Source organism: Electrona antarctica, assembly GCF_951216825.1.
Source record: "Electrona antarctica genome assembly, chromosome: 11".
Classification (NCBI taxonomy): Eukaryota; Metazoa; Chordata; class Actinopteri; order Myctophiformes; family Myctophidae; genus Electrona; species Electrona antarctica.
In genome coordinates this window covers 26,380,953-26,453,041 of record NC_136792.1, presented here as the reverse complement: position 1 = coordinate 26,453,041, position 72,089 = coordinate 26,380,953, and positions in this window count along the sequence as shown.

Here is a 72,089-nt window from a genome sequence, read left to right as displayed (position 1 = left end):
CGGTATATATATAATTTCCCCAGTGAAAGGAAGGGACCACACACTCCAGAGCTCAGGACAAGATTATTTATGCTTCATTTTTTTATTGCACGACGCGTTTCGCCGTTTGGCTTTGTCAGTGCAATAAAAACAATGAAGCATAAATAATGGGGGGAAGTTCTCTTTGGCCTGCATTTTACACCTTGCCTACCAGCACCTCCCCCACCTGGGTGTGCATGAGAAGCACTGTTATATGTATCTTTCAAAAATAGCAGATAGACCTGCTATTATTGAAAAATTGAGAAAATGTCTGCAAATGTATTTTTTTTAAACATTATTTTTTCTTTTTTACTCTGGAACAAAATATTTTGAGATGGGGGGGTACGCAGCCAAATACATAATGTTTGGCGTTCTAGACATGAAAAAGTTTCCTAACCACTGATATAGCAAGACAAAGTTTTTCAGAAAACAGAAAACGATCATCCAATCAAACCGATCTAACCGACCCTCACCTGCTGTGTACCGGTCCAATCAATGCGGCCCTACTGAGCAGCTGTGTGTGCAGGGGAGTTATGGCAGATGGCTGCTGGGTAATTTGCCACACTGGAACGCCACAGCGACCGCGATCATCGTGACGTGACGTGTGCACACTTTAGACTTACTGGCAAGGAGCGATCACCACGTACAGACCTGAGCGGCATTTAACACACATACAGTTCTGTACATGAACACCAACAGAGCGACCGAGCGGAGAAATTCAATTCCACACAGCAGCAACCTCCCTCCATCCCTCCATCCCTCCCTCTCTTCCAGTGGTGGTAACAGAATACGTTTACTTAAGTAGGCCTATATTCCTCTTACGTGTACTTAATTGTCTCCACCAGGCCGAAGGCATGGGGAGAGAGTATGTTTTGTTGTCTCCACCAGGCCGAAGGCATGGGGAGAGAGTATGTTTTGCACTCCGTCCGTGTGTGTGTCCGTCCGTGTGTCCGTGTGTGTGTGTGTCCTTCCGTCCGTCCGTTACCAGCTAATCTCCGGCACCGTTAACCCGGTCGATGCCAAACTTTGCACACACACTCCCTGGATACCAACGATGAACCTCTGCCCCGCATTTTCCAGAACGGCCTGTTATAGCGCCACCATGAGGCAGCTTTTCACATTGTTTACCTAAAACTGCACCGATCTGCGTGAAATGTTGCATGCACACTCCCTAGAGGCCAAGGACAAACCTTTGACCTGCATTTTCCGCATCTGCCTTTTATAGCGCCACCAGGAGGCCGACTTTTGTAAAACACATTTTTTGATATTACTCCTCCAGATTCTGTCCAAAAATCTCACAAATCGTTACACAGTATCTCTATGGTCATGTGCTCAAGTCGGATCTGTCCGATATTTCATATTCCATCCTAATTGGCTATAATTGGCTTTCACAGTTTGCAAGATTGCCCCATTTTGAACAAAAGCCTCAAATCATGAACGCAGCATAACATTTACGTGAAATCTTTCACACATTTTCTTACTAGGCTGAGGAATATATCCCACCCTTTTCACATTGGCCTGTTATAGCGCCACCAACAGGTTGATTTTTGCAAAACACATTTTTGGAACAAAATGCCTCAAATAATCCAATTGCCATCAAAGGAAAACATGTTTATATTACCCCTAAACATTTTGCCAAACATCTCACACAGTCCTATCCTCCTGGTGGAGACCTGTGCCCAGAAGGGCACTTTTTCTAGTTTAATTTATTTTCTTTTTTTCCACTTTCACTCCACTAAGACAAATATTACAATACTTTTCACTCCACTACATTTCAAAGACAACTATTACAATACTTTTCACTTCACTACATTTCAAAACTACTTACAGTATGCCCTATTTCAAAAATAGTGAAAATTCTCCAGAGCATATCTACAAGCTCATATCTACAGCTGAGCTTGTAGATATTTTATTTTCTAAAATAGCAGAAACCTTTAGGAAAATATCTTATAATATCTTATAATTTATATGTTGTACTTTTTTGGATACTAGTATTTTTAAAAGCACATACTTTCAAATACGTACGTATTTTCTTTTAAACAAGTAGGCCTACTCCAACTTCTCCAAGTACAAATTTGACTGAGCACGATTCACTTGTAGTCAGGGACAGGGTTCCCAAAATGCTTTACCAATGAATTTCCAAAAAAGTTCCATGGAAAAAAGATCCAGGCCTATGTAACAATCATTTAGTGCAATAATGAGTCTCTTACTCCATGTGCAATGGCCAAAGAGGCAAAGACTGGCAGTGTAGCAAAAATAAAGCATAGCAAAATTTTGGGAAAAATTGTTTGCTACACCACCTATGCCTTCTAGGGCATAGGTCGAATCACGCTGCCGCACGTTGTGAGTTTGTATTGTTCTTTGTCATGTCCGTTACACATTAGGCTGCAATCACCCAGCCTGTTCAGCAATAAATTACAATTTAGGCATTTAGCAGACGCTCTTGATCCAGAGCGACTTACATTAAGCAAGAACAAAAAAGCATGGGAATACATCACATAAAAAGCATTTATCATGAAACATGTGTACCGTAAGCTAAGAATGTAACAGTGGAATATCTATATAATGAAGCTATACATATAAAACTATACATATATACTATACTATGCTATACATATGTACTTTGATGTGCTATGACTACATACAATGCAATTATAGTGCTGTCTACACAACATGCTATAAGTCTGTATCAAATGATATCTAAGTCTACAGAAATGCTATCTAAGGGGGTAGGGTAAGTGCTATGGGCCATGATGGAGTCTGAAAAGGTGGGTTTTCAGACTACGGCGGAAGATTGGGAGTGATGCTGCAGTTCTGACTGCAACGGGAAGTGCATTCCACAGTTATGGAGCCAGAAGGGAGAAGAGTTTGGCACGTGTGGAGCGTTGTCCCGGCGTTTTTAGTGAGGGTACTTCCAACTTCCCTGCGTTGGCTGATCTGAGTGCGCGGGAGGGTTTGTAGGGTTCAATCATACTTGCAAGATATGGGGGAGCCATACCTTTGGTTGCTTTGAATGCCAGCATCAGAGTTTTGTATTCTGTGCGGGCAGCGACCGGGAGCCAGTGGGGGAGACATGTGAGAATTTTGGCTGGTTGAAGACTTATTACATATTTTGTGTAATGTTATAGATGTTTTGGAATTATTATTATTATTATTAATAGCCAAAAACAATGCATGTCCAAATGTTTTTTGCAGGACCCTTGATAAAGTACAAACCTTTTCCAGGACTGGAAAATGATTTTTTCTTTTCTTCTAATTTCAAAATAACATAGACTATTGGTCAGCAGGTGCTGCATATTCCACATTCCATCTGTTAATCGAAAATACCTTGCTGTACCACCGGCGGTGAATAACGTTAATTGTAACCGGCCGCGCATGTTGGGAGTGACGGTGTTGTCGGACTAATGTCTGTCGGACTGTGTCTAACAAACGTATGCACCCCAATATATACTGCATATATACCGGTGTTGCACACTGAAAAAAGCAGATCTCACAACACGGAGCTCTGCACTGCGTTGTGAGCTTGTAGATCTTCTGTTTTTGATGTGCCACGAGATGCACAATCACGTATTTAATCAGGCATAAGTGACTTTTGAGCACATGCAGGGTATAATGTGGGCGTTACCCTGCCAGTGTTGCTGCCATGCCCATCGAGCTATACTGGGGCCAATTAAAGCACTTAGCAACACGCCCCCAACAAGACAAAAAACATAAGTGAGGGGCACTCTTATCATCATACATCACATTCCGTGCTCAGCCAATCAAATCATCACTATATGGTACACACAAACACACAAACAAAGCTAGTGCCCCTCAAAAAAGGAGTGATGGAACAACACAATTGCAAGTGCACTGCAACTGCATATACTAATGGAGCTGATGATGGCGGGGATAATGATGAATACAATACACATCCAGAAGAGCAACTATCGATTAAGAACATGGGAAATGGTGTTCACAATGGTTCTGATGGAAATGATAATGGTGCTTGAAGTGGTATTAGTAATGATGATAAAGACATGATAGATGTCTCATAGTTTCTACTGTCTGTCTCTCCTACACCATCTCCCTCTCAGAATTTCTGCTGTTGGTCTCTCTTATGTGAAACAATAAAATATGTGGAAACCCCTAACTTCTAAAGTTTCTTTCTTGCCTTGATCTCATATCCCCTCCTTCTTCCCCTTCTTTGTTTTCTTGGAAAAATGGGAAACACCATGGGAACTATCCACAATAACGAATTGCACCTACTGTTTTGTAAAAGTGTGATTTGACAATAAAGATGATTCTGATTTTGTTCTGCACACTGTCTAGTCTGTTAGCTGCTGCAATGTCTGTGTCAATGAATATTTAAGGCTCGTTCACACTAAAATGTCTCACCCCAGGATGAATCACCCCTTAGCTGAACCCTATACTTCATTTCACATTCATTTTAATAACTCGCCTGGGGTTTATTATTTCAATCATTCAAGTTGAACAGATATGGAGTTCTTTTAGAATTGAGAATCACCAACCTAATGTACTGACACAAACGGATACTGGAGGGTGATTTATGCCAATGTTACTCAACATCTGGTACGGGGACCATGCATATCAAACCAGGGTTTCCTTGAAATTAAATAAGTTGAGAATCACTGCTTTATGCCTCCAGTGAGACAGGCAGACATTGCAAGAGCCAAAATAACTACAGTACTTAAAGATGGAGTGCCACGATTTTTTTCCACCCTAAAACATGATCATCAGGTATTATTATAATATAAGGAGGAAGAACTTTTTCCAAAAAGTGTACAGTATTTGTTAAAATCATGCTTTTATGTGGACACGCCCACCAGTTCATTAAGTATACCTGGTTTGCCTGGTGGGTGGTGATGGGTGGTGATCCACCTGAACTGAAGCCGCACCCACAGCTGTAGTTGTATGATAAAGGGGGAGGGGTTAGGGGAGGGGCTGATAGTGTGATGTCACTATATTACTGTTTATTTCATTGGCCCGTTTGACTGTCAAGGGTTCAACCTCCAGGAATTTAGGAATTAAATACAAAGTTAATACACCATTGCACATAAAAACAACTCCAAAGCAAAGCAACGCAAAGTTACTATATTTACCCAGGGTAACTGGACTAAGCATCAGATACTTGTTTACAGCCAGGCCCTGCTCATAGAACATTTCATGGTAGTGGTTCAATGCCTTGCTCAAGGGCACTTCAGCGGTGGTAATTTTAACGTGCCGGTCCGGGGATACGAACTGGCGACCTTCCGGTATCAAGACCGCTCCGCAAACCGTTCGGCCACGCTGCCACTAACACTCCAGGGTGTCTAATGAAGTACTGTCACCTCATAGACACATGGAAAACTGGAAAAATACCAAAATTGTGGCACTCCATCTTTAAGGTAAGTGTACAATAAAATGTCTGTCACAATATATTTTTTTCTCTGTTCATAATGACTACTACTATACTACAGACACCTTGTTCATCATTACTCTGTTGTAACTGTTGCATTTTTGGACAAAAACAATGAGAGATGCAGATACAGATTGATTGTGAACAAAGTCAGAGAGAGACAGGCAGCAAAGATCATGGCTTAATTCTAACCTATAATGTTTTCAGATACATATTTTAGCGTGAATCCGTGATGACTATGTTTAAAACGAGTAATACACTGTCTGGATGTCATCTTGAATGAGATTAAGTATTTCTGTAATCAAAACCACCTGTGTTTGGAGGACAACACAGCAATGGGAATAAAACAGGTGAATTTAATCAAGATTCATTAATATGCATGTGAGCCTCGACACTATAGTACTTATCTGCCATGGGGGGGGGGGGGGGGGGGGTCGTCTGTCCGTCCATGGATAACTTTAGAGATCTAGCTTGTTATCCACTTATCCATCAACATATCCATATATTCTCTCGTGATGTATACATAATACATATCTTTGCATTAGTCCTTTGATGCACTAGGTTCATCTATCTGACTGACAGGCGCAGGCAAAACCCAAACCCCAAACCATTAGCAAACCAATTCTGACATTCAAATATCACCCTCAGGGAAGAGGAGGGGTTTGAGAGAGAGAGAGAGAGAGAGAGAGACAGAGACAGAGGGGTGAAGGGGAAATGGACTAAATGACCATTAGGCTCACCCTGTTTCAAGACCTGAGGGAGGCAGCGTTTTCCTGCCTCTTTAAAAGTCAACACCAATCTGCTACCGTCAGCACAAACTAATGGGCATCTAAAAGCAATTAAAATACCACCAATGTAAAGCAAAAAACTGCAGAGATGCTGCTTTTTTCCACAGTGGCCTGGCTGCAGGTGGTCAAGTGAAACATTTATGAAGGCCATCTGAAGCTTTAACATTTACAGAAGTGGCAAAAAGATTACACCTAGATTAAAAGATCACGGTAGGTAGAAGGTAGAAGGTAGAAGTGACTGAAGCTAAGGGAATCATTAAATGAGGTTTGTCAAGACATGCAGGAGGAAGCATGTTGCCACCTCTCACAGTCTCACATCAAGCACAAATGTATGTGGAATCCATTATTTAACCAATTCACCACTTTAGCCATTCTGTATTTTGAGGACCGGAGTTCCCTGGTGGTCTATACTTGGTTCAGTATTTTTCTCCCTCAAATTATGACTATTACATAATACATTATGACATGCCCAGAATAGGGAAGCCAAATTTCATGTGGTTGTGCCCTATATTAATATGTCATACGATAAATAGTGCGCTCACAACATGTTTTGAGTTTGTATAGATCAACTATGTGTTGCTATTTCTTAACATTTGTGAAAATTTGTGAATTTTCTTCACTAATTTTGAAAAAAATAGGTCAGGTTGATAGTGCCAGCTTTCAATGAGAAACTCATTCACATAATGTAATGGAAGGGAAACCTTTAGCATGTTTAAAGACTTTTTGCTGAATCCTGCTGCCTCACAGTCTCAAAACAACCTGCAGTAGTAAGCACAAATGTATGAGGTATCTGCTATTTAAAGGCTTTCAATGAGAATCCCATTCACATTCTGTACTATGGAGGCAGGGAAACAAGACATGGTGGTCTAAGGAAAAGACCTGAAAGTGGACCATCTTATAATATGCAGCGATACAAAATGGGTACTGCATACTCAGTAAAATAACTACTAAGAAATGTAACACTGGTAACATGTTGCTGTGTATGAGTGCAGCAAGCGAGACGAAAGGTTCAGCAGACTTGTCTGGCCAGAGAGAAGGAAAGAGATAAATGGCCTATAATGGCTATAGTTTAGTGGTCAACTTAAGACCTGAGGGAAGATGATAATAATAAAAAATATAATAATAATAATAATAATAATAATAATAATAATAATAATAATAATAATAATAATAATAATAATAATAATAATAATAATAATAAACGTTATTAACGCACCTTTCATGACATAAATGCAGCGCAAAGTGCTTTACAGAGCAAGAAAGAAAAGCAATCAGGCAGAAGAGCGAGTACGGTACATGAATAACAGAGATTTAAAAAAAAAAAAAAAAAAAGTACTAAAAGAGAGTGAAGAAATAGGTCTTGACCTGTGCTTTAAAGATGTCTAGACTACAGACAGAGGCCGCCTTTCTAAGGTGCAGTGGGAGTTTATTCCATCAAGGCTGTCGGCCGTAGAAGCAGAAATCTGCTTCATAGCTTCATATTATGAGGTAATATGTTCTCTCATCTTAGTTTTTGTTAAAACTCTGGCTGCCTCTGGCCGCATTTTTTGAACAAAAGCATGGATCAATACTTTTACACCATCTGCAAAAACGTCAGATAGGCTCTAATTCTTTCAATGTTTCTAAGATGAAAGAAGGCCGTCTTGATAGCATGATTAATATGTGAATTGAAATTCAATTCAGAATCAATAATAACCAGCAGGTTCTTTACTGTAGTGTTTCTTTCTACAGTCAGGTTACAGAGTATATGCATTATTGATTCTCTAGAAGGGAAGGAAACTATTTGTGTCCACACACAGCCCAATAATGCATGCTTTCCAGCATTCTGCTTACCAAGTGTCAAGGAAAAACACACAAAACAAAAAACTCAACTCAACTCAACTCAACTCAACTCAACTCAACTCAACTCAACTCAACTCAACTCAAAGTGTAGCTATAGTTATCTTCCAGAGTAGAAGACTTGACATAGAGGTTCACTTTAACCTACAGTAGGGCCACAACATTATCACATTTTGATAAATATTTATTTCTGGTGATTCATAATGATTATAATACAATTGGATCCATTTGTCCAATTGGTCTATTACATTACATATTTAAAGTATTTTTTATTTCCAGTTCCACCATGCTGAACTATACATGGCAGTAATGAATCATTGAAGACAACATGTTTTCATTACATTGAATGGGTAACACTTACATTTCTTAACACTTTCCCTCCTATTCACGAGTTACATGAGTTAATTGATGTAGAACAGCTTCCCTCCCAATCACGAGTTCCACGAGTTATGTTTTCATTGTTTAATTCGCGTTTTTTCTTTTTTTTGTCTGTCACATGGCTTGCTAGGGCTTCTGGGAAACTGAGGCGCAATGCACCATTACAAGCGATCACACCATTTTAAAGTGGATTTTCGTGAAACGGAACGACGATAACGGCCGGGTGCTTCTTCAAAGGTTAGTGAAAAACTAGGCAGTCAACGGGGGATTGCGATTAATTTATTCCGCAGTCAAACTGTTAATTATCCGCACCAGGCTCGCCAAAGGCGAGCGATTATGGTCCTGGGAGTCTGTTCATCTGTCCTTCTGTGAGCAGCTAATTTTGGGCACCACTCGCTGGACCGATCACTGTGCAACTATGCAGGCACACTCCCAGTAAGCCAAAGAAGAATGGCCACCTCAAATGTAAAAAATAAAAATAAAAAAAAGAATCTGAAAGCCATCCTGTTAGTTATTCTACATGCAGCATTAAGAAACTAGAGCTGTACAGGAATCAACTTCATCTGAACAAACAAATCAACAAACAACCGCATCTATTTATAATAACATGTTTTCAACATTATCAACACCACTGCATAATCGTTTCCAGGCTCCAGCTCTAATGGACTCTAATTGCGTTCATGGTTGGTACTGTAGCTGCAGTTGGCTGAAAACGGAAAAATGATTGTTCATTGACCAATGGAGGATGATAACTAATAATAGTGTAGTTTAAGCAAACCACTGCACTAAGGCTCATTTAACTCTCTAGTTGGATATGCAATGGGGCTTACAGCTTATTCATTTCCAATCTACATTTTATAATAAAGCCATTTTCTTTGGAGTAGACCTGAAAGACGAACCAAGGAAATAATAACGCTAAATCATTGTTTATAAGAGACAGACATTTTTACTGTGCATAGCTCATGCAATGCATACAACAAATTACTTTTAGGTGACTAATTGTTTTTTGCCTGAAAATATTTTGCAGATGTTATTTTCTGCTCTCCTGTAAAACTGCATGTACGGGATAGTTAGGTGTTTGTGAACAAATTTAACGACCACAGCCGGAAAACTCGGCAGCATTTTATCTGGCCGTGTGACAGTGACTCGATCCCCACACCTGCCCTGCTCCAAGGATCGAGCCGGCAGGTTTTTTTTCTCCGTCAGTTAAAAGGCTGATTGATCAGGACTTGTTTTATTCGACCCTGTTGTTCCATCACAAACACATTAAAGGGATCAGGATCTTTGGGCCAGGGCTAATGCAGAAACACATTAAGGCGTTAAAGGTTCACACTGATACCCCAACAGAGAGCGATGAAGCTGACTTCCAGTCTGACAGCCTTGTGCTTATTGATCCACGGACCGGTACAAACGGCAACCGGGCCAAACGGGGGAGTGTCTATGACTGTGAGCAAGCGATAGTTAGCATTTTATGGGATCGTTCACTAAGCGCATCTTGACGGATGATCCGCTCCCTGGCTGAACAGCAGAGGAGAGCTGTGTAAAACTGTGTCTTATTGATCAGAATGCCAGACAAGTGCCCACAATAAAAGCAAGGCGCTGAAACAACTTTCTCATTATCACTTTTTTTCCACAAGCATATTTTTTTCCACTCCCCAGTGGAACGTAAAGTATTGGTACAATACCGTGCAGGGATGCAGACACAAACTTGTGTGCACACACGGAATGGCACTGCATTCACCCATCAAACATACAAACATACTGTACACTAATACATTTCTACATGCAGGCTTTTAAATACCAGGCTATTATCTCTCGATTGGTTCGTCAAATTTGTTCCCATCTGCCTGACTGTCTCTCAGCATATATCCTTGTTTGATTTCTGTGAAACAATTTGTGACCCGCCTGTTCAAAGTGTTTCATGAATAAATTTTACTTAATTTGACTACAGATCCAGTACAATACATCTGTTAAGCAACACAAGCCTAGGCATAAATCATTAGATCCGCATCAGTGAGCAACACTGACTAAATGTCTTTCTTACACATCATTCTCCCTTCAACAGATAAGACAGCTTTTCATGTCACTTGACATTGATTTTTACGACAAGTCACACCTGTGAAATTGATTTACAATGTGTTTTAAATCATGCGTGGGCAAAAATCCTTTCATAGTAGGCCTTTAAAACCTTTATATTTTATCCATAACAGTATTTTACGTGTCCTTGAACGCTCCTCCCCCCATCACATAAAAGCTTGATGTCTTTATGACACAAGCCATTGTGGGAGCTAAGAGGCAGCTCTCCAGGATTTACTGCTTTAATGGTATGTTTCATTTAGACCAAACTGAGCCCTGCTTTTAAAACACTTGTTATTGATGCCATCACATTGATAGAAGCTCTGTTTTATCCAATCTACCTGTAAAAGGAAGGGAAAAAGCCTAATGCGCCAACGAGCACACATCAACTCTAATCAAGAGGTCCTAAGCGTGGTGTGATAGCCTTTATTAGACCTTATTCCTTGACACTTACTGCTGGATTGGTCAATCATTTAGCCAGGGTTAGAGTGGTTTTGCAGTTCTGCTGAAGTCAATTCCAATCCAATGAAGTCCACAGAACCATGGTGGATGCACGCACGCACGCACGCACGCACGCACGCACGCACGCACGTACGCAAGCGCTCTACTCTATTTGTTGATGTAGAAAGTTCTCTTCAAGAGACTCTTGAAAGGCTCTGTACCATAAGTTAAAGTTATTATTACTGTATAGCCAATAACAGGACAGTGATACATGGATTGATATATAAAGAATATAGACAGTGGATGGAAGCACTAGCTGTCTATGGAGATCTAAGAGTTTTAGGTCAGATGTAGAGTTTCTGGCCGGCTCCATATATGCAGATCTGGACGATGATCAAGCCTTCTCCATGTATGGCTATCCAGGGTTTGATGAGGTCAGTGTCGTGATCTTCATATATGGAGACAGCCATATGGATCTTCGACCATATATGGTGACGTGACGTGTCACAAGACAGACGGCCATACGTATATGGTGGTGTGACACACGGATTGACGGAGCAGACAGGCAGACAGGTTTTGCAGGTTTTGATAGTAATCTGTGACCTATGGTCGCAATAAAAAATACAAGAATGGTCATGGGTTCGATCCCATGCACTGCCAACTCAGCAAATGAGTACCACGGCTTGATTGCGGCAAGTTGTGTGATAAGTACTGGGAGCTGATGGTAGGTGTGGTGCTCCACCTCAGTAATCCATCAACCAGGGGTAATATTCTGGCAAACATGCAGACGAACCACGCATGTGCACACAGAACATTTACTCGGTGCAAGTAGTGCAAATATAATTATAAGAACAATGAATGTCAGTTTCACCCCTCAGCACTGAGACGTAATTACCTTGTAATTAGGCTTGAGCTCGGGGGTGCGGGGGAGGGGGATTGATGGGATACATCAAACAGTAGTGCAAGACAGAGGCGGTTGCTCAGGCGCTGCCCCAGAGGTTTGCTAGACTCCAGTGTTATTTTTGTTGACTAAGACTAAGACTAAAGACTGTTGACTAAGGTTTTTCAGAAGATTAAATTGGACTAAGCCACTAAATGGTGTGTTATTCAAAAGACTAAAACTAAATCAAAATATTGTGAAACAATTAACACTGCTTGACTCACACACACAGAGGATCGTGGAGAGCAGGCAAAATGACGAGCTTAGTTAGTCTATTCAGACCATAGAGTATATATATAATAGAGACTGAACTAGCGCGAAGCTCCGCCCCCCCCCAGCTATTCATGTCAGTGGAAGTTGCTCAGTGGCGTTTTGAAGCACCCGGAAGACTGCCGGAAGTCCCTCCCAGGACCTCAACTTTGAGGTCCTGAGTGACGTAGGGCAACTGAGCGCTCAACGTTAAAGCCCAGCTGCACGGGGTTTCCCGGTCATGAATCCACGGGTCCGCCTGTAGTCCCTCCTTCTACCACTAGGACCCAGAGCTTCAACGTTGGAAAGTCTGCCTGCCCCCTTGATTCAGACCTGTCAGGCGTATTCCAGGAAATGCAGAATTAAGTCAAATTGAGTCACAGACTGTCTCAAACGTAGGCCTACAGTGAAACCTGGATAGACAGAAGATAGTGTCACTGGGAGACACAAAAATAGAGAATGAACGCATGCCTTAAAGGTCGGAATACAGTGCTTTTCTGAATAATTTTGTGCAGCAGTGGTGCTTGGGCGTAGTGGTGCCATGGCGATGAACCACTATAAGGGCTATAAAAGCAGTGTAATGTAATTGAAACTCCTCGTCGATTGGTGCAATTACAGTATTTAAAAGCAGTTTTTAAATATGTATATTCTTATAACTGTAGAGAGAAAAGAACACAGCCTCGGCTTAAAAATACTTTTCAAATTCTTATTCATCCATTATTCATGTAAGAGATAAAGCAGTAGCCGGTGCGCAGCAGAATTAGGAACAGTTAATACTTAAAGGTGTAGTGAAATGAGAAATAGACTTTTAGACCATATCCGTGGTCATCATAAGGGCATACCTAACAATGGATGCCAAAAAAATGGGAAATTCTCATTTGTGTGTGTTTTTATATAAAACGTCCATACAAATATATTATTAATTACTTCCTGAAAACGAAAACGTGCTGTGTGATGACGTGTCGAGGCACACATCAATAAAAGCCAATAAGAATGAAGCTCACCAGTTTGATTCCCATGCTTCATTGTCCTCCAACACAGCTGGTTTTGATTAAAGAACTACTTTTTAATCTCATTCAAGATGGCATCCAGACAGTGTATTACTCGTTTTAAACTTAATCATCACGCTAAAATATGTATATAGGTTGTGTATAGGTTAGAAATAATCCCCTGGCTTTGGCGGGTAGCTTACTTGAGTCATTGATTGAGTCAACTGTCTTCTGTGTTTTGGTAAGTCCCTGGAAAAGACGTGCTGTGGTTGGCCAGTGACCACTTGAGTGGCAAGTGACTTGATTCAATGCACTTAGTTGCTTTACACCACTGTCTATCGGTATGCAACGGGAACGGTGCTGACATGGCAGCACCAAGCTTTACACTGCTTGGTGCAGCTACACTCACTGAGCTGACGCCTCGCTCAGGGGCATCTCACAGGGCTCAAGCCCACTGCTGACGGCGCGCCTGCGTTGCGATGCATCGTATAAACGGTTTGCACAAAATGTAAAACGTAAGGTTTCTTTCTTGGCGACTGGGTTGATATCTCCACGGTCTCTCCTACAGTATATTCTACGTTCGTTCTTTTGTTATTCATTTCTTGCATATGGATCTCTCTCCCTTCTTGCAGTGAAATCCTCATGAGTCAGTTTAACTCCCATGGCTCTATTTTCGTCACTGCCTTACCCCTTAAACCTAAACTCCTTTGCCTTTTTTGAGGGGCGCTAGCCCCTCCTATGCCCAGTTTTCCGGGTTTGAGTGTGAACACAAGCATTGGCTTGTAATTGGCTGATCACCCCATAGCGATGATTTGATTGGCTGAGCACAGTACATATTGAAGATAAAAGAGAGGGCAGAAAACTGAAGACACCAAAAGTGTGGCCGGAATGATTTTTGTGATGATTTGATTTGCTGAGCACGAAATGTGATGTATGATGATGTATGATGATAAAAGTGCCCTTCAGTTCAGACAAGTTTGATTTTTACTATTTTGAAAAACTAGACGATCTACATCGACACGTTGTGAGCTCAAAATAGTAAAAAAAAGAAAAGAAAAAAAAAGGAGTTTAGGGATAAGGAAGTGGTAAGGCAGAGTGTACACATCAATGAACTGATCATTCCACTGTGTAGATTTCCCTCAACCCCATTGCTGTGTTCCTTACCCACTCTCCTTCTCTCTGCCCACTCCCCATTCTCTCTTTCCATCTCCTTCGTTCACTCTCTCGCTCTCCTCACTTTGGGGCATATGGCCATTAAAACCATAATAAAAGACATTAGGGAGGATGGAGTGCCCACTTTCCTTTGGGTTTTTGTTAAGGCGAGATGCAGTCGCAGGGCAAGCGCATCTAGTGTGTAAATGGGGTGAGGGAGAGTGGTTAAAGTGCCATTAGACCACATAAAGACAGATCAATCACATGGCATGGGATCAGAAGTAAGCTATTCTGCATCCATAACTACACATCCAAACTGGACACGCACAGACTCAAGCAAGCGTGCACCCACGCCACGCACAATGCACACACACACATAGGCCACAACTCCATCTCTACATAGTACACATCTGACACAGACGCAGGCATTACACAGACGCGCCACACACACACACACACACACACACACACACACACACACACACACACACACACACACACACACACACACACACACACACACACACTTCACACACACACGCACACACACACACACACACACACACACACACACACACACACACACACACACACACACACACACACACAGCCAGAAAAATAGCTTTGGCTGACCTGCTTGATTTACGAGGTGAAAGGGAAAGGAAATTGTTGCCTCTCATCTGCTGCGTATGTCTGACCGTGTGTATGTGGCCTCAGATGAGAGTGGGGTCGTGGGAAGGCTCTTATTGCTGCTCTCCTCTCAACAATACATCTTTGCCCTGTTTGTGTGTGTGTGTGTGTGTGTGTGTGTGTGTGTGTGTGTGTGTGTGTGTGTGTGTGTGTGTGTGTGTGTGTGTGTGTGTGTGTGAGGAGAGAGAGAGAGGGGGAGGGGTGGAATTCATGAAGACAGAAAAAGCAATATGGATAGGAAGGGGGAAAAAGCACCTAAGAGGGCAGGGGTGGAAAAGGAAATAGTTTGGAAATGATGAATAATGAGAGGAAGAGAGAATGACAGAGATGAGGTCAGTGAGGAGAGGGCAGAGTCAGAGTGGACGTAATATCTCAAGAACAGATTCCGAGCTGAGCTACTGAATCTGTCAGCCGGGCCATTCAGGAACATGTATACAATGTAGTTAGTGGGAATGAAAACATAGGCGCACCACAGGAAGAGGAGGGCAGGCCAAACGGGCCAACATCCTGTTATCCACATTCTATTTGGTCCCGCCCCCAGACGCAAATTCAAAAGAAAACAGCAGAGGGCACTGCTTTTTTTTGGCCGATGGGTGCAGAATGTCTAATTTCAAGTTTTCAAATATATAAGGCGCATTTGTGGGTTGTAGATCGGCTATTTTCAAATGGCCGAAATAGGTCTATAAATAAAAGTACAATATTTGCCTCTGCAATGTAGTGTAGTAAAGGTAAAATTACTGGGAATTGGAAATTCCCGCAAGTAAAGTACAAATACCTCAAAAATGTACTAAAGTAAATGTACTTTGTTATTTTCCACCACTGTCGGTATGCATGACCATTACTCCATCCACTCAGTAGCGTAAAGTAAATAAATACATGTAATGAATACCTCAAAAGTGTACTTATTTCCAATTGTCTGTACCTTTTGTTCTTAATTTAGATTAGCCAATAATGTTTTACCCCCTTTTCCTCCACAATTTAGTCGTTATGGGAATTGTTTCCTCCCCAGCCCACGCACATTTCTGAGTTGTCACTGCTGCCGAATCCTACTGACTCACCTGCCAGTGAGGAGCCCCCACCAGGAGGACGTACTTCATCCTACTCCTCCCACCCAGCACTCCCTGCTGACAGGGGCCGCCCCAGCCCGTAGGAATATGTGCAATTACCAATATCACCAATATCACACTCCCCGCCCGGCTTCCATCCCCCAAACACGGGCCAATTGTGTTCACTGTGCTTCACTCCACGAAGCCGGATGCACCCCTTTTACTTAACTGTGTAGTGAAATTCCCTGTTGGGCACTGGCCTACTTGGAACGATGTAATTTGGAAATGCATGCCCCACCCAGTTATTATGTATATGTGTCCCTTTTATGCTCAAATATGGAGTCTATGCAGATGTCAGTACAAACAGTGTGATGTCAGAACAAGGTCAGCTCCATGTGTGATCAGCTTTTGTGCTGGTTCTGGACAATGGTGTAGCCAACGGACTCGACACCGGGCACTGCAGTCCCTGTGGGGGTGTGGAACACATGTATCGAATTCAAAGATGGTGGTGTGAACGGTTCTCGAGTCACGTGGATTACAGACGTACGTACACACGCACGTACGTACGCACGCACAGAGACTTGGTGCATTTATGTTGTATGTTTGTAAATTAATTAATTTTAATTATTTATTGTAAAACACATTGGTACAACTCAGTTGTTATTTAACCTTTTGGCCGCCAGGATTAATTAAAGAATGATTACTAATACTATATGCCAGGATATCCCCCCGCTCAACCCTTAATTTGAAGATCGAAAACACGGCGATTTGGTGTTGATCTTTCACTAGCTGATGAGAAGTACAAGCCGGCTCCATTACAGCGACCGCTATGCTGCATGCAATAAGTGTTGCTTTGACCAGAAATGCCGCTTGGGACGGGGAATTGGAGATGGGTGCACGCGCAAATCAAGATGGCACAGTCCAGTGTTATGGCTAACAACAGATAGCCATCCAAAACTAATGAGTGAGTGAGTAGCCTTTCGACTAGATTGGATCAAAACATGTATGAGAAGGAGATGTAGGAGAAGCACCTAAACAAACTGATTATCTTCCTGTCCACCAACTATGATGCTCCATTCTGTGTAAAACGTAAGGTTTTTGAGGCTGCTTTCTCATCAGCTATATTGTATGCGTGTGAGGCTTGGTTGAAAATCCCCTTAAAGTCTGTTGAAACTCTCTACATGTCTGGAGTGAAATCCCTACTTGGGGTAAGGGTTACTACCCCTAACTTAACCTGCCTGTTAGAAGCAGGACTGCCTTCAGTGCAAGCTTTGGAAAGAGAGAAAAGCAAGCCAGGTTCTTCACCAACATACAGCAGCGAAATGGCATGCTTGATGACCCCTTGTGGTATGTTCTTCAATTGCTGAAGAAGGAGAACCAAGTCATGTATTCTCATTTATCTGAGATAATGGAAAAACAAGATCATATTGAGAGTGACCGAACGGACATGATTCATAAATTACAATCCAAAGAGGGAACAAGATATAAGACATACCAAGCCATCAACTCAGATCTATTTATTCACCCACTCTATACCAGCACCAGCAGTACACCTTACATTGAGGACTATTTGAGGATAACCTTTACACGGTTTCGGTTGTCCGCTCATAGACTGCGTGTGGAAATGGGAAGATGGAGCCGCATACCACCTGAACAGCGGTTTTGCCAATGTGAGACTGGTATACAAAACGAACAGCACATACTGGTGTGTCCCCTCACACAAGATATCAGAGTGAAATATGGACATGAGGGTATTGATTTGAGCTCACTCTTTGTGGGCACTAACAGAGAGACATTGCGTATGCTACATGCCTGCCTGTCACCTGTGGAGCAATAGAAAGCTCCTGTTGTAAAGGGATTGTGTATTGTATATTTTAATGTATTGTACCTTTTAAAGTTTTTGATTCATGGGTTTTTTATTATTGTTTGGACCCAATGTTTTATACATTTGTGTCAATAAAGTAACTAACTAACTAACTAACTATACAACTGAATTAACGCAATTTACGTGAATTGGCACTTACCGAGACTAATTCATTAACATAGGTTATGTTTTTCGGCGGGGATTGTGTTAAATGTGCTACAGTATATAAATAAAGGTGGTATGGTACGGTATTTATAGATAGACTAGACCGGTGCCTGACTGTAGAGCACCGAGTCGGTAACGATGGAAGTTGGAGATCCATGCCCCACCCAGCTATACAATACTCGTTGTGTCTAGAGTACCGGTTCCACTCATCTGTTCTGTATCTGTCTCTTCGTGTCCCTTTATTCCTAAATATGGAGTTCTGTGTCAGGCATGCCCAAATATGAAGTGTGTGATGTCAGAATTGTGATGTTAGAACAGCTCCATATATGGAGATCTGGATTTGGACCCTGTCCGAGCAGAGAGGCTTTTGTGCTGGTTCTGGACAATCGGCGATCCGGCGTGATTTCTGTATCTGTCTTTCTGTGTCCCTGGTCAGGGGCCCTGTCCAATTCTGTACATAAACTACTAGAAAACCCCCAAATTACAATGAAATCCTCCCCATTAACCGCCCTATAATATTTTTGACCTGTTCGACCCAGCAACTCGCTCGCTTTAGCTCACTCAGTGTTGATTCTCGTGGCTCAAGTTAGCTTGAGCCGACTCAGCACCGTTCGAGTTGCAACCTGGAATTTGGCATAACAAGTTAGATATTACTTTTTTATCGCACAGCCTGCAGAAAGTTAAAAAAGTGTTAAATTGAAAGGTAATTCAAATTTGACCCACCATTTTATAGCCTAATGGACAATTTACTCTTTGGGCAAGTGGGCAAGACCTTTGGGTAGAAAATGACCTGTGCTAGCCCGACGGGCAAGTGCCTCTGAGACCTTAGTGCCAACCCCTGCAAATTGTGTCAAACACCTCAGTCCTTTACCATGGCAACGCTAATCTCCAGGGACCAGATGTTTATTGATGTTAAGTGATTCCTTCCGCCCGCGCCTGAGCATCCAATTACTGTGTAGTGGAATGTGCAGAGAATGAGTTGACTTGTTGCCGTGACGACTGGACAATAACAGCGACGACAAGGTAGAAATAATTGTAACCACACTGGATTATTGCAATTCATGATTATCAGGCTGCCCCAATGAATCTCTGAAGACTCTCCAGCCGGTTCTGAATGCTGCTGTATGTGTGCTGACAAGTTGTTTACTGACAATCTTTCTCCCATAATAGCTTGCCTGAACTGGCTCTCTGTTCCCAAACTTTTCAGGTCAAGGACCCCCAAATCGCCATAGACCCTGGCTGCGGCTCCCCAACTGCAAAATGGCTTAACATACAGAAGAGCAAAAATACATGATCTGCTAAGGTCACAATGTGTCATATGTTATTATTATTACCAGTAAGACGCCCTGAGGGCGAGAAGCTACGTACGTGCATGCGTCCGCCTGGGTGCCGGCAGACTGCTGGGTGAGCGCTGGCGCTTTGGCGTCATATCAACATATCGAATGAATTCTGTACTGGCCATATATGGAGCGTGGCTTGAGTGTACATAGTTTGATGAGGTCTGGCCATATATGGAGTGTGTCTTGAGTGTACAGGGTTTGATGAGGTCAGATCAACATATGGAATGTCAGAACAGGTCAGCTACATATATGGAGATCCGGGGGTGTACAGGGTTTGATGAGGTCAGATCAACATATGGAATGAATTCTGTATTGTCTGTCATATATGGAGCAGGAGGCGTGATGAACAGACAGACTGACTGTTTTGCAGGTTTTCATAGTAAACTGCGACCTACAGTCACAATTATTATTATTATTATTATTATTATTACTTGCGCAAGCAGAGCACGCAAGTACTGTAATCGGCTGTGTATGTCGGAAATGACTGCAGGACATGTCCAGTTGAATAATGCAGGGGTTCTCAACGTTTTTGGCTGGAGACCCCCGGAAATGCTTTGGCCATATCTCGTGACCCCCGACCCCCCTCCCAACCCCCAATACAAACTGACTGCAAAAATAACCTTAATATTAGATAAAATATATCATAAATGAATACTGAAACCAGATATAATCATTAAGGAAAGTTTATGCATGTAATATGTGTACTATGTAAACTCTTAATTTCCATTTTCCAGCCATTCAGTTGAAAATAATTTGGGGACCCTCCAAAATAATTTGGCGACCCCCCTAGGGTTGAGAACCCCTGGAATAATGGAGTGGTACCACAATGGCCATGCAATCACTGTGGATATCAAACCACCTGTTTGTGAGCAACCAAATGACCGTTGTTAAGTGCTTTTCTCACAGCTGTCAGGCATACTGACAATCAGATGGCCATGGCCATGCCACGATGACAAGTGAGAAACAGCCTCTCTCATCGTGTCATTGTCCATGACAGAGTGACGGAGTGATCTGAGAGTGATAACTGCAGCTTGTAATGGCACTAGTATTAACTGCAACACTTTCAGGGTAGCATTCAGAGCATGGATGTCTTCTCTTTTTAAGATTTTGTATTGGGCAGGAGGAGATTGAACAGGTGAGGGTCTATGATAGTAGGCAAGCAGTTGATAGAAGGAGAGAGTGAATGATTGGCTGTGTATGTGAGCAGGTGAGAAAGAAAGAAATACAGGAAGTGAGAGTTCAGAGGATGCTTATGTGAGAGAGATGTTGTGATGTTCATGAGCAGAAGGCGGCAAAAGGTAGAATAGTGAGATGACAAGTATAGGGCATAGCAGTGGCGGAATATTTATCATTCCAGACCACATTCGATTTTCCCATAGAGCTTTCAAAAATATATTTATTGCAGATGGCAGGTGGCAGATAACTATGAAACCCACTTTCCCCGTCACCTAACCCACTTTCCCCGTCACTCACCCGCCCAGCAGTCTGACGTCATCCAGGCAGATGCGTGCACACGCCGATCTGCCCCAGCAGTATGACCTAGTGCTGGTTGCCCAGCAATCCCTGTTATGCCCATATATGGAGAGCCTTGACTGTGATCAATATTAAGCCCATATATGGGAATGCCAATATATGATCATATTGTGACAGTCTCTTATCGGGCGCATGCAACCTCGCATGCGACCTCGCCCCAGGCATCTTACTGGTAGCAATTATTCTAAGCCTTCTAATTCTAATATTCCCTGACTATAGCCTACATATAGCTATGTGTACATCTTCATTCCATCATCCCTGCCTTCACTCCTGCTGGTGTTGAGAAAAGACTATTCGAAGGGAAAAGAAAACACCATTTAATGACAGCAGTTTTATATAAGATCCAACCAGCCTCGATCTAATAGCCTAGCTAACGCCTCCACACATGCAAGGGGAAAAAAGGAAAGAAATAAAGACAACATTTGCATATTTATAGTGCAGCGTTCCTCGCCAAGGTACACACATGTCATCATGATTTCTAACATAGGCTTATATTGTTCTGGTTAAGGCGGGTAAGGCGGATGGGGTGGAAGGGGGCCCCCCGGATGGGAAATGAAATGGCTTGATGTATGGTTGGCAATCTGAAGAGCACAGAAATAAAAGAGAGAACACTTCCCCTCTGGTACTGTATGTTTGCTCTCAACAGCTCACACAAACAAGGCATAGCATGGTTATTAGGGATTTTCACACATTCAATTCAGGCACGGGTCAAGGCACATAGCAGTAACATCCACTCATTGACTGACATGAATTGTAATATAATTTGTGTGACTGCAGCAGTGCAGTAATTGGTTTGGTGATGCACGCACGCACGCACGCACATGCGCGCGAGCGCGCAACGGCTATAGCTTCTGGTAGGGCCACGCCGTTACTGTAAATGTGGTATTTATGAAAATCACACCCGTGTGAAGTGAGGGGCGCTCTTATCATCACACACAATGTTTGCGTTTGTGTTTACACAAACACTCAAAAATTGGCCATTCATAGTCAATGGCATTTTTATGTTTGTGTTGGGACAAACACTCAAAACTGGCCATTCATTATCAATGGTATTTAATTGGTATTGGTATTTGGCGTCTTCACTTTTCTTCTCACTTTTATTTTCAATATATACTTTGCTCAGCCAAATCCACCTGGGATGTTTGACACCACCCCAGCAAATGAGATGGCAAAGAAAGCTGCCGACTACAGTGATTAGAATAGTTACTGACACAAACAGATCACATCAAACATGGCCCAAAACCGTTGCTGATTAGAGAAGCAAGCTTATGCCAATTTATACGTGCTTCATGCTGTGCACTGAAAATACCCAATCTGCAAGCTCAAAACATGTTGCAGCACAACCCTTTGTGTGCTTATAATTTAGATTGCCTACTGGCCCTACTGCATGTTCAGTGTCTAACACCGGCGAGCAGTTAAAATTAGACTTCATGGCTCAACTCCACAAAAACATTGGCAGGGAATCATAAATAAATCCTACGGTTCTGCAACACTATAATTTAAGTAATTTGCCAATAGGAACCTAAGCAGCCGATGTGCCAGCTTCAGATTGGACATACCTCTATGTTCCATGGAGGGACAACATGTTATCCATGCCAAACAAACACATCACAGAGACATAAGTGGTTGCACCGATTTGCTTCCTTTTATACAATATACAATTTGACAATTTACAAATATCCACATATGCTCAGGATCAGAGTAAGTGGCATGAACAATAAAATAAATGCAGGGTTACTCGAGTCATCACATATCGAGTGCAAAAAACAACAACAATGAATTGTTTCAAATACTGTATACTAGGATAGCAGGTAAACTTCAAAGTTAGCATAGGAACAACATGCTATCTAAATAACATTCTTAGTTGTGGTCAAACAAACAGCATCTCTATCTAAATGATATAACAGTGAACATGCATCGCCAACATCAACATGCATATATCCAACATGCATCTGCATGTATCTATCATCTGTGGCAAATGTTTGCTTTGGATGAAAGACACATAATTGGACCCTGCAATGTTTTCAAATCCTCACTGTCGGTATAGCCACACCTGATCCCTATAATCCCATTATAGTGTGTGGTTGAACCACCTGATCCAACAGCAGCTCAGGAGGACCCTTCTGCAGCAAAACACATACAGCTCCATTAAAAAGGCGACAGACAGAGAGACATACGTGGGAGGGACACAAGTTGTTTGAGTTGCGTTATTATGATGACTGCAGGGCACGCAGTAGCAATCCCATGCTTTCTTTAGGTACACTGTGACAATTTGACAAAGCACTTTATGATGTGTGTTCCTCAATAATCCTTTGAGATACCAGTAATAGGACTGTTAGCTGCAGACTAGCCTCGATACCCAGGCTTTCATTTCGTCTGCGCGAAAAATGAAAGCCTGGATTTACGCATGGGCTGCACTGGCCTAAACGTGGGAGTCAACCCTTCCGCGTAGGCGTCGCTTCAAATGATGTGACGTCAGGGCTCTGAGCGGTGTGCACCCCTCAAAATAACACCGTGAGGAAATCATTACCAGTGGAACTTCAAACGAGGCTATGCGAGGAAAATGAGGATAATGGCTAAAGAACCCACCACACCGTCTAAGAAAAAAACCAACGTGTGCCGACTAGGCATGCAGCGGTTTACCGAATTTCGGTAATACCGCGACAGGAACAGCCACGGTGTTGATACCGTGAGATTTCCGAGTTTACGGTATTTTAATACAGCGTTGGTGGACGGCGCATGCTGCGCATGCAGTGCAACTCCACTCCCAGACTAAGGCGAAACCTCTGTATTAAACTGTTGAAAGAAACAGGACAAAGGCAAAGAGGAGCTCAACTCAGAGGTGGGCTGTGGACATTTTACGTTTTTGAGTGGTGCCACCTTCGGGTGCTGCCACTCCAATGCCCAGCAATGTCTGTCCCTGTGTCTGAGCTATGCATGTATGTGTAGGGTACCAACACAGGGCGCTATTGCACCACTCACAGGTCTGATTGTTTTAATAGATGCAAGAACAATGGCTTCTATGTCAGTGTGCCATCTGTCTGCTAGACAGGTTTCTGAACTGTCCACAGGCCACCGCTGAGATACAGAGAAAGTAGACAATCAATGATGATATTATAATGAGTGTGAAGATAATGTTGAACTATATCCCAGTCATAACAAGACCATGAATGCTAACTGACTGTTTTAATGGTGAGGATGTGTTCAGGTCAGGATGAGTTAACTTCCTGCCCTGATTAAGCCGATGCTGACGATGCGTAAACCATAAACATACACACAGCGCTGGTACAGTAGCAATAAATCCCACCCCGATGCCTTGTAATGCTCTTTTAATGTGTGAAGTCCTGGCTCCCTTCCAGTGTTCCGGGGCTATTTCTGCTGCCCGCACTAATAGCGTATTACAGCATCCATCAAATGGGAAAACATGCATGATGAAATCACACACACACACACACACGCACACACGCACACGCACGCACGCACACACACACACACACACACACACACACACACACACACACACACACACACACACACACACACACACACACACACACACACACACACATGCTTCTAGTGAGAAAATCCATCCATCCATAAATTCCATCGTAATGATCTAATTAGGGCTGCAACTATATATTTTCCTATAGCAATTATTCTATTGAATACTTTTTCAAATAATCAGTCATCAAGCTCAGTAGATCGGCTATTTTCAGAGAAAAAATCAATTTGATTATTTCTATACTTCGATTAACTGTTGCACACTTAATGGTAATGCTCGGGGAACAGTAGTCTGAGAGGGGGAGGACAGGAGAGGTGAGGTGAGGATGGATAGTTGGGGATGTGATCCGGAGAGGAGAGGAGAGGAGAGGAGAGGAGAGGAGAGGAGAGGAGAGGAGAGAGGCAGCAACAAGGATGAATGTCAGGCTGAATGGGGAAGAGGAGAGGAAGTGACCCGGAGAGAAGAGGGGAGGGTTAGCAGAGGGAGAACATGGGGAGTTAGGGACTGAATGAAGGACAGAGAGGCAGTGAGAGAATGATGGATAGACTGCTGATGGTTTCAGAGAGAGGAGAGATTAAAGGGACTAGAAGCCGGTCTCACTCTAGCGCCACGCTACGCCATCCAGGTGCATGGCCAGTGTACTGTACCATAATATTGTATCAGGCTGTACTGTACCAGGCTGTAGTGTACCATAATATACTGTACTGTACAGTACTGTACTGTACTGTACTGTACTGTACTGTACTGTACTGTACTGTACTGTACTGTACTGTACTGTACTGTACTGTACCGTACTGTACTGTACTGTACCGTACCGTACTTTACTGTACCGTACTGTACTGTACTTTACTGTACTGTAGCATACTGTACTGTACCGTTTCGTACTGTACCATACTGTACCATAGTGTAGCATACTATACCGTACTGTAACATACTGTACAGTACCATACTGTACTGTACTGTCTGTACCATACTGTACTGTGCTGTACTGTACAATACTGTACTGTACAGCACTGTACCAAACATACTGTACCATACTTTACTGTGTGTGTGTGTGTGTGTGTGTGTGTGTGTGTGTGTGTGTGTGTGTGTGTGTGTGTGTGTGCGCGCGCGCACGCGCAGTGGAAAGGGGAGTGGCCTAAAATGTGTTGAAATTTGCATCACAGTGAGATGTTGCGCAATAACATGGTATTTCATGCAAATGCAAACTGTACAGTAATTATGACAGTTGCATGGAAGCAACACGTCTGGACAGGCATGCAGTAGGTATTGTGCATGGAGAGATTTGTGCAAACAGTGTGGTTTGGTAGGAGGCGGACAAAGGCGAACGGATAAACGGCCACAGGGCTTTCAATTAGTGTGGCAAGACAAGAGGGCGGAGGAATAAACCCCAAAGGAAAGGGTGGGGGGATTGTGGGATGAAGGGATGGAGACGTGGAGAGGTGAGACAGACAGATGGGGAGAAGAGGGATGAGGGGACAAGAGGGGAACTGACAGATGACGGAGGAGTGAGAGGAGACGGAGAGGATGAGGAGAGGAAGGTTAGACACATAGAAGTCAAGGGAGGGAGAAGTGATGAGGAAAAAGGTGACTGATGGATGGATGAAGCAGAGATGATGGCAACAAGAGCGGATAGGTAGTCAGAGAGAGGTGGGGAACACACAGAGAGACAAATAGAGAGAGAGAGAGAGAGAGAGAGAGAGAGAGAGAGAGAGAGGCTGCAGCTGTGGATGAACAGAGGATGGAAGAATGATGGAGGGATGGCTGAAGAGCGTGGCAATAAAGAGGTGAAGGAGAGTTGGAGGACGTAATAGAGGAATGAACGAGAGGCAAGGGAAATATACACATGGTGAATAGTAGACGTACAATAGAGGAGCAAATAAGATGAATTAAAAAAAGAAACACAGAGTAGAGGACAGGATAGGAGAGTAGACGAGTAGCCGTAACGGACATAAAGACTGCTCTGGAAGCAGATCCGCCCCAGTAGCATCGTTATGCCACCAGAAGCTGCTGTGGGAAACGGCTTGACCTTCAGTGGAAACCTGAAGACATCCTGATTCCACAATCGATACTTGAATCCTTGTTATCTGGGTCTCCTGTTTCTAACAGGCAGCCCAGGGTCAACCGTGCAGCCCTGACCTAACCTCGTACATCCCAAAGCTCCGCTGATGATGTGGTAATGAGCTGATATCAATCAATAGCGAGCCACTCTCTTCATGTTCTGCTGCAAGTGCCGCAAGCCCAGGTGGCTTTCTTCCCCCGACAGGCAACTATGGAGTAAGTAGCATTTCAAAGGTCACCCACCATGAATAGTTAGCTGTGCTGGATTCCATTAGAATGTTTTCTAACCGAAGATAATGTTGTTTGTTTCCTGTTGCAGAATGAAATGTTTCCCAGTTGATGTAAAGTTTAAAATGGTTGCTTGGCTATAATATCATCACTGCCAGGTAGAAACCTTGTAACTCCAATGTTCATGTTTTTATTGTTGTTGTTTTGTTATTTTATTCTTTGTCGTATGACATGCAAAAGTAGTAAAAATGGTCAATCTACAAGCTCAAAATGCAATGCATTGTGAGCTTGTAGATCGCCTATAGTTTGGCAAATAATTATGGTATAGATAGAAAAAAGGAGGGACCTACTGTATATCCTACGTAGACCTGTTGGGGACACCAGTCAATGATCTACTGTACATTGTACAGGGTTCAAGTGGAACAATCAATGAACATTATTAACAAGAGCCTGTGATTAATAAATAATTGCCCTGGATCCACATACATGTTTCCTGAAAAGTAAAAGCTTTGGACATACACATTTAGTATAAGACTGAATTATTCTTATTATTTGGTATTTATGTTGTTGGCAATCATTTAGCTCCTGGGGGGGGGGAAACCCCTTGGGGGTTAATAATGGCCGGTTTGTGCATTCAGACATGCTGCTGTGCACTACTGGAGAGATAATCCCCTTTTTCTTCAATTTCCCCATGATTACCAGGCAGAGGAGTCACCACATGCTGCTAAATCCTACATGGGAAGTCGGTCTGCCTTGTCCCCTGCCCCAGCAACCCTTTGGTTTGAAGCCAGACCTCATGCCAACTTGATTTCCTGTATTTCAAAACCCTGCCTGCGGTGGTCCAGCCTAATCATTTTGACACGGCTTCAAGACGAGAGAATGTGAAAATATCACTGTGACACAGCATGAATATTATTAGTTTTCATATCGCTCATGTAAAAATCAATTTTACATTTATGTTATTCATTTCTCATCGCTGCAGCATTAGCGGTGCAGTTTTCTGTCAGTGAATGACAGTGGGATGAAAACAGTTTCAGTTTGCAGTACACTGATTAACTCCAGGGATTCAGCAACAAGACAACCTTAATTTGGCGGCTGTATTCATCCCAACTCTTCTTTTAGTCAGGTGAAAGAAAAATGCAGCCTCTCGCAATTAGAAAATGCCAGTACCTCTACCTAAGTAAATAATATTTCTGTGTTAGTTTAAAGCAGTCAACTCCAGTCTGAAGAAACGTTGGCCATTGTTGGACAGGGTGATCTGTAATTTAGACTGAGAAAAAAAAGGAACATTATTTGGAATATGGATCTCATGTTTCTTCTCGGCAGTGATGATATGTTCTTCAAAATATTGTGTTTAATAATGCTCTATAATGCTGACAACTGTGACTAAGAGCTGCCCAAAGGATTTGGTAAATGCCATGTACATTAACCAACATGTCAGTCTGACTCCCAAGTTGTTCTCTCTCTCTCTCTCTCTCTCTCTCTCTCTCTCTCTCTCTCTCTTCCACACACACACACACACACACACACACACACACACACACACACACACACACACACACACACAGTCACACACACACACACACACACACACACACACAGTCACACACACACACACACACACACACACACACACACACACACACACACACACACACACACACACACACACACACACACACACACACACACACACACACACAGTCATACAGTAGGCCTACATGATCACACATGGAGTCTGCCACACATACCCCCTTGACAGAATCATTAAACTGTAAACGTGGATGTTAAAATATTCAGTAATGCTTATGGAAAGGTGAATCATGAATGATTTAAGGTGTCACGACGAGCAGCGCCCGCTTAGAACTCCAACCAGTTATCCTCCTCCGCAGGGCGCTATAAAAACACGCTGCCATGCAAATATACTGCAGTCCTCCTCTTGCCTTGGGCACCTTAATAATATAGACATTCAGCGTGGCAGTCAAAGCAGGCGCTTCCCTCCAGACCTGTGAGGCTCTTGTGGGAACGGAGGAGCCGCAGAGGGCCATGATAATTAATAAACAACTTCAGTAATGAGGAATGTTTTGTGCTCATGAAATTTTAACATCGAGCGGGAGCTGGAGTTTATTTGTTTCAACAAAGGCAGAAGATGCGGCGTTTGTTAGGAAACGGCGACTGGGCATTGTGACAGAATGGATGCACATAGGAGGAATGCATGCTTTGATGTGATAGCTCCAGAATCCTAGCTCTTTACAAAGTGTAGCAGTCATTGTTTATGCTCTCTGTTTGTTCCTGAGGAAGAAGATTTATGAATAGTACACTGAAAAGTCGGATCCATTTGTACATTTAGCCAGTGACGGATCAACCGCTCTCAAGGCCCTGGCGCTTCACCAAATCAAAAGGCCCTACAGATTCAGCCAATTAATTAATTAATTCATTCATTCATTAACATGCATGCGTTTAGCGCATATCCACTACTGCCTGCGCTGCCCGCTGACACACAAGACACAGCCGCACTGGGCACAGCCTTTCCAACTTCAGTCTCTGCTAAACTATTATGTAAGGACTAGGAGATTACTTTATGGTTATTAATAGTCATTAACAAGAAACATGCATGGCTCTGCATTTAGCCATCAGACAGTCTGAGTTAAGGAACTAGTCAGGATTGAACTGTGTACAAGGCATGACTGCAATTGTCCTGCATCTTTCTGTCTGTACTGTAGTTTCAACAGGCCTTGCAATATCATTGATGCAGGCATCCAAATCTGCCTCTTTGAGCACATTTTAAAAACAATTATTTGCAACACAAGAACCAAAATAAAATAGCATGTCTACAGTTTGTCTTTGTTCACTAACCCCAAGCTTTGCATTTATGAAGCTACAAATCTGAGTTTCAACACTATTTTGGATGCAACTCATGGACAACTCATAACACAAAGTGGGACTCATTCTCAATTTCATGATGTCACAACAGGTGCAAAATCCTCGCTTTCTGAACATGAATAGCTTATAGTTTTGATGGTTTGTCACTGTGCAAGTCTGCAGATTGACAGATCCGTCAGAAAAGAGCAGATGGCTTCATGTACAGTATGTGTTGCTGGAGAACTGAGACAGAAACAGAATGGACACATCAGATTCTGACCAGCCTTCTGACCATCTGGCAAGAGACAGGTCACCCTGGAAAGTACTACGTGCCATTTGAGTACATAGGAGAAAAAACCAACACAGACTTTTCTATCTATTTCTTAGTCAAAGAATGTCTATGTAGGCCTATCCTCTCTCTCTCTCTCTCTCTCTCTCTCTCTCTCTCTCTCTCTAAGCCAGACATTGTGGTAATGACTAACAGACTGCAAACCTTGAGGGATTAATTAGTTCCACTGGAGAACCAAATAGAGCCAATAAGGAGTGCGATATGACAGCGATCCAGAGACACCTGCCATCAGGACCTTGCAAAGACTTTGTATGATGCAACATGAAGGGTTCACAGCCTGTGGTGGAAATAAATAATTTCCCAGGACATGTTCACCGACATCATAGGCATTGGTACGGCAGATGGGGATCAACACACTAGACTAACAAGTACCTTTTTGTGAAACAGATTTATTTTCCTTTTTTTTTCTGCGTAGGAATATGTGCCACAAAAAGCACTCTAGTGTAAAGCTGGGATCCCTAACTTTAATGTTCTACCCGGGTTGATACAGCAGCAGACTAAATCATTGTACTGTAAAATAAATTAATATGTAAATTCCCTAGGGATTATATGGTAGGTGACCAATCTGCACAGCTAAAGTGGCACTGCACTGGCACTGTGAGCGACCAATCCGCTTAAGGAACTGTAAGGTAAGGTAAGGTAAGGTAATTTTATTTATAAAGCGCCTTTCAAAACAGTTGTTACAAGGTGCTGTACAATAAAATAATAGGAATAAAACAAGAACATCACAATCAAAGATAAACCAACAATGAAATAAGAAACAGAGCAGCAAAGACAGTACCTAGAAATAGATAAAAAGTAGAACAGTACATAGAAATCAACAAAAGATTCACTGGAGCAAACCAAAATGTTTGCGGTACAAATTAGTTTTTAGTAGCTTTTTAAAGATGTCAACAGACACAGCATTTCTCAAGTAGAGTGGTAAGTCATTCCACAGCGTAGGTGCAACAAATGCGTAAGCTCGATCTCCTTTGGTTCGCAGCTTAGTGGCGGGGATAGTGAGAAGACCTTTGTCTGAAGACCTAAGGTGTCTCATATTTACCTTAGTGTGCACCAGTTCACTTAAATAAATTGGGCCCAGCCCATGGAGAGATTTATAAGTAATTAATAAATCAAACCGCTGTAGTGTGATGGTGCGGATAGTGTACGGCTGAGGAGGCTGAGGAGGCTAAAGCATTTACGGCATGTAAATGCTTTAGCCTCCTCAGCCAATAATACGTACATATACGTACGTACAGTTATTTTAGAACATCTACCTGTAAGTAGCGTTGTTTTGCATGCACATTAACCCAAAACACCAATAGTCCAAACACGTTTGGGTTATGAATGAATGAATGAATGAATGAATGGTTTATTTCGATCTTATGCCGTTAGTACATTACAAGATGAACTCATTTGACATGATCGAAAAGGTATAGGCGGAAGCTGGGAGCTTATTAGTGCCTATCCTTAATACATTGTACAGTAACTAAGGGGAATTTAAAATTAGTTAGTGTTAGCAATACTGTAAAGCAGTGGTTTTCAACCCTTTTCATATCAAGGTCCATTATTTATTTGGCATTTGAGCCATGGACCACCATTTGATGAGTTTTGGCCAAAACATTGAATATCATGTTGTCGTTGGATATGATTGTGTCCACAATTCCATGCTGTATTGATGTGGTACTAATGGTAGAGAGATTACAGGCAAGCATTGACAAAAAAAATACATTCCCTTATTGTGTAGACTTCTTGTAAATTAAGTAATGTAGATGTTTAACAATACATTAAGTCTTGAGAGCTTAAAATGAAACCAAATGGACCCATAAGAGTTAAAGATCTATAAGGGTCCATTTGGTTACAAACTATCCATCATTTAGCTGGGGACTACCTGGAAGCGGTCCTTGGACCACTGGTTGAAAACCACTGCTATAACGCACTCCGTCGGACCCACTGCTAGCGATTTTCAGTTTTTCCTTACCTTTTAAGTAGACACAGATATATGCAATTCGGTTGATAGTCCGGTTGTTGCTAAGACGGAGCCTTTCTCTGTGCTAATACAAAGTGACCATCCCTCAATGGTCCATTGAAAATAGCCTTAGAAGAAGGGGGGGCATTTTCCCCTGAAAAATAAACAGGATGCAAATGGCATAAAGGAAATCTGGCGATCACGTGATCTTCTGGATCTCTCTTTGTCAGAGAGTCAAGAAGCGGTGACTTATATGTTAGCTAACCGTGCCATCTAGTGGTAAATACTGAAAACACAGTTTGGACATTGCCCGTCATTGGCACTCTGGGCCTTGAGAAAAACATGGTGTGTTACAGGTCATTGGCAGCGAATGAGTAACAAACAATATAATATGTTTGAAATTTGAAACGATTTCTTTGGTGCAGTAATATGCATCACAGGTCACAGGTGTGTACTAGATAATTTAACAACAACATCTAACATGACTCAACCAATCATACTCAAGGACCGGCAGTTTTGCAAAGGAACCAAAAGAGCGGAAAACAGCCACCTTTGACGGTTCACAGTATGGCTGTGTCAAGGCGAAGCTGGCAGCAGCACACGTTGTGTTTTCAAACCACTCACCCACTTGTCTCAGCGGGGCTACCTTCTCATTCGCCACGGCAGTTTTCTTCAGCGCTATGTGGAATCTTGGATGTTGTTCAATTTATTTTCATTCACAGAGCATTTTGATAGAATATCCACCCAACTGTCACGGTGGTACAGTCGGTAGTGCTGTCGCTTCACAGCGTCAAAGGTCCTGGGTTCGATTGCCACTGGGGACGCTGTGGGCGTGTTCCCTCCTCCGCGTCATCAGTGCCCATATGTTCTCGTCGTGTCCCCTAGGGTAGGTACCCTGGGGGACGTGTGCGTGTGTGCGTGTGTGCGTGCGTGTGTGCGTGTGCATGTGTAAGTGAGATGGCATGTAGTTAAACACACATAGATTTGTCATTGGTGCTTACCCACATAGGCGTGAGTTAAGCATTTTAAACAGCAGTCTAAACAGAGATAGGAAGGATATCTTCTCCATGTAACACTCGTGCAGTGCTGGAAAGAAACTAAAACATTTACTTAAGTACTGTACTTGAGTATTTCCAATTTCCATGCAGTACATTTACTTCTACTCTTTACTTACACTACATCTCAGATGCAAATACTGTACTTTTACTACACTACAACGATTTGAAAACTTAGTTACTAGCAATTCATCCTTACTCTCATGCACGTATTTTCAATAAACTACTTTGATTAGACCCAGCTGTTATTGCCTCTCTACCTACTGGTGAATCAAATTGTCAAGCAACGACAGTCTCTCTCTCTCTCTTTATCTCTTCCCCTCCCACTCTGCATCTCTCTCTCTCCAGGATTGCTCTCCTTCTCTCTGTTTGTCTCATGTCTTGCTTCTCTCTCATCTCTTGCTGTTTTCTCCCCCCACCTGTTTGTCAACCCCTCCCTGGCCTGCCCCCTCCATCCTCTCCTCCTTATGAGCACCTCATGTCTCTCTGAGCACTATATGCCAACACAGACTGTTATAATGACCTTTATATTTTATACATGCATACCCTCGCTATGCAACTCATTACAACAAATAATATTCAGCTCTTAGTATTGTATTGTAGTACGTTTCTGCATTTCACTGTCTATAGGTGAGAGCATGCATGTGTGTGCATGTGTGCATGTGTGTGTGTGTGTGTGTGTGTGTGTGTGTGTGTGTGTGTGTGTGTGTGTGTGTGTGTGTGTGTGTGTGGATTGCGCCCGCGTGTGTGTTCATGCATGTGCCATGTCCCGTTGTTAAATGGCAGCATGTTTTTGAGCCATTTGTTCCCAGATCTTAGGAAAACACGATCACACACACACACGAACGCACAGCCAGAATTATGGCCACACTTCCGGGGCATTAAACACACACACACACGCACGCACGCACGCACGCAAGCACGCACAAAGTCAGTGAGACAGTGAGAGGCAGGGTGTGGAACCCAAACAGATAGCTATTTTTATCTGGCTGCTGACAGAACACTGTCCCACTGTTCACACTAAGCTGAGCCACGTAATTGGCTCCAATTTATCCTCCCCTCTCTCTCTGCCTGTCTGTCTGTCTTTCATTCTCTCTCATCTCTTTCCTTCTCTCCTTTTGTCTTTCATCCATTGTTTTTGACTTTATTTGGTTTCAGAAAAAAAACATGATCTCACCACCAGTCACCACGAACTGATACAATAAATCCAGTCAATAGTATAGCACATGAAAGCATTACTTAAAACATGTATTTCCAATGTTGTCCTCTGTGTAAGACACAAAAGGAAAAAAAAGAAATAAAATAAACACTAATTAATTACACACTTAAAGGACCACTTTACCACTTTTCAACCTATCTCAATATCCTCACTAATGATCATGTTTAAATACCACACAATTGCAGGCTTTCTATTCCTGAAAAGTTGCAATGCAAAAATGGAAGCCATTGACTCTCACGATAATACAAATCTAAATATATATATATATTTTTTTAAATCTACGATGATGTCACTGGTGGACGGGTTTTTGAACTGCCTTCAGCCCTCCTAAAAGACACAGACCAAGTAGAAAAAAATGTGATGGTATTTTATCATAAACATCTTACCAATTATATGAAGAAGATACTGTAGGTTGAAAAGAGGTCCTTTAAGTTTTACTTTCCATCCTTCTCTATCTTTAATTTCCCCCATCTCTATCATCTCTTTCAGTCTTTTAGTGCAGCACAACACTACACTCTGTGATACAAGCAATGCATGGACCTATAGGACCTATATTTTTTCCGAAAAACCTGCCATAGTAACCGAAATTGAGTGACTAATAGACTAATTGAGAAACCTGTGAACATTCCCACCTCAGAAGATCACACTTCACAAGCTTGTGCTTTCTTTCTTCCTATTCAGTCATCTCTGATGATGGCAGATCAGTGTTAGTATCCAATAAAGATGTCCTCAAGCAGGATTGAGGAGGCGAAAAATGTGTGATCCTATTTTCTAAGATTCCCAATTGGCCTGAACCCGTACTGTGACTGACATGTATCTGTGTTCAGTGTGAGAGAGTAAGGTCAAAATTACCTTGGCATAACATGTTTTCAAGGCACTGTATGCAATGCATTATGCCCAATTTATGCTTAGACATATGACACTGTCAAAATATACCAATCTACAAGCTTACAGTACATCACAGCATGAATTATCATCAGCTAGTGAGAGATCATCACCTAATCCGACAACACACACACCATTCAGTCAACATCCGGTTCCAGTCACAGTGTTTTGGATCTTCAAAATAAGGGTTGATTAATATTTTAAATTGTTAAATACAGTTAAAAAAACATCGGGAAACATCTGCTGCAGAACTGCCAATATAATTGTCTGCAAAAATGTCAAGTATATGGCATGGGTCGAGATTTACTTTCTTTCTATCCACCTCTTTCTCTCTCTTCCATTGTATCTCTCTGTATTATCTCTGCCTCCCATTTATTTTCCAACTTTACTCTCTTCCCTCTCCGCGTTTACCTTTTATTGTCATCTACAAACTCTCTCACTCTGCCGTTCCTTCCTTCTTACCATTTCTCTCCTCTTTTTCTGCCATCACTCTGTCCATATTTTCTCTCTCGCTCTATTTTCTCCCACTCGTCTCTTGTGCAGTGTCCCACTGCCTCTCTTCCTCCTTCACCCTCTCCTTCCTCTATCTTCCTCTCGCCTGCTCCCCTCTCTCTTTGTCCCTCATCGCTCTCTCTCGTCACCTCCTGCCCTTCTTTCTTCTCTCTCTCTCTCTGCGTCCTTTTCTCCCTGTCCCCCCTCGCTCTTAACGCTCTCCCTACAATGTGTGTGTGTGTGTGGGTGCTTGTGCATGTGTGTGTGTGTGTGTGTGTGTGTGTGTGTGTGTGTGTGTGTGTGTGTGTGTGTGTGTGTGTGTGTGCGTGTGTGTGTGTGTGTGCTGTGTAGCAGCATGTGCTCTGTGTTGAGGACTCGATGCTAAGCTCTCATTTTCCATCTCAGCAGGAGCCCTCTCCTTTAACCATGCAGCACAAGAATGTCAAAGCCTCCACCGTAAACTCCTGAGTGCTCCTTTAGCTCCGAGAGTACAAATGGCACCGGTCCATTCGGAACCATCTGTTAGATGAACACTGAATATTTCACTGTGTAATTAGTAAGGGGGAGAGAGAGAGAGAGAGAGAGAGATAGAGAGCATACAGTAAGTATAGAGAATAATATATATGATGTAGAGATATATACAGTAGAGTTGAATCACGGGTCATTTTTACAATGAGGGAGGGAGAAAGAGGATGGAAATATGAGAAGGATATATGTTACATAGGCCTATGGAACACGTGATGGAGGAGGTAAGCGAGAGAGAGACAGAGACATAAATAGAAACAGAGACAGAGAGGCAGAGAGGGGTGTGAGAAGGAGAGACACTTCCACACAGAATATGAGATATCACCTTCTATTTTAAGGTGCTACCAGATTTTTTTTTATTTAACACTTGGTGTATCTAAGGAGAGGAGAGGAGAGGAGGGGGGAGAGGAGAGGAGAGGAGAGGAGAGGAGAGGAGAGGAGAGGAGAGGAGAGGAGAGGAGAGGAGAGGAGAGGAGAGGAGAGGAGCAGAAGAAGTAGTCCCAGTGTGACTCAGACCAAATGGTGATTTTCTTTTGGAGGAGCAGAGACAGGAGAGTGGGCTCTCCAAGCCACTTGGAGTGTGAAACAGTGAGTGTACATCGAGTGTAGGCTTCAGACTGTTCTCATCCTCTCGCCTATCTGTTCTGTTATTGGATGGACCGTCTCCTCTGGCTATGGGAGGACACCTGTGTGGAGCTGGGGGTCCCTATTTTCGCCAGTGCCTTTGCCTTACCCTTTATCCCTAGGTGACTGCCTGCCCCGTGGTTCGACCTCCCGTTAATTCGACCATATATTAAGGTTGGCGACCATGCATTAAGGTTGGTGAACATGCATTAAGGTTGGCGATCGGATAAAGGTTGGCGAACATGCGTTAAGGTTGGCGATTGTGCGTTAAGGTTGGCGATCGGATTAAGGTTGGCGAACATGCGTTAAGGTTGGCGACTGTGCGTGAAGGTTGGCGACCGGATTAAGGTTGGCGAACATGCGCTGCTCCGTGCTTGCGGTTATGCTTAGGTTAGAGTTAGAGATACAGTAGGGTTAGGCTGGGCAAGCATGACCACTCTTGGTCATTCTGCCCAACCTAAGGGGAAGGGTTGCACAAAAAAAGGGGCAATGTCACCAATAACAATAACGATGTAAACCTAACTCAATCTGTACTTCTCCCTGAATAAAGAAACATATAAAAAAGGGAGGTCGTACCAATGCCACGCAGCCTTAGGGAGGTCGTACCAATGTCACGCAGCCTTATCCCTAAACCTAAAGGGAGGTCGTACCAATGCCACGCAGCCTTATCCCTAAACCTAAAGGGAGGTGGTACCAATGCCACGCAGCCTTATCCCTAAACATAAAGGGAGGTGGTACCAATGCCACGCAGCATTATCCCTAAACCTAAAGGGAGGTCGTACCAATGCCACGCAACCTTATCCCGAAACCTCTTTGTCTTTTCTTTTTTATATATTTTGAAAAACAGTTTTGAATAGTACACGCTCACAACGTGTCGAGGTAGATCGGCTTGTTGAAAGAAATTTAAATGTTTTTTGAAAAATAATTTAATGTTTTTTTTAAAATGGGTTGATTTTTATTTCTACAATCATGCCATGAGAATAATGTGTCAAACAACTCAGATATACTCACAAATACAGCATCTAATATACAACATGAAATGCAGGAGTAGTGAGTGAGCGAGCAGGAGTGAGGAATTGGAATGTTGCTGTCAGTCCAGCCGGCGTGACTCCTCCGGACTCGCATATCCTCTCCTCCTCACTCAGAGGCAGGACTAATGCGTGAGGACGCGCGAGTGTTGTAAGGGAGTGTGGAAGTTTGGGTGCGCGCTCGTGCGTGTGTGTGTGCGTGCGTGCGTGCGTGTGTGAGTGAGAGAGCGAGAAAGAGAGAGAGCACACTGTGCTTGATGGATAGTGAAATGGAGAGTAAAGCAACAATGGCTTCACCTTACAGCAACCCATTACTCAAACACACACACACACACACACACACACACACACACACACACACACACACACACACACACACACACACACACACACACACACACACACACACGTAAAACATCATTTTGACATAACTGCATAACAATGGCCGCTGTGACAGGTATATATCTAAAGCAGGGCAGCTGCACACGTACTGCGTGTCTCACACACACACACACACACACACACACACACACACACACACACACACACACACACACACACACACACACACACACACACACACACACACACACACATTGTTAACGTGTCAGGTTTTCTTAAATCACACTAGCAGATCTATCTGAGGGCTGTCAGATACGACCTTCAAGAATAGAAACAGATATACAGAGATACAGAGAGAGAGAGAGAGAGAGAGAGAGAGACTTTATATATCTCTATTATATCAATTATGATATGAGACTAGATATCATCTCGGATTTTGCATAACTGTTGCATAAGTGTTGTATTTTTAAACACTTATGCCTTATTTAAAGGAGGTGAGAGAACAGCTAGGAGGCAAAAAGAAAGAGAGAGTAAAGGCTAAGTGAAGACGAAAATGAAGGGAGGCCAAACAAAAGTGATGAAATGCCACAGAGAAATAGACTAGACTAGTTTCCATTCGGGTCCCATACACTCACACACAATCATGACATGAATAATAATTGAAAACAGTAACAACAATTGATATAATAATAATACTTTAACAACAATAACACAAATTTCTCTAAACATGAAATATACGTACAGGATAAAGAGGATAAAGAGGTGGTGGGCGATCACATGGCCTTTGACCTGCTGACAGGTGAATTTTTAGTCCTGTCTTGAAGGAAGCCAGTAATTTGCTTGTTTTGACCCTGTACACTCAAGACACACACCATATATGGCCAGTATACAGAATTCATTCCATATGTTGATCTGACCCCTCATGCCAAAGCGCCAGCGCTCGCTCAGCAGTCTGCCGTCACCTAGGCGGATGTGTGCACGACCTTGCCCTGCAGGGCACCCTAAAGAAGCGACCTCGCCCTTGCTTCTCGCCCTCAGGACGTCTTATTGGTTGTATATTTGTACCTCTGTAAGTATTCAATCAATCAATCAATCAATCAATCAATCATGTATCCATTTTTAACTCTGAGACCCGTAATGGTCCATTTCCATTTGGTTACATTTGTAAAGTCCCTGAGTTTAAAGTACTCCACCTATAAAAACAACAATAGAAGAAACACTGAATTGAGGAAATGTAATGCATTTACGATCCTTCATTTTCAACCCCAATAGGGATTTCAACTAATGACCTTCTGGCCCCGACCCTACTTCTATAACTAATAGGGTGCCACCACCAATGCAATTCTTGGCATTGCTTTGTGCTGGACAGGTAATCTCTATGGATCAGAGCATCCGCTAACCGCTTGTACTGTAATTGCACTTTTCTCGCCCAGAGCACAACAACATAATCGTGCTTTAACCTTGGAACCTACTCAACCTAGAGGAGCGTGGCACTGCTGCAATGTGTTCTCTGTGCTGCCATGCTAAGGAGTGAACTCTGGTCATTAATAGTAGGCCTACTGTTCGATGGGCATGGCAAGTTAATGCATCACTTCCTGTTCGTTGTAGTACCATGGCTGGCGCTGGGGGGGGGGGGGGGGGGGGGGTTACCGATGGCCTAGTGATTAAGGCACATATCACATAGGCTCTAATAGAGCGTGACAGCAAGGTTCGATTCCTAAGCCAGATGACCTCTGTCCATCATTCCCTCGGCTGTCACCGTGCTTGGGCACACCACCACAGGGCTCAAGCTCACTGGCCTTCTTTTCAATGTTTTTTCTTTTAACTTGTTTTCTATGTTATAACTTGTTTTCTATGTTCTATTGGCAACATGACAACAACCTCTTTTCAACCCACTTTCTGTTGCCCGTTAGAATCGAACAAATCTAAAGTTTTACTTCTATTATTTATACGGTGAGCGAGTCTTTTTCTGTCAAAGTTTCCCTTATGTTTTTGAGACCACCGCTACCGTAGTCAAGTTTGGGAAAAAAGGACGAAGAAAGGCGCAACAGTTTTCTCAGTGCTTCAGTGCTAAAGGGGTGCCCAGTCCTGAACAAGCATCAGTGTGTGACGAGTGGGGAGTGAGAATTTGTTCCTCAAAGTTTGCTTCTGTAAAATCGTCATATGGCTCAAACATAATGGACTGAAATGTATTGACGCTGATATTACAGCAATATTGAAATCATAAAAACAAATTCCTAATTGTTAACGCTGGAGTATGGCAGTATAGTATTGGTACTAGTTTGCATGTGTGTGTGTCTGTGTGTGTGTGTGTGTGTGTGTGTGTGTGTGTGTGTGCGTGCGTGCGTGCGTGCGTGCGTGCGTGCGTGAGAGAGAGAGAGAGAGAGAGAGAGAGAGAGAGAGAGAGAGAGAGAGAGAGAGAGAGAGAGAAGAGAGAGAGAGAGATTGAGGGAGAGAGAGGGAGAGAGATAGAGAGAGAGTTGTTTGGACGTTGTTATATGGTCTGAGTCAGAGAGAGTTGTTTGGACGTTGTTATATGGTCTGAGTCAGAATGCACCCAGTAGAATGGACGTTGTTATATGGTCTGAGTCAGAATGCACCCAGTAGAATGGACGTTGTTATATGGTCTGAGTCAGAATGCACCCAGTAGGACGTTGTTATATGGTCTGAGTCAGAATGCACCCAGTAGACGTTGTTATATGGTCTGAGTCAGAATGCACCCAGTAGACGTTGTTATATGGTCTGAGTCAGAATGCACCCAGTAGACGTTGTTATATGGTCTGAGTCAGAATGCACCCAGTAGACGTTGTTATATGGTCTGAGTCAGAATGCACCCAGTAGACGTTGTTATATGGTCTGAGTCAGAATGCACCCAGTAGACGTTGTTATATGGTCTGAGTCAGAATGCACCCAGTAGAATGGACGTTGTTATATGGTCTGAGTCAGAATGCACCCAGTAGAATGGACGTTGTTATATGGTCTGAGTCAGAATGCACCCAGTAGAATTCTGTGTTACTTTGGCTGAGCTCACACGGTTAATGCAGTGATTTTTGTTGTGAGTGTCATGGCCGCCCCCAATGCATTTCCAATGGAGGTCACATGGTCTGTTGTATGGCTTTCAGCTGTGTTTCGACTGCGCCCCTCCCCCTCACACAACACAATGTTGTGTCAAACCATGTGACCTCCATTGGAAATGCATTGGGGTGGCCATGACACTACCCAACGAGCATAGAGCATTGCATTAACCGTGTGAGCTCAGCCTTTGACTCTCAGAGTGCACAAATGGAACTAAGTGAACCTGTGAGAATGTGGATGACTCAGTCTTCGTTTTTAACAATAAAAGCATTCATTCTAAACATCGAGACTACTCTTGTCTGTCTTCCACAAGGACATCATCTGAGGACACAGCCTGCTCTCGTCTCTCTCGTTCTCTTTTACAGGTACTTTATGTACTTTATGTACATGATGTTTCACAGTGGTGGGGAAAATAAGTACTCACATTTTGTGCTTGAGTAAAAGTAGCAATACTGCAATATAGAAATACTAAGTAAATGTCTGGAATTTACTTGAGTAAAAGAACAAAGGTATTGCTATCAAAATGTACTGAAAGTACTCAAAGTAGAAAGTACTCATTATGCAGAATGTGTAATTTCAAAGGTATTTTGAAAATAGCAGATCTACAAGCTCACAATGAGTCACATAGCAACTAGCAAGGCATTGTGAGCTTGAAATGGGTAATATATGTTTTGTAATAATAATCCAAATCTACAAAATTACTAGTAACTAAAGCTGTCAAATAAATATAGTGGAGTAAAAGTACAATATTTGGATCTGAGATGTAGTGGAGTAGAAGTAAAAGTATTGGAACTTTAAAATACTAAATGTACTTAATGTAGTTACTTTCTACCACTGAAGAGCAAGTGTGGATAGGAGAGAAAATGAAATTTACAAATGTGAAGGGGTGGTGATTGTGAAGAGCTTTACATTTTTGCTGAATAATGCGTCTGGAAAGCACTCTTGAACATTGAACTAGCAATCAGAAAATATCCCTGCCGGAACAAAATGTCGGGAAACCCGTCATTCCCGACACATTTCCAATTGGCTGGAGCAGAACTTCACTCTCGCCAATCACGTGTGAGTCACCAAGGCCAGGCAGTGGATCTCAGAGAGGAAGGAAAGACAGGAAGGATGGATGAACAACTAAAACCCTATATATGCTGTATATAGGGTATATATATATATATATATATATATATATATATCCCTCAAGGGCTGCATACTTGCTCAATGCTTTCTTCGACACCAAAGTCTTCTCATAAGAAGTGTGGGGTCAAAAGCTGTATATGAGGGGTTAGCGCCCCTCAAAAACAGGGATTGTGACACTTCAAACTAAGATCCAGCACTGAAAACAAACAAGGACACAGTCCAAATAGTCTCTGCAGTGTTTTAAAGTGGAATAAAGGAATATGAAAAAGAAGGTATACGCTTTCATGGGTGGCAAACCTCTCACAGGAAGTTCCATGAATACATGGCAGTGAATGGAGCCGGCTGGTCCAGCTCATGAACAAACATAATTTCGAAACAATTGCGACCTTTGTCATATAATCGGTTCAGGAATATAAAAGAAGACATATCCCATGTTGTTTTCAAATCACTTGCTTTTCAGTACATAATTTTATTGAGGATCTAAACAGAGGCAGGTATCAATTCTGTTTTGGAGGTATCGCGTTATTTGGCTGCCAGACAGGAAACTATTTGGACAGTCTTACAATACATGGTACGTTCAGAAACGTACTGTGTGCTCTTTAGATACTATAAAATGACACAGTGTACACATCGAAAAGCAACACAGCAGACAATAATGTGTTATATATCTTCTGTTATTTTCAAGAAGTGATTATTTTACAAAGGCCTCAGTCATTCAGAAATAGTGTTTGTTCATCAGCTGGTCACCGGGCTCTCATTGACTCCAATGCATTCCACAAACTTCCGGGTTTAGTTTGGCTCCCATGGCACGACGAATCTGCTGTCTGGAATTGCATGATAGCGAAAATGACGTTGGGTGTCTTTACCTACTTTTCCATATAGCCTACCATGTTTAAAATCAGGATGTATGCACACATGGACCACTCCAAGGTTCTGAAATAACTCTCAACTTGTATGAAGCTGTCTTTGGTGCTGAAACTTCTGAGCTGAATAAGGACCTCTCCATGGTTCTGAAAGTCTCTTTAGCAAAAACAAGCAAAAAAAACAACAGTATTACAGGGTGCTGAAATTGCTCGGCCTGCACTCCCTCCCTGAAGCCCTGTTAGGCTGGCCTTTGTGCTGAAACAATTCCATACTGTACTGTAGGGCCTACCCTTTTCATATCAAGGCCATGTATTCGGCATTTGAGCCACGAACCACCATTTGTTGAGATTTAGCCTTGCAGACCCAAAACTAAAGAATATGTAATGTGTAATGAGGTTGGTACCATAGGAGAGATAACAGGCAAACTTAAGTAATGCAGATGTTTAACAATAACGTAACACTTGGGAGTTCAATTATCAAGAGTTAAAGATCTATAAGTGTCCATCTGGTTACCAACTCTCCATCATTTAGCTGGGGACCACCTGGAACCCACTCAAGTTCCACTGGTGGTCCCCGGAACACTGGTTGAGAACCACTGCTGTATGGGCAATGCAATCTCTCAGGTATTGGGGGGTCCCGAGGTGACAGCTAGCAGCCAACCACCTTCAAATGATTAGAAGTTGGTGTCAGGGGGCACGGTGGCACCGTCAGTAGTGCTGTCGCCTCACAGCTAGAAGGTCCTGGGTTCGATTCCCGCCCGGGACGCTGTGGGCGCTGAAGGCGTGTTCTCTCCTCCGCGTCATCAGTGCCCATACCCGAGGCGGGGTTGGCGAAAGGGCGTTTCTGTGTGGAGTTTGCATGTTCTCCCCGTGTCCCCTAGGTACCCTCACAAAAAACATGCAGTAATCCTGGTCTCTAAACTTTCTCCCCCTGGCCAGCTGGGGCGCCTGATGGAGGGGAAAATAACTGGTTGGAATGACGTGTTCCTTCCACGCGCTACGTCCAACCAGAGAATTTCCCCCCTGTCAGGTGTAAAGGAGCGACTTGGACACTCATGCATGAAGGAAGCATGAGTTCAAGTCCGTTGCTCTCCCCAGGTTGGCGGAGGGTGTGTAGAACCCAGGATCACATTAGATAATTGACACAGGGGTGAAAAATGGGTTAAAAAATCAAATAAATAGATAAAAAAAGGGAAAAAAAGGAAGTTGGTGTCACTGCTTGTAAAGACAAGGTAGAGAACAATCCCGGGGATCTGCTGCTCTCCCCGTTCTTTATCTCCTGTCCTCCCCTTCACTCTCTTCTCCTTCCTTCTGCTCTCCTATCCCCGTTCTTTATCTCCTGTCCTCCCCTTCACTCTCTTCTCCTTCCTTCTGCTCTCCTATTCTGCCCTCCCCACTCCCCCCCTCCCCCCCCCCCCTCTCTCTCTCCATACTCCTTTCCTTTCTCCAGTTCTCATCTCTCGGCTTGCTGCATAATAGATGTGGCTGTAATGCCAGTCCACTGGAGCAGCATGATGAGGCAGCTTCACACACACACACACACGCACGCACGCACGCACGCACGCACGCACGCACGCACGCACGCACACACACACACAATGTTAATGTGTTCCATGGATCCACACACACTCTCACGCAAACAGATATCCACACATTCCTAGACACTGGCAAAGCAGAGAAGGGTTGCAGTCAGTCAGAGAGAGAGAGAGAGAGAGAGAGAGAGAGAGAGAGAGAGAGAGAGAGAGAGAGAGAGAGAGAGAGACATAGAATATAGCATGCGCACCAGCAGTGCACAACCAGACGTCAAGATTATATCTTAATGACATTAAGGGAACCACCAGCATCACCAGCGGCAGCAGAAGCCCTGCATGCCATGATTATAGCTTATATGACGATCCAACAGCCCTGAACTATATATAGGTTGAAAAAAAGAGTGAGATTGAAGCAAATCTAACGAGATTAAGGCTGATGATTCATTTTATCAACCGGGTCTAAGAATAACACTGTCGCTGGAACAGTGTTAATGTTGGCATTGCCTTAGGCCAGTGGTTCTCAACCAGTGGCCCGGGGACTACCAGTGGTCCTTGAGGGGGTTCCAGGTGGTCTCCAGCTAAATGATGGAGAGTTGGTAACCAAGAGTCTATTAGATCTTTGGTAAAATGAAAACAAATGGACCTGTAAGGGTCCATTTGGTTACATTTTACACTCTCAAGAGTTGAACATTTTAAAGGGAAGCTCCGCACACTCAGATCTGTGCACAATCAAAGTATTTATTTTGCAAGCTTTCGGTCCACTGACCTTCTTCAGACACTCTCAAGAGTTAAATTATTGTTAAACATCTGCATTACTTCATTCACAATAAGTCCAAACAATTAGATAATATAGAATTGTTGTTATTTTGTTTGCCTGCATCCCTCCTATGGTACCACATGAATACAGGCTAATGACATTATGATGAATTCATGTTCTGTTCTTTGGCTATATAGAAGTGTCTAATTTGTACGTCTCGAAATGTTTTGATGAATTGAACAAGGTGGGCCCTCTTGTAAACAAGTGTAATGCTTTATTGGGTCGTCCACTCACAGTTAACAGTCTTTGTATTGAGTTGTGCTTGAAATGTACTGTAATTCTGCAAACTGTTAATACATATTTCAATCAATCAATCAAACAGCATTTTGTGGACAAAATGTTATCCAATGACAATAAAATATCCTTTAGTTTGGGGTCCAGAGGCTGAATCTCATAATGGTGGTCCTTGGCTCAAATGAAATAAATACTGGACCTTGAAAGAAATGAAAACCACTTGCTTTTTGGGGGGGAGGGGCCCGAGGGGGGGGGGGGTGCATCTTGGCTATAGCAGACATGCAGCTGGTTAAATACTGATAGCCAGCTTGTCGAAAAGAACAGATCTGCAAGCTAACAATAATGCGTCAAGCCACATGTTGTTGGCTCACTTGGATGATGGTAGATCTGTTATTTTCGCCCCCCCTCCCCCTCCCTCCCTCTCTCTCTCTCTCTCTTTCTCTCTCTCCACCATGCACCCCAGATACGATCCCACAGCATTATTAACATCTAATCAATCAGCCTTACCTTCATCGATCTCCCGTTGGTCTCTCTCTCTCTCTCTCTCTCTCTCTCTCTCTCTCTCTCTCTCTCTCTCTCTCTTTCCCTTGCCTTTTTTGATCGCTCCACCAACGAATGAAAGTAAGACGATAGATAGATAGATAGATAGATAGATAGATAGATAGATAGATAGATAGATAGATAGATAGATAGATAGATTGATTGATTCAAGATGTGTGACTCCCTTCCAACGTACACAGGTATTTATTTAAGCTGTAGTTTTTATCCCGTAGTCAGTGGAATCAACGGGGACAGATCTGCGGCAGGAGTGTGTGTGTGTGTGTGTGTGTGTGTGTGTGTGTGTGTGTGTGCGCGCGCATGTGTGTGCGCGTGCATGCGCGCGCGCCAAAGCCAAATAAATGAATTAAATCACTTACATTCCTGTATCCTATATCCTCATCGCCGCGGTAGATTGCGTGGAAGAGGAGGGTGGATGGTGAACGCTTTGTAGAGGTGCCAGTAGCCCAACACAACTAACCTCTTATACTCCGATAGTAGTCTGGAGGCTATAACGTCAACGTTGCAGATCGTTGCAATCCATCCGTGGGCTTATTTGTCGCCTCTGAAACATTCACGTGAAACGAGGAGGTCGATTGAGCACAAGCCTAGTCAGATGCCGCCGACTCCACAACAACGTCCATTCCGATGAAAAGCTGTCTGTCTTTCTTTGCTTCTTTGCGGTAGGCTACAGCCTACTGCGCGGTTTCCTCTCGCTCCGTCCGGTTCAGTGGTGCGGTTCTTCCTGAGAAGTAACTACACCCACCCGCGACAGCAGCAGCGTGCCCTTGACTGTGTCTGTCAGTCAGTCACCGTTCCGTGTATCTTTGTATTATTTTAAAATCCACCAGCGTCCTTCCCTTTGAAGGACAATACGTATCTTTACAGGTAGAATACAGGTAAAAGAAAGAGAGTGTGTTTGGAGAATATATCCCTTCGTTTTCAGTCAACCACGGCAATAATAATGTATGTTAGAACCAGAACATCCATCACACCTTCACTTTTACGCGTTATACCCCCTTGTGCCAGAGGAAAGAAACACGGGACACTGGTGAAATACTGATCCAATAAACCGGTTGGTTCGGGCGTGTCCGTCCGGCTCCGCCGCCGGCTCCGGTATATCCTTCACTGTCGCTCTCCGTCCTTAATACATCCTTAATAAATCCTAAAGTCCTGCTGATAAATAAATAATCCACTGGACCTCTGTTTGGAAAATCAATCAGCGCTTCTCCTCTAAACAAGGTAACACCTCCACGAACACGCACCGACACAACACTGCTCGCATTTACGACAGAAGTAGCCAGTTTAGATGATTTACGTTTACGGAATCATCTATCACAATCCACCCAGAAACTCCACGTGCATGCGCATTCGCGCACTTAAAAAGGAAAATTGGTCCAAGGGTTCTCTTTCAACAAAGATGCTTTTGCTTAGCCATAACGCGACGGGGGAAAAACGACTGTTGAAGTTGAAATGCATTAATTTATGTTGCATGCCACTATAGCGTGAAAATGTATCCGTTTAGATGGCCGAAGGAAGGATCTCTCTTAGATAAATATAGATGTTCACTCTTCACAGAGCACATGAGACTGCATAGTGCATACCCTAAAGTTGGAAATAACTGTCTGCAGCCTGCACTGCCCTGCAGATAGCAACACCGTTGGGTCAGGGTGCTTCCCGCCGGTTGATGTGCATGCTCGCTGACTGAGGGGCAGGGCGGGGCGCACCACGGGGAGGAGGGCGCGAGATGCTTATCTGTCAACGCAAGGGGTTGATTCCGCAGGATTCAGGGAGGAAGGAAGGAAGGAAGGAAGGAAGGAAGGAAGAGGAATATCCTATTTTAGAGGGGAAAAAAAACAACTAGAAATGCACTCTGTCAAGCAGGGACGGATTAACCCCCATGAGGGCCCCTGGGCCGGTAATATTTGCAGGGCCCCTAATACCTTATGGTTTCATTTCCCTGAAGGGCCCCTGAGAGCCAAGGGCCCCTGGGCCACGGCCCCACTGGCCAATGGCTAATTTGTCCCTGTGTCGAGGTGCCAACTTGAACTTGCACACAAGTAGGCCATGTCATGCGGAGCGTCATGCAGAGCTGCTGTTTGTTGGCTCCTGATCATTAAGGCTTGCTGCCCCATGGACCAGCTAGGAGTACTGACTGCGTGGCCTCTCCACGCCATGGCCTCGTATGCACTCATGCAGCGCTTTTCCAGCTCCAGTTGGTTCGGTGGCATGCTCCAGGGACAGCATGGCCTCTCAGGGCTGCCTTAACATATTGATTTTGTATTTTAAATTGTAATTATGTCTATTAATATTGTCCTTTTGTTTTATTAGGAGGAGCTCTGTGCCTCTGCTGTTTTTGTCCTTTGTTATTTAATTTGTTTTGTTTTAGGTTTATTTGTTTATTTGTGCAAACCAACTGTAGGCCTATTTGACATGCTCAGTAGTATTCCTTCAAAGCTGTAGTTGGCTCAGACCGTATACCAGCATAGCAGGTGGTCCAGATTGAGGTTCAACAGGTGGGTTGGTCACGGGTGGTAGGCTGCGTTTGGCATTAGTATAGTCTGCATGCTTATTCCAGTTTTGAGTGTTTTAACTGTATCTCTTGTCTTGCAGTGATTGAAGAGTGAAGTGTGCCTTTGCTGTGTGTGTGCTTTTGGTGGCGGTTAAGACCTTTTCCCTCATTCCCCTCACTCCCTGCCTCTCTCTTGTGTGCAGAACACATTCTGAACACCCGCTGTCTGGTATAGTAGTATAGCACACTTGTTAGTTTTAATCCCTTTTTGATATTGACAGTTTGGAAATTTACTTTTTACCAGCTGCAAAGCTGGTCATAGAATGGGTATGAAACTTGCACAACCACATCGACACCGGTATTCTGTGAGTAGTAGTGGGTTGCCAAGGCCACTTCTTTCCAGCCACACTTGGCTTGTTTTGGCCCTCACAGTTGCTTGGCTGGTTTTTGGAGGTTGGTTAGCTTATTTCTGTCACGGCAGTTGCCAACACTGGCAACCATACTGACGAGTACTGATTGCTGATTGGCTGCCTTGTCTCCAGCAACAACCTATAACATCCCATAGTCTGCACTCTGCACGCCATGAAGAAGAATCAAACATCCATGTGGAAATTGACGGCAGCAACCAGGCATGTGGAAAATAAACCACACGCATCAATGTGACCGGCATGACAACACGCATCGCAGACTACCGCAGACCCACGCGCCGACCTCCGCGGGTATTCTGCGTGGGGGTCCGCGGATAAGGGGGGTCCCCGCGGAGGTCGGCGCGGGTACAACCAAATGGACCAACAGTCCATTTGTACAGTGTCTTTTTTTTGTTTTTTTTAGGACTGAGACAACAAGCGCCCACTCTGGTTAAATTACCATACACTGACACCACGGCGCGTAATCAGCGCCTCAAACTGTGACTCCGCCCACCCCCTGGGGAAGTTGTGATTTGCGCTCGTTCACTGCAATGCAATTTGCGGCATTTTCAAAACAATATTGAGCAGAGTAGCGATTATCAAACGTATTTGCAATGCCATACGTTGAAAGATCTGTTGCCCGTGGACAAGGCACTCTACCTCCGCAAGTTAGATAGCATCGGCATAGATGTTTGTCCGTATGTGATTAAGGATTGGACCAAGTTGCATTGGCAGCCATAGAAAATTCTAACCCCAGGCTAAAACCGGATGTGACGTTTTTGGGCGTTCCTGTCTAGCGTGGTGTCAGTGTATGGAATTCTGTCAACTTCAAATGTAGCGTGCGTGCGTATAAATATACGGTACATTCATGTTTCACTTTTCTCTCTCTCACTACGGCTTTTGAGAGAGAGAGAGAGAGAGAGAGAGAGGGAGAGAGAGAGAGAGAAATATGGAGAGTGCATTCTCTCTCTCTAATGAATCAAAGCCTTTGATTCATTAGAGAGAGAGAGAGAGAGAGAGCGAGAGAGAGAGAGGTCTCATGACAGAAAACACTAGCTTCTTAAATAAAGTTGGTGCGCAGATATACACGCACAGTCGTGCTCTGAAGAGAACATCTTTGTAGCCTACCAACCAGTGTTGCATGCCAAAAAAGTATTAGCCCACCTGATTGATCCGCCGGTCCATTTGAAGAAATAATCCAGTTTTTACGAGTGAGGACATGAAGAATGCCTTTTCAATCTGGTTTTGCTGAAGAGCCATGATGATACATAGTCTGATAGTCATATTATGGTTTAAACCTTTAATTCACAATGTATCGTGTCACTCCATCTTTAAGTATTCTGCCTTAATTTATTAATAAACCAATATACATTTTTGTACTGGAAACGCATGTCTCTGCTCCCCTTTATTTCAACCCTGTGGGTATTCAATGTGTTATCATATATTCTCTGGGTGGCGTAGTCTGGTGTTCTGTGTCTGGGCCTTAGTGCCCAGGTCACTCACACATATACACACACACACACACACACACACACACACACACACACACACACACACACACACACACACACACACACACACACACACACACACACACACACACACACACGTACGTACCTTAGTTATGTCATCAAGAATGGTGGTCCCTTATTGGCCGGTGGACAACACCGACATACATACATACATACCCATTGGCCGAAGGACAACACTGACATACATACCCAGCTGATCGCAGTACTTGTGCGCTCTGCTTGCGCAAGTAACAAGTGGAGGGAAAAAAAGAAAGTATACAGTAGCCTACAGGAACGAAGGAAAGACTATATATGGGGTAGCAGGGAAAACAGGAACGGCTAATGGGTGAGAACAGCATTCAGTGTATGGAGATGGGGTCCATTTTCCATTTGTACACTCTCTGAGTTAAATGAGCACCCATGGTTTTACTGTGAGCAGGCACAATTGCGAATTAGAAGTGGTAGTGGAGGGGGGGGGGGGGGGGGGGGCTGTACGTGAGCTGAATGATGAACGTGACACTATGCGAGTCAAAATGTGATTTGCATAGTAAGTGACCTCACTATGAAAGGGATAGCCCATAAAACATTGTATACGTTTTCCATTTCATTGAGTATTATATGCTTATAGGTTTTGACTTGCAAAGGTGTTTTGGCTAAAACTGGGGGAAAGAATCTGTGCGAATGAGTCTTAAGGTTGATGCATAGGCCGGCCAACAGACTGTCTACAGCAGTGGTTGTCAACGTAGGGTAAAAGAGAAATACAAGAATGGCTATAGTTTGTGCACACAATGTTGTCACGATTTGTACACAAAATTCTCTTTAGGGAACAAAGTACCCAATATAAAACGAAAACAGAAGCACAATATGTTCATTCCACATCTTTTTAAAAGGTTTGTAGATGTAGCCAATTGTTTTCTTTTAACTATTTGTTAGCAACTTAGCATAACACTGTTCAATATGACTTTCAATTTACTGACAACAGGGAAGTGCCGCAGGGGGAAAAATGCTAGTCCCAGTGGGATTCCCTGACTGTGTGGGGAAGGAGTTAGTTGAAAATATTCGTCGCTGTTCTCCACTCTTTTTCCACTCTCTTTCGGTCCCTTTGCAGTTTGCACCCAGAGAAACTCCAGTGTCTCCTCTGGAAGCTCGAAGCTTGTAGATCTGCTATTTTCAAATAGCTGAAATGTTTATGGCTGAAGTGGTTAATGTATGTTTTGTAATATTAATCAGAATCTACAAGGTAACTATATCAAGTTTTCAAATACATGTGGAGTAAAAGTACAATATTTGCCTCTGAGACGTGAAAGTATTGGAAATTGAAAGTAAAGTGCAAATACCTCAAGATTTTACTGAAGTTTACAGTACTAAATGCACTTAGTTACTTTACACCACTGGCTCAGAGTGACACACTAAAAGCTTTGTAGATTAGAGCAATAACAAAAACCACCCAGTGCTGCATTTCCTGGGAAAGTCAGAGATTTCCCAGCTGCAAAAATCAACAATACTACACAACAAACATTTTGTGAATTACTAATTCAGTCCTATAGTTTAAATCAATTATTCAAAACAATGTCTGAGGGAGGAGTCCAGTCATGCATGGGACGCGACAGTGCTCGTGTTCTGTTCTGTTCGTGTTCAGTCAACTGGGCTGGGATATCTCTGTGGACCACCAATCTCTTCACCAGGGCAGTTCCTCATTGGCAGTTCTGTCAATATTTTTGTTACCGCCACCGGGGCCTATACAGGGATCATTAGTAATCGAAAGAGTGAATGGAGTTGAAAGATGGCAAATATTAGATCCCTCCCAATGAGGTGAGACTGATAGAACCAGATTTGTATCGAAGAAAAGTAATGTGTCTAAAGTGGTGAAATATCTCTAGGTCTAATTAGAAATGTTGAGGTGCAAGGTGATTTATTTTTTATGGCAATAGATAAGGGACAACTTGAGTGCATTCTTCCATATCTATAGACAACAACACCAGTTGTTCTAAAAAAGATGACTGTATATATGTAGGTAACATAATGGGACTTTTGTGACAACAACACATTATTGCAATATACACTTTATACAAAAGAAATTACACCTGTGTGAAGTGAGGGCGCTCTTGTCATCGTAGATCAATTGTCAATGGCATTTGTTGCCATAAATTTACGTCATATTTGGCGGACATTTGACCTAATTTCTCCTTTCATTGTCAATGGCAAATATTGAGACGTGTGGTGACAAAAGCTGTATATAGGAAGAAGCTGGAGGCAGAGATCAGCCAGCTGATGGTCAACATAGAGCGACTGGAGAGTCACTCCACTAGGTCCCAAACATGGTATAAACAAGAATGACTCACATCATAACTGACAGGTGCAGCAAGCTCACTATTGCAGGTTGCAGCTGGCTAAAACTATTGCTGTCATGCTTCACAGGGGAATCCGACTGATTTCCATGAGCCTTTTCCTCTAGCCGCACACCAAAATCTCACAGTTGCTCATAAGATATTTTATAATCTAATAGGTAGATTGTAGGATCAATCCTACTGATAGATGTATAACACAGTGGTTCTCCATCTTTTTGTGGCGCCACGGCACAACCCATGCTTTGTCATACTGAAATTATGTAGGAAGCATCTTATCATTGCTATGTGTTCATCAATATTTCACACAAGCATGCAAGTACAGTATACATGGCACACACACGCACACATGGACGGAGATTGAGTCATATATGCAAACACCCTGTTTCTTGTGTCACAAAGTTGTGTTGTTGCTTTCTGTGGATCTTAAACCCATATCTGTCTTCCATTGTTCTCCTTCAGGGTGTCACGGTAATAGAATGCACTCTGTGTGTGTGTGTGTGTGTGTGTGTGCGTGCGTGCGTGCGTGCGTGCGTGCGTGCGTGCGTGCGTGCGTGCGTGCGTGCGTAGGTTTGTCAGAGAAACCAAACACACTCTTGTTTGGGGATGTAATTGATGTGCTGTAATCAGTGTAATGCAATTATTTTCCCCTCCATGTATCAAACACACCAACTTCCAGCAATTTATTGTCTGGCTAGATGTAGCATACCTAATGAAATGTTCACCATTATAGAACAACATTCCAATTTAGCCTGGTATTGATAAACTAACTCCAATTTCATCACCATCTGTTTGAGAAATAGCATCTCTTAGCTGCAGATCAGCAGATTCCCTCCGAATCTACATTTACCAGCATTGAAATGGCATTAACCTGACTGTGCTATAGTCTTGAGATAAGCGTACCAAGAATTCTTTAAAAAGGAAAATGGTTGCTCTCTAAGGTGCCATTAAAAGCACATTTAATTTAATCAAGAACTACCCGTACATCTTGATGGAGCTGTTACTGGGCACTTTATAGCGGGGTGCATCCGTTGTTTGGTGTGTTATAGACATAGGCCTATAACAGGCCGACAGGCATTGTTATAGACATAGGCCTATAACAGTTTGTTATAGACATAGGCCTATAACAGTTTGTTATAGACATAGGCCTATAACAGTTTGTTATAGACATAGGCCTATAACAGTCCGACAGGCATTAGTTCTGTTATAGACATAGGCCTATAACAGTCCGACAGGCATTAGTTCTGTTATAGACATAGGCCTATAACAGTCCGACAGGCATTAGTTCGACAACACCATCGTTCCTGCATGCGCTGCCGGTTACAACTAACCCGTGCTGCAGGTTAAAACTCACCTGTGGCTCCCGACATGCGTGGCAGATTACAACTAAGCTGTGGCAGGTTAACACGTGGCTTCCTGTGAGGATAGGTTTAGGGTTGGGTTTTGGGTATAGGGTGTCGGACTCATGACTGTAGGACTGTTAGTACGTCGACCCTGATATACATTTGCAAGGTAAACTGGACCTCACATATTGTTGAACATATAGCAGTGTTTTACAAGTTTCTCTCTCTAATCTTCTAAATAGCTATTCCCAATCCCCCCGTCGCTGTCAAAACTTGGTCTTGAGGAGGGTGTGCACATGTGGACCCATAGGGGTCCTTGAGGGGGTTCCAGATGGTCCCTGGTGAAATGTGTTGACACAGCATCAAAATATTAACCTTATATACTGTACACACAACATACCACAATAATGCGACAAGTTGTAGATCTGCAATTAAAACAATAAAGCATGAACATTTAAAAAAGAAACGTTTTAGTATTTGTTGACCATTTTAACATCACACATCTATGGGACCAGCTCAGTGGCCACCCGGAGACTGGGAGGTTGGGGTTCGATACCTGGCCGGGTCATACCATAGACTCAAACAATGGGACCCAATGCCTCCCTGCTTGGCACTCTGCATCAAGGCAAGGGTTGGATCCGGGGTAAGTCCATGGGACATACTAGCGTCATGTCCAGGGGGTGTACGTGTACTTGTGCAACAAGCTCACGCTACAGAAACAGGAGTTAGACTCGATCCTGCCCTATGGGCCTCATGGTTCGGCAAGGTTTACTTACTTTATCTTGTATGGGAGTAGCTGGCACAAAATAGATACAGATGCGCACTGCTAAATACATTCCTTGTTCCTTGACTTGGACGTTTGAGAACCACTGGTGTAGACAACTACTGTATATCTCTCCTTCAACACACATGAGACACCAGACACTTCTTTTCAACTGATGGAATCCCTCCCAGATGTGCTCACTGCTGACCAGGTGTCACAACCAACCTGTAGGAGTTGCTAGTGCACACCATTGATAGTATTTCCTTTATTTTTTTTATGGTGAGTAAAGAGTTGTTACAAAGAGATCCAGATAGCACTGTACAGAGTTTATATCTGTGGGTTTCAATAGTAATTATATAATAATTAATACAGAGGTTACCAATATACAATGTGAATTCATTTTTCATGTATTGTTTTAGATGCGTTTTCAATAACAACATTTGACAAAATATGTCTATAGACAGTTAGACAGACCCGAGACCACTACAGTAATTTACTATATAGCGATGCAGGATCGAAACTGTCAACTTCTCTAAAGGCGGTTTAATTGACCAAATGCAGTGTTCTCTTTTAAATCACAGTACAGTCTTGCTTTTATTACCTAATTACAGAGTGTTTTGGTTTTCTCATCGTGTTATTGTCAGTTATTATATTTCTTGTGCACTTTTTATCCTTTCATGTCTCACACATTTCCCTTGTATTTAAAATACTGCCCCAGCACAGTGTGTGTGTGTGTGTGTGTGTGTGTGTGTGTGTGTGTGTGTGTGTGTGTGTGTGTGTGTGTGTGTGTGTGTGTGTGTGTGTGTGTGTGTGTGTGTGTGTGTGTGTGTGCGTGCGTGTGTGCTATGCATATGACTTTGGACCAAAAGCAGCATACTGTTATGCAATCTTCATCATCACCCCTGCACAGCTCACCATCATTAATCTCATCTGTCAAATGGCCTAGATAAGGCCCCAGGGTGGTATCCATTCCAATCCCCATCCTGAGATACAAAAGGGGTGCTGTCACACTACCACACATACTTGCTAGTTGCTAGTACTGCGATCGGCTGGGTATGTCGGTGTTGTCAACCGAATGTCGATGTTGTCCACCGGCCAATATGGGACCACTATTCTTGATGACGTAACGTAAGGTACGTGTGGTGATTGACTTATTATGTATGCACTGTATGTATGTATGTATGTATGTATGTGTATGTATGTATTGGATTAAAATGGGTAAGGTTTAAAAAAGGCAAAAGCATGCTCTATAGAGCGTCACAGTCCCGCCTCCTACCCTGGACCAGGAAATGAAACCCAATGCATTTTTCCCATAGACATTTCTTAAAGTATTTATTTAAAGACGGTTACGCCGCGGACAAAGCCAACTCGAGTCGTGACAACTCATGACAACACAAACAATATTTTGGACCAAACAAATAATTACAAAGAAGAAAAACAACAAAAAAAGTGTTGTAACCTGCCGTTTTTTTCTTCTTTCTAATTATTTGTTTGGTCCAAAATATTGTTTGTGTTGTCATGAGTTGTCACGACTCCAGTTGGCTTTGTCCGCGGCGTAACCGTCTTTAAATAAATACTTTAAGAAATGTCTATGAGGAAAATGCATTGGGTTTAATTTCCTGGTCCAGGGTAGGAGGCGGGACTGCAACGCTCTATAGCACTGGCCTAAAAGTGGGTCCTTAAAAACTGCTTAAACATTTTGTATTTGGTTTATTGGCCACCAGATGGCATACCTTGTAAAATCCAAGCGTATGTATGTATGTATGTATGTATGTATGTATGTATGTATGTATGTATGTATGTATGTATGTATGTATGTATGTATGTATGTATTTGGTTAAAATGGGTAAGGTTTTAAAAAAGGCAAAAGCATGCTCTGTTGCACTGGCCTAAAAGTGGGTCCTCTAAAACTGCTTCAACTTCTGAGAATGTGTGTTTGGTTCATTAGCCACCAGATGGCATACCTTATAAGTATGTATGTATGTCTGTCTGTATGTCTGTATGTATTTAAAAGGGGGGCTTTTTTGTAAAATCCCAGCCTACAATACCTTAATATATTTAAAATCCAAAGTAAGGTTACCAGTGAAGGGCAACCTGCCTATTCACTGGGGACTATGCAAGGCAGAGGCGTCCACCCCCCTGAGTCCAAGTTAGACTAGACCGCATACCTAAGTATGTATGTATGTATGTATGTATGTATGTATGTATTTATGTATGTATGTATGTAATACATACATACATACATACATACATACATACATACATACATACTATGTATGTATGTATGTATGTATGTATGTATGTATGTATGTATGTATGTATGTACGGTATGTGTGTGTGTTTACATACATACATACAGTCATACATACAACACACACACATTTGAAATGTTTATGTGGACATAAATAAACATTTCAAATGTGTGTGTGTTGTATGTTTATGTACGTACGATAGACCGACTTCAAACTTGACGCGTGCGTCACTGTGGAGCAGAGGGGGTGTAGTGCCCGGTGTCGAGTGAGTCGGAAACGCGGCTGTCCAGAACCAGCAATCCAACTGATATGCCCATATGGGCCCATATTGGGCAGATCAACATGATTTCTGTAATGGCCATATGGAGCGTGTCTTGAGTGTACAGGGTTTGATGAGGTCAGATCAACATATGGAATGTCAGAACAGGAAGGACGGGTGGGGTGGGATCAACATACGGAATGTCAGAACAGGTCAGCTCCATATATGGAGATCTAAGGGTTTAAGGTTTGAGGTCAGATGTAGAGTTGTTTGCCGGCTCCATATATGCAGATCTAGGTGATGATCTTCAGTCTTCTCCATGTATGGTTATCCAGGGTTAGATTAGGTCAGTGTCGTGATCTTCATATATGGAGATGGCTATAGGTGTCATGAGGCATGATGTCACGAAACGTGACCATATATAGAGGCGTGGTATCATGAGGCGTGACCATATAATGGAGGCGTGATGCAGGTTTTCATAGTAAATGCGACCTACAGTCACAACAAGCACATCTGCAGTGGTTGGAGGTGGTCCCCATACTTGGGGTACCACACCTTGCAACACCTTGCAACACCTTGGTTGGAAAGTAGTTCTGACTAAAGCTCATAGGCATTGTTTCTCCCCTGGCCAAGGAGTGACTAGCAGCAATATACATTTGTTAATTCTCACAATTCATCTCACACGCCACATTTCTACCTGGCGTCAGTTACAGGGGCAGATAAAGCGACATCATTCTTCTGAATTTGTTTGATTTTTCACCGTAAATAAAAGCATCAACCTGTACGAATGAGGCATCAACTATATGATTAGTTTGATGTGAAATATTCGGTGAGCATTTTAACATGCTTTTTCCATCATGCCCGGTGGGAAAAGATGTTTACCAGGAGTCGTCTGCCCTAATAACGTGTAACTGTAGGCTAATGCTAAACTATCTTTTCTTGCTCTTTACCAAAAAATGCATCAGTAAAAGGAAAACATATTTCCAAAAGGCTATACAGCATGAGCTGTGATACTCCTGTATAAAGAAAGGAAGAGATTTCCCATGAAATTATCTCCTTTCTTCTTATGTTTGCCTTTTTTCTCCTCTTCCCTCTATGGTTTGCTGGCTTGCGGCTGCAGGGACCAGCTGCGCATGTATGCTCCTGGAATTATGCCAGTCACTGGGCCCTCTCCACCTCACAGTCATACTGTATGTGGAAGATACTATTGACTCATAGGATGAGTCGCTGGTGCTGTTGGAGGAGGCAGCAGGGGTGACACAGCCCAAAGGCAGATGGGGTTTGACAGGGACAGATCGATGCAGGGGTGGATGTGGAGCAGGAACTACCAGCATGATCCCTCACCGGACATCTTGGCGAAACGCATCTCAATAACATCCTCCAGCATGTCTGCCATATCCACCTCATGGTCTGTTGGATTATACATGTAGCAGTTGAAAAACATTTACCGGACATCAGCATCAAACCCCCGGGAGTTCCCTGTAGTTCCTGCTCTGGAGGTGTATGATGATAGTAGTGCAGGTAGTTCCTGCAGTCCCAGTGTGTGCACATCCACAGGTTTGTAGAATTGACAGGTATAAGCAGCATGCTTCTTAGAGACCCACAGTACCCCAGCGGACCATGTGGCTTGAGGCCTTAGCTTCCACATTTCACTGGTCATACTCCCAGTCCCATACCCATGATGCTGGGCATCTTGGGCCTGTTTCTTTATTAGTATGATACAATAGGCCCGAATCCTCTCCTGTGCCTACGGGAGAGGAATTCTTAATTATACATGCACCATGGGTGTGGTAGTGTCCACTTTTATTTTCTGCCTCTGTTTGGTTATGGTTACAAAGTTCTGCAGCATGGGATTGGGCACGGTGCTCTGCATGGATTCTGTGAAAGATCTTTTCATTTCACACTTTCTGTCAGGTGTCTTTCGAAGTGAAGCGAGTTTGCTTGGGCTTTGCTATCTGGGAGGTGACCCCCCCCCCCCCCCCCCCCCCCCCCCCCCCCAAAAAAATGATAAATTAATTATAGTATTATCTCTGTGACAGATTTAAATCAGAAATATGCTTTCCAACAGTTTTTGAAAAGGTCATCAAAATGTGAGAGGCCAGAACAGTATGACAATCTTTGTGAGGTCCACAGCAGCAGAAGTATCTTTTTCTTTCTTTCTTTCTTTCTTTCTTTCTTTCTTTCTCTCTCTCACTTTCTTTCTTTCTTTCTTTCTTTCTCTCTCTCACTTTCTTTCTTTCTTTCCAGACTAACTGCCACTGATCATTTCTCGACATTGGTGTCTACTATGTCCTTACCAAGATGTCATGCAGACTGTGGATCTCACGCTTGAGTTGATATTCACACTGCAGTGCACCCTAATAAAACATTTTGATTTAGAACTGTGTAAGCACAAAGTAAAAATATGACCAATACACAGACAAGCACGATAGCTGACTCGATTCTTCATCTAGGCAGAGTGGATGGGAAGGCAAATGAGAATGCAGAACAAAGGGCAGAAAGTTTGCTCATATTGCACTGTACCAAGTCGCCAACTTCTCCAGACAGCTGTGACGACTATGCAACTATGTCACAATACAGTATTTGAACTTTTGAACTTGAAGTAATCAATTAAAGATGGCAAAGTAATTTGAACAATAATGTCACTGGTCATGCATACACGACACGTACAGTTTAAAAGCTGCTGAGGGATTATCTAGGCATGCCCCTACAAAGATCTCCACTGCAATGAGATACACGCACGCACGCACGCACGCACGCACGCACGCACGCACGCACTGCCATGCACGCGCGCACAAAACATTGTCTGTGACACTTGATTCATGACAGATCCTCGCTGTTTGCAATCCGACAGTCTTGTAAATTACATTAGGTCCCAGAATCATTCACCCACGGTGGGGGAGGACAAGATTCAAGACTTCTCAGACAGCAACATTGTGATGTTGTATGGTTAACATGTCATTGGTCTGACCCGATCTCCCGTTAGTCAGACCATTACTAACACTATCCCAAACCCTAACCTTAACCTCTTAACTGGCCACACATGTCTTAACCGGCCACGCATGTCGTAGTCATGGGTGAGTCTTAACCGGCCACGCTGGCCTGCCGTCTGTCAAAGTGAATGGGAAGGAATGCAGCCTTTATTCAGCATTTTGTGTTTAAACTTGTTGTGAGGGAATGGGGGTAAGGAATGAGAGTTGACAGTTAGTAATTGTGTTTAAGATCAGCATTTTCCCACAATATTAACCCATTAAGATCCTAGGCATGAAATTCTACAAATGTCTTCTAAATTTTCTGAAAAACCTACAGTATGTTGCTACTGTATATAAGTAGTGCTCAAAACCTTTCATGTTAAGGACCCCTAAAATGATATGTATTTGGCCGCCGACGCCCATCTTAAAATATTTAATTCCAGGGACCCCCAGAAGCAAAGATTTTAGTTAAAATGTCTGCTTTAAAATTGTGTCTAACATCACCAAATTGCCACAATATTAACAAAGCCTTCATATTCTACTCAAAGGGATAGGTTACAATTGAGACAGTATACTGAAAATGTAACACATATACAGTAGTACACTGGGCTTCAGAACGTTGTTGTTCTGGTGGCTGTGTTGACATAACTGCTTCCGTTCTTGCACAGACAGAAAAAAACATTCAGCTTCGCAAATTCTCCTCTATAGCTCTTGATGTGCCTGAGGCTGACTTCTGCCAGTCGTGCACATTGCACACCGCTTCTGCACAGACCGAACGTACCATAGGTATACAATACATCAATATTTGTTTACACAGCTCATCTATTTGGTGTACTGGCCAGAGAGACATTGCTTCCACAACAACATGCCTCATATTTTTGTGGAGGCTTTTGGCAGTACAGTCGTTATTGATTGTCAAGCCTTTTAATCGAGAGACCATCAAATCTGCAAAGCAAGAGTAGAGGCATGTTCCCACTGCAGACACGTGCACATGCATGAGTATCTCATTGGCATTGCACCACAGAGCTCTTTTATTTCCAAAGGGTATGGAGTTTGTATATGACACAGCACTGACTGAGAACGTTGGCCTTCTTTATAAACCTGCCTAGAGGCTTTTTGGTGCACTGTGGATTTGGGATCAGGGTTAGTGTCGGATTAATGTGTTCAGAATTGAAAATCAATGAATTCACAAGAGATGGCTGCCAGCTGGATGTGGAGGACCATGTGGAGAAGGTGATTGGTGGACAAAACCTTCCACAAAACCTTCAACAAGACTGTGTCTGTGTGCTGTGCCTTGACCATCTGAAACCACCTACTTACACCAATATGGTACATTGTAGTGCATAATGTTAGTTCTATCCATCCATAAATGCATGGAATCTGTGTGTGTGTGTGTGTGTGTGTGTGTGTGTGTGTGTGTGTGTGTGTGTGTGTGTGTGTGTGTGTGTGTGTGTGTGTGTGTGTGTGTGTGTCATTATCATCATCATCATCATCATCATCATCATCATCATCATCACCTTTATTTATACTCGGAAGTACAATTGAGGGCAAGCCTTCATTTTCAATGTAGCCAAGGTTACAATACATACATAGTACAATCAGTGTGTGTGTGTCTGTGTGTGTGTGTGTGTGTGTGTGTGTGCGTGCGTGCGTGCGTGCGTGCGTGCGTGCGTGCGGCTACGTGCATGTGTGTGCGTGAAGTTAACTCTGTAACACAATGCACCCTTAAGTGTACAAACATGCACAGTTAAACACTGAGGATTTTACTGTAGGCTATAAGACATGTTTATGCAAGATGCAAGAGCAAGACAATAGATTCAGAATGGATTTGAATGACTTGTATTGGATGCCAAGACATAAGAGACCAACCATTTCAGAAATGAGAATGGTATTTAGTTTTTTTGTCATGGCTAAAGAAACATATTTTGATTGAAGACTTTATTTCAGACACAAAAACAAATAAACACACACACACACACACACACACACACACACACACACACACACACACACACACACACACACACACACACACACACACACACACACACACACACACACACACACACACACACACACACACACACACACACACAGACAGAAAAAAACATTCAGCTTCGCAAATTCTCCTCTATAGCTCTTGATGTGCCTGAGGCTGACTCTGCCAATCGTGCACATTGCATACCACTTCTGTACAGACCGAACGTACCATAGGTATACAATACATCAATATTTGTTTACACAGCTCACCTATTTGATGTGTACAGACAATTTTAACATTGTCTGTACACATGTAACATTTTCGTGCCAGCATATTGGCTTGGCCATATAGCTTACAGCAGGGGTTCTCAACCCATGGGTCACAACGGGTCACGACCCCCGGGGTATTTTTGCAACTGAATGGCTGGGAAATGGAAGTTTACATAATACACATAGTACATGCATAAACTTTCCATAATTATTAAAGTTATTTTTGCAGTCAGTTTGTATTGGGGTTGGGAAAGGGGGGCAGGGTGGGGGTCGTGAGACATGGCCAAAGCATTTCCGGGGGTCCCCAGCCAAAAACGTTGAGAACCCCTGGCTTACAGCACTGACGCTGCACATCATCATCATCATCATCATCATCATCATATTGTATTGTCTAATATGCAAATACTGTACGTCAATATTGAATGGCAATTCCAGCCAACGGTTTACTTTGAAATAGAACAATAACATAACTGAAATCCCAGCTAGTGACGGTATTGAGAATTGTTCCGCCCCTCCTTCCACACACACACCTCCAACGAACTGCAGCGGCCAATGAGGTATCTATTTTTTTAAATATCTATGATGCAGTGGCCATTTTGCTGCAGCACTCTGGAAAGTGTAGTTTGAGTGTGATGTAGGCCATATATGGAAGATGCCTAGCAAAAGCTCCACTACTGAGTTTATACCAAACAATAATGTGTATGTGAACCACTGTTAGTGGCGGAAAAAAAAAATATATATATAGGGCGCTATGGCTTTAAGAAGGTAGGCGGGGTAAATCCTATCCAATTCTACTCTCATATATTGATTTACTCATTTATTTATCATATTTATGAATGGATCAAAGCAGAAATTAGTAACATATTCATTCAGAATGTCAGGTGCATGTGTGCGCATGCATGTATGCACGTGTGGGCGTGACCGTGCATGTTTGCGTGCGTGTTTGAGGTGTTGCCGCCATCTTGGAGTGATGGCCATCTAGTGGTGATTCCAAATAATGGGCTGTCGTCTCTTTATATAGAATCTCTTTGCTCAGCCAAAAGATGCAACAGGAAGGAACTGCGTTGCAGTGCAGAGTTCATGAACTGAGACTGAACTGGAGCGACTTATGAATTATGGAACAAATGAAGTGGGACAGCTGCAGAGGAAGACAGCAATTCAACACTGTAGTGTTCTGGTAGATCACAGGGCGAGAGCTGTACAACTAGTCAAAGAGTGCATATTCTCTCTCCCTCTCTCTCTCTCTCTCTCTCTCTCTCTCTTATTCACGGAGAAAAAAACAACAACACGTAAACAATACGGTCAGTAACATACTATATTCACAGGGAAGCAACAACAACACGGACCGCATGGTGTTAGACGCGAGCGTGCCGCAGGTGAGCAAGATTCTACTGTAGTTCACTAGAATCTCTAGCCTACATGAGTCCAGACAGACAGAGATGTAAAGGGCAACTGTTGGGCAGAGGCTTATAACCACAATGTCATATTTCTATTCCTTCCCTCTGTTTTAACTTCACCTGTCCATATCTGCCTCCTCGTTGCCCCCTCCCCTCAACCACTTGAGCCCTACTTCATGCTTTGAATTACGATAGTAACGCATGCCCAAAATAGCAGATCTACAAGCCCACAGCGTGTCGCATCAATGTTTTTGAAAATGCTTGAAGAGGATGTTTGAAGTTGATGAACATTTCAGAAAATGTTTGACATGTTTGGGCCTGTAATGACATGCCCCAAATAGGGAGGACAGGTTGAAAGTTGTTAAGTCTTCCTCTTTTGTGCTCCCTGCTCCGGATCTTTCCCATTTCACTTTTCATCAATTCTGCATGTATCTCCCTTTTCATGTCATCTCATCTCATCTCAACTCATGGCATTACATGTCTCTGCTGTCCTCAACTCTGCCGACGCGGACAAACGAGTACAGAGAATAGACAGAGCAGTGATGAGTTGGGTGTTCCATTCCCTTCTCCTCGACAAATCGCCAGAAGATTAAAGTTATATTACAGCAGGGGGTGATGGGTAATTATGCAGGATAGAAGATGCTCTTGGTTAATCAGGTTTCTCTGTGGCAGTCTCTCTCTCTCTCTCTCTCTCACTCTCTCTCTCACTCTCATACTGAGCTAGGTCTTAAACCTAGGTCTTCCATGTGGGGAGCCAGGTCTTTGCCGCTCATCAAAGGGGATGAGCTGCAGCAGAAATATTAGGCTCATGAACTGGCAGGGCCACTCTGTTACAATCACTCTTTCACTTTATATTGCTTTCTACCCCCCTGTCTCTTCTTCTCTCTCCCCGTCTGTCTCATGATGTGGGCTGGTATTTTGTGTGTGTGTGTGTGTGTGTGTGTGTGTGTGTGTGTGTGTGTGTGTGTGTGTGTGTGTGTGTGTGCGTGCGTGCGTGCGTGCGTGCGTGCGTGCGTGCGTGCGTGCGTGCGTGCGTGCGTGCGTGCGTGCGTGCGTGCGTTATTGTTGGTGTGATGATTTCATGGAAGGAGAATGCAACACTGTGTGTGTGAGTTAGGCTATATATATTATGTTTTCTGTTGTATTTTGCAGCCGTTTTTATTTGAAGCAATTACCTGAATTATCTCTTTTTTTATTCTTGATTAATCTGTCTCCACTCTGGACACTCCCACAGGCCATTCGCCCCACTTCAGTGCTACCTGCACATCTGTCTCAACTAGATCTATGCCAACTAATTCGTAACTCTTCGAGTTTGTAAAAGAGTCTGTTACTGTTCTCTGTCTGGGATTCCTAGCTTGTTCTGTTCCTGGAATTACGAGTCCTGCCTCAGATTTAGTTTTGCCTTCCATAGTGTGTTTGACCTTTTTTTCTCCGTCTCTCTTGCCTGTCAGTGGAATTTGATGTTGCCTAGCTGCTCCCTTGGGCATGAAATAAACCCTTTGAGTTTGAATTGCTCAGCCTTCACACGTCAGCATTTGGGGTCCACTGTCGTCTCAGGACAGGGCCCTGGAGATACTATTTGCTATATTAAGATGTATAGATGCTTCGCCTTTTAATGTTTTACATTTCTGGAGATGTAGTAGGACTCAGAGAAACAATTTCACTGTATCAACTGTAGTGCTATGCATGCAGTCTACTGTGGTGGAAGTATAGTTGCACATTCAGTCATGCTTTTCTTATGCAAATGTGAATTACTGATTGACCTCCTTTCCCACGGATAACAGAGTTTGTGCAATAGTCATGCATAGTAAATGTTGTGAGTGGCCTGACAAGAATACTTGGGCAAACTTAAATAAGTTTATAATAAAGAATTCATACATTTTCATAGATACAGAACAAAAATACATCGCATGGATGCTACTGGGACGTATCCTCAGTGATGTATCCCAAGGTCATCAGGGTTTCGGGTCTCGCGAACATCATACCCCTCACTCAGGTGACCCAGCCGGGGTGATCAAGTCCCGACGTCCCAGTAGCTACCCTCGATCAGACCCACTAGGGAAAGACCAGGGCCACACAATCCGTTGGAACCACTCCGGAACTACTATGCCGGGACTGAGAGGTACAATTCTGGCATGTGGAGGGATACAATACCGTTTGCTTTCTGCAATCCGTTCAGCTGTCTCTCCAGCGTCACCGCCTTCCTCGTTTGCCATCCAGATTTCCCTGGAGGTCACTGGTTGCCCAGGGAGTTCAGTTTGTAAATACATCGAAGATACGAATGTAATCCATTCCTAATAAGACTAGAGTAAGACTAAACAATTGAAGTTGACTAAATAGGGCTAAAATGTTATTGTGTTATTCAAACAACTAAGACTATCAGATTTTTTGTCGACTAAGACTAGAAGACAAAACAATTTCAGATGACTAAAATAGGACTAAGTTAACAGTAGAAAGAGAGCATTGCAAATATACCTGTTTTTGAGTGGTGGAACCACTCCTACACAGAGCTTTGTGTGTCTCTGGCTGGCTGTGTCCCTGGCTGTGTCCCTGGGTCCGAGCACGAAAATTGTTGGTTTTCATCACCAAGTGTCACTGTTGTGCAGCCTAACACACACACACACACACACACACACACACACACACACACACACACACACACACACACACACACACACACACACACACACACACACACACACACACACACACACACACACACACACACACACCCGCCCCCTCCCCACCACCAATACAAATTAGCCGCTACAATAATAATAGAGAAAATACATCATAAATAAATACTGAAACCAGGTAGGCCTATAATCATTAATCATTTACTATGTAAACTCTAAATTTCCATTTTCCAGCCATTCAGTTTATAAAATACATTTATTTTTATTTTTTAATAATTTGGGGACCCCCCAAAATAATTTGGGGACCCCCCCGAGGGGTCGCGACCCCCAGGTTGAGAACTCCTGCGTTAAAGTGAGTGCTGGTATTCTTTTTCTATGGACCATACCTGTATTTATTCATGTGTGTAGAGACACTGGATTGTTAAAAGCCAATGGGTGCAGAGCTATAGGCTACTTTAATGTAAATCTGGCTAGCGCAACGGATTTCTCAAGGGTGCGCCAGCAATTAAGGCACTCACAGGAACGGCGCCTATGCCCCCACAACATACAGCTGGTTGGCAACCCAATTCACCCGGTCCACCAAACCTCGCCCTCTCAGAGGGCGCTCCACACCTCCAGGCCAGTAGGCTTTCAGCCAATTCCCCATCCCCCACAACACGTCACAAGCCTTACAAGGGCCACATTCTGCATACTCACAATCTTCCAGTAAATGGAGTTGGAACAACTGAGGTTCGGAAGGTTTGACAGAGAAAAAAACAAACAAGCACCTGCCACTGTCAACTCCACACTGTGCCACCCATGCCAACCACTCACCCACCTCCAACCAGGCCGACCACTTCCACCTCACCGATCACTGGGGGTATTTAAACGCAAGTTTAAAAAATGGCAGCGTGCTAGTTTCCAGTAAACATAGCACAACACCACGTCAAAGAGAATGAATAACTCGTATTACTTCTTCGTAGCTCTCAGTCTCAGTGTGGATACTATCAGCCTCAGAATGGCCTCCCTGCTTAATGTTCATGCCTCAGACGACAAGGCTCTATTCACCGAGCTCGGTACCGGTACTCACGAGCCGTCGTTGCCACCGATCCTGACGCCGTGCCCGAGACTTTGGAACATCTGCGCGGTAGACTCAGGTCGGTCATTAACACAGCCTGGCAGCACAAGGCTGGGTTTCACAACGTGGTCCCAGGCCGTTGGGTGTTACAATGTGTTGCCTTCAGGGCTCCCTGGCAGCAGTAAGCTGTGTTGTACCATGTGGCCCCTGACACAGTTAGCTGGGTTGTACCATGTGGCCCCTGACACAGTTAGCTGTGTTGTACCATGTGGCCCCTGACACAGTTAGCTGGGTTGTACCATGTGGCCCCTGACACAGTTAGCTGGGTTGTACCATGTGGCCCCTGACACAGTTAGCTGGGTTGTACCATGTGGCCCCTGACACAGTTAGCTGGGTTGTACCATGTGGCCCCTGACACAGTTAGCTGGGTTGTACCATGTGGCCCCTGACACAGTTAGCTGGGTTGTACCATGTGGCCCCTGACACAGTTAGCTGGGTTGTACCATGTGGCCCCTGACACAGTTAGCTGGGTTGTACCATGTGGCCCCTGACACAGTTAGCTGTGTTGTACCATGTGGCCCCTGACACAGTTAGCTGGGTTGTACCATGTGGCCCCTGACACAGTTAGCTGTGTTGTACCATGTGGCCCCTGGCACAGTTACAGTAGCTGGGTTGTACAACATGGCCCCTGGTGTGACACTTCTCATGGCAGACCCCTGAACAGTGTTTGTGCCACGTTTTATATGGATTGGAGCAGAGTGCGCTGTGGCCCGGCTACTAATCTCACAAACCACTGGAATGATCAGTGCCAGATTGCTTGTTCACACTGCCAGTAGACCAAGGAAGTAAATGGTGCTGAAAGCGCATGACGGCAATTTTCACATGCCACTGAGAAGTCTCACCAGGAGGATGTAGCAGATGTGGAGGAACACCATTGTCCTCACAGTTCAACGCCCCTGCTGACAAACTCTGATTGCCAGTTATCAATGGCATTGCTTGGAAGACAGTAGGCCTACTCACTGCATGCTTAGCATTCACATGCTCATAGTTCTTTAAAGGCTGCCCATCCTGTCAGGTAATAGGGAACCTGCCCTTGAAAACAAGGCCAGGGGTTGGTGCTCATCATCTGCCTGTGTCTGAGCTGGTAACTCGACAATGATTATTGGCTCCTCTGTTATAACCAAGGTGTCAATAGAATCAATCATGTTAGCATCGGCAGAAGGAGATGGCCTTTAATGTCACAGGACAGTCATTCGCCTCAGGGCGGATCATTTAGTTTGACCTCTGTTGTGCATGCAGATTTTTGTCAGTTGAGATTTGTGCAGTGTGGATGTAGTCCATAGACTTCATTTAAACATTCAATGTTTCATTATTGTTACAGTACGTCTCTATGGTATGGGTACATACGAGTACAATTATTTTTGCTCTGCTACCTCAGACATTAGCAATAATAATACCAAATCATCTAATAGTGACCCAGGCTTTTTATTTGTTTAAACTTTTCTTGAAAGGAGGCATAAGGGAGAGGCCTATATTAAAAACCTTCAAACAGATCAGAATTAATAATTAATAAACAACATTACCGGCCTCATTTATTGCAACCAAGTACTGTATGAAATATTAAACAGTGCAGTTACAGGTGGTCTCTCTCGTCTTATTGGCTCCCGGTTACTGCCCGCTGGCTGTGGTCAAAGTTGGCGGAAGTGACACACAGTGCATAACAACACAAATGCAATTACAGGGCTGTGCCAAGCCCCCGCACTGGGGCCTTAGCCGGGGTGGACACAAAAAAGAAATCATAGTTTTTTGAGGGGAGCTAGCCCCTCCTATATTCAGCTATTAGTGTAGATATTTGTCTTACACAAACATTAAATTCCCATTGACAGTGAAAGGAGAATTTACGTAATATGTGTCTGAGCAAACCAGATATTTTCGTCCTACACAAACATTAAATTCCCATTGACAATGGATGGAGAATTTACGTCATATGTGTCTGAGCAAATCTGTATTTTTGCCCTACACAAAGATTATCCCATTGACAGTGAAGGGACAATGTTACGTCATAGACAGTGTCTGAGCAAATAGACATGTTACGGCATGATGATGTACGATGATAAGAGCGCCCCTCACTTCACACAGGTGTGACTTTTCATAAGTGAAGCGTTGTGATAATATGTTGGTTATTGTCATAGACATATTGTGCCTTATTATACCCGTGATGTGAGGACTAACATGTACAGTAACTCTGTACTGAAACTATTTTCACCATCATCTACATGCACACCTCGTCCACAATGACTAGTGTCTCAGTATGATTAAACCATAGTGTAATTATCACCTCAAAGACAGTAATTATACTGTGTAGCCGTGTGATTAAAACATGTCCCATAGGCTTACCCCTGAAGTCAAAGGGTTTTGGAACAACATCCACATGGGATTTCAAATGGGCCAGCATCTTTATTCTCAATACATTCTGCATTCTGATTAGTGCTTTAAATCTAATTTGAGTTAATTGGATAGTTAATTCTGAGCTTAGTGGAGAGAATAGCATGAGACAGAGAAAGCTGGAGATTTGGTTGAGATATTGTTCTTATTTCTGTTATGTTCTAAAGAAAGTCTACAGCCAACATAAGAGAAGTAGATTTAATCAGTTATAGGCAAAAGGGCTCCATTGCATGTTCTTGATAAGGGCTAATGACGGCTATTCAATCGTCTGATAACACCCGAAACGGCTAGGCCACACACCTCTGTCTGTGCGCTGTCATCCCTATAGGCCACAGCTGGGTTGGATGAAAACACACAGCCAGTCGGTGCGTGTTGAAGGGTAATTTTTCCTACGGTCGCATCACAAACAAGCGACTGAAGTGAAGCAATTGAAGCAACTAGGGAAAACAATAATGACTCAGTCATAACTGCCAGGTGCAGCAAGCTCTCGTTTATGAACATCTACAGTATAATGTTGTGTGCCGCAGCCTCTGCCTCAGCGCACGGCTTCACGTTGCGACATTCAGAGTATGGGTTTTATGCTGTTCAGACTATGGGTTTTATAAGCAGCCATTGGCTTACCTCTGACTCCTGTTAACACCCCGAACGCCCGGGGTTATTTAATCAATTAAATCAGAGCGCCCAGATTTATAGCAGCGGAGCACATTTAGCGACGGACCGGATGCTATCCCGGATGTAGCTGAAGTAGCTTGATGTAGCCAAAACACTCCCGAGGCGAACGACAACAAGGGGAGGTATGATTAATTCTAACGCGACTAGCGACGGGACCGCGATGGGCCGTCTAACACCGAATCTTTGCTTAGAATTGGACAGAATGATTTAGATCAAGAGTTATTCACGTTTTAAGATTTTCGGTCTCGTCGGCTAAAATGGGGGGGAACATTTTCGATGATGTCCCACCAGAAAATAACATTGAATGTTGCGCAACAGACGCTCCCAGCCTGTGGAGCGATGTGATCGGTTTTGATATCAATAATCTCCGTCCTTTTTATCAATCTCCGTCCTGAGCGCTGGGCATTACTAATTGATTGAACGGAGAACTCCGTCCTTGCCGCTCAGGGTGTTAACCTCAACCTGTAAAAGCTACTGCATTCACTTCAAGAAAGACAGAAAGAAAGAAAACAAAAGAATGAACGAACGAACGAACGAACGAACGAACGAACGAACGAACGAACGAACGAACGAACGAACAAACGAGCCTACATGACACCATGGCAGTCATGAACCAATTCAGCCAATAACGCAATAACTCACAAACAAACCTCAGCAACCACAACACACATAGCCTAAAGTTTATCAGTCTTCAATTGAATGAATAATATTAATATTAATAATACAGAGGTCTTCAAACTGTTAGAGAGTTGTGCTCAGTCTCAGAATGTGTTTCCACTGTTTCCACATTTGGTTGGAACACTAAATCATCATAATAAAAGCTATTATCACAATCACAATACACTGCTCCATTGTCGACCATGACAATGTGGTTTTGTGAGAGAAAGTGAAGTGATTTCACTCTGGGAAACATTCTGTTGTTTACAAATGTTGATTTGCGTAACCTTCTTCCCAACCTTCGGCTCAATACTGAATCATAAATATAGTTTTTAATTTTGTTTTAACTATGCATTTTTCTCCACACTATGCATTTGAACATATACAATTAAATTA